This window comes from Pan troglodytes, chromosome 18 (assembly GCF_028858775.2).
Source record: "Pan troglodytes isolate AG18354 chromosome 18, NHGRI_mPanTro3-v2.0_pri, whole genome shotgun sequence".
Taxonomy (NCBI): Eukaryota; Metazoa; Chordata; class Mammalia; order Primates; family Hominidae; genus Pan; species Pan troglodytes.
The window spans coordinates 17524718-17595054 of NC_072416.2; the positions used below are offsets into that span (position 1 = coordinate 17524718).

General features: G+C 47.5%; 4 protein-coding genes across 8 annotated transcripts in view; 2 read left to right on the forward strand and 2 right to left on the reverse strand.

Moving 5' to 3' along the window:
- LOC129135381 (nuclear pore complex-interacting protein family member B12-like) overlaps positions 1-11715 on the reverse strand; it is a 14739-nt gene extending 3024 nt beyond the window's left edge. For 2 of the 3 annotated variants that reach the window (XM_063796754.1, XM_063796752.1), the window contains exons 1-4: positions 11261-11428; positions 8056-8184; positions 4347-4446; positions 4039-4183 (exon numbers count right to left, since the gene is read on the reverse strand). In XM_063796754.1, coding sequence (XP_063652824.1) covers positions 4039-4183; positions 4347-4446; positions 8056-8184; positions 11261-11335 — 449 coding nt within the window. In that variant the 5' untranslated portion in view covers positions 11336-11428. Of the gene's footprint in view, positions 1-4038; positions 4184-4346; positions 4447-8055; positions 8185-11260; positions 11429-11514 lie in introns of those variants that run through there. The other variant, XM_063796753.1, reaches the window with a different exon arrangement.
- A 17803-nt stretch (positions 11716-29518) lies between these two features.
- Positions 29519-33404, forward strand: LOC129137396 (group 10 secretory phospholipase A2-like). Its single transcript, XM_054668946.2, has 2 exons — positions 29519-29704; positions 33177-33404. The coding sequence occupies exons 1-2, from the start codon at positions 29608-29610 to the stop codon at positions 33329-33331; spliced, it is 252 nt and encodes an 83-aa protein (XP_054524921.1). The 5' UTR covers positions 29519-29607; the 3' UTR covers positions 33332-33404.
- A 3074-nt stretch (positions 33405-36478) lies between these two features.
- LOC112205827 (nuclear pore complex-interacting protein family member B12-like) lies at positions 36479-51228 on the reverse strand. Of its 3 annotated transcripts, none has more exons than XM_063796739.1 (8): positions 51027-51228; positions 50762-50858; positions 47555-47683; positions 43845-43944; positions 43537-43681; positions 39398-39458; positions 39253-39288; positions 36479-37895 (listed from the first exon to the last, which is right to left on the reverse strand). In XM_063796739.1, exons 2-8 carry the CDS (start codon positions 50834-50836, stop codon positions 36633-36635), a joined length of 1809 nt encoding a protein of 602 aa, XP_063652809.1. In that variant the 5' UTR covers positions 50837-50858; positions 51027-51228; the 3' UTR covers positions 36479-36632. The 3 variants fall into 3 exon arrangements, with proteins under 3 accessions (XP_063652809.1, XP_063652811.1, XP_063652810.1); XM_063796741.1 differs by having other exon boundaries at positions 36479-37390; positions 37649-37895; positions 50762-51227; XM_063796740.1 differs by having other exon boundaries at positions 36479-36828; positions 36874-37895; positions 50762-51227.
- Positions 51229-69019: 17791 nt separating this feature from the next.
- Positions 69020-70337, forward strand: part of LOC129137395 (group 10 secretory phospholipase A2-like) — a 3886-nt gene continuing 2568 nt past the window's right edge. Inside the window, exon 1 of the mRNA XM_054668944.2 lies at positions 69020-69205. Coding sequence (XP_054524919.1) covers positions 69109-69205 — 97 coding nt within the window. The 5' untranslated portion in view covers positions 69020-69108. The remainder of the gene's footprint in view (positions 69206-70337) is intronic.

Here is a 70337-nt window from a genome sequence, read left to right on the forward strand (position 1 = left end):
GATGATTTTAAATAATCTGCCATATTTCTGTTATCCTCACAACTGTACCCTTACACAATCTATCTATACCTAGAAAACGTATTTCAGATGGCTATAAGAGTACAGTCTGAGCCGGTCACAGTGGCTGACGCCTGTAATCCCAGCACTCTGGGAGGGCGAGGCGGATGGATCACGAGGTCAGGAGATTGAGACCATTGTGGCTAATATGGTGAAACCCCTTCTCTACTAAAAATACAAAAAATTAGCCAGGCGTGGTGGCAGGCACCTGTAATCCCAGCTACTCGGGAGGCTGAGGCAGGGGAATCACTTGAACCTGGGAGGCGGAGGTTGCAGTGAGCCAAGATCACATCATTGCACTCCAGCCTGGGTGACACAGCGAGACTCCATCTCAGAAAAACAAAAACAAAAACAAAAAAACTGTACAGTCTGATCCAAACTGTTGCTATATTGATTCCTCCTCTTGCTTACTGCCTGCTGACTTCTGAGATGATAGTTTCCTTCCCCATTCTCAGTATATCCCTAATTCATCCTTCACTGAGCATCTTTTCTCATAAAGCTGTATTCTCTTTGTATTAATATCCTCACCGTGTTTCACAGGGCAGAAACAGCTGGGCTTATAAACAGGCATAGTCCTTTTGAAGGATGTGGTTGATCCTACAACAACACACTTTCCTAAGGATGACAACAACTCACCCCCCCCCAGAATGGCTGGTATGAACCGAGTTTCCACACAGTCTAGCTGGCAATGGGGTCAGGAGACGTTTTGCTACTTCACATCTTTTGGTCACTGGTAAATATTAAGGTACTTTGTTTTCTGTTTTGTGAACTCTCTCTCTCTCTCACGATATGTCTTCTGACCATTTGTTTCTATTTCTGCATTTACTGGGTCTAAACATTGTACAAAGGTTAAAAACAACACTCCAATGGGCGTTTCCCAGGAGGGTGGGGTTCAGTTTCTGAACTCACTTGTAGGTGTGTATTTCTTTCGTATCCAATTTCCCATTTTCCTCTGCCTCTGATACCTACCTCTCCTTTTCTGCATGCTCACATTCTTTCATGCTTAGTTTCCTCAGATTAGAAGGGAGAGAAATGCACACACATGATCCACCAGCCCGTGTGGGATTCCCTCTGCCCTTCTGGCATCTGAAGGCTGTGATTCAAAGATCCCCCCTGCAACCTTTCCACAAATGAACCAACTGATTCTCACAACCGAAGGGAGAATTGATACCTCCCATTGAGGGACAAAAAAAAGTCACACTCTGGCCTGCTGGCAAGTCACCTGTCATTTCCAGCTCATCTTCATAGTTCCATAGTTAGTCCTATTCTTTAGTAAATATAAAGACTATTAAAAGCTTCTATGAGGTGCACTATGTGTGTTTCTGGGGTCAGTCTTGTGCTTGACACAGCGAAAGCTCATTTTAGTTCAGTGTGAAAAACCAGACCTCACCAATTCATCACAACTAACTCCATCGGAAGCAGAGGATTGCTCCTCATCTGACTCCTCCTGTGTGAGACCTGATTCTCAGTCAGAGGCTGATGCCGGAACTGAGACCATCAGCCATAGAGAGATCCTTCCAGAATATGGTGTCATTAACCCCGCAGTTCACTACTGCACTTTGCCATGATTCAGGACTGGAACTCTTGTCATCGACTTTAAAGATCCTGGTTGAGAGAAAAGGCAATCTGAATGCTGGGCGCATCTATTGAATTACAAATGATTGGAATGGCTCCTAAGTCAGGGTGTTATGTCCTGAAAATAGGTGACAATGGCAAACCATCCACCCTGGTGTTGACTGAGTTTAACAAGGTTCAGTTCACAGAGATTGAGGGCAGAAAAAGGAAACGGCCTAAAAAGGGTAAGTTTGCTGTGTTGCCCTCACACCACTTGATTCATGGTCCTGATCCTAAGGATCTCACCTGATACTTGGTTTTATAGGAAGGATGTGTAAAATTCCCAGAACGCTAGGAAACAGGGATGAAAACACTTCAAAGAGAAAGTTAATCAACTTGTTTCTGACCACAGGGCATCCTTCAGCACATGCTGTCTGGAGTGGCCTCCAACAAGGAGTGTGTGGTGAGGTGCTGAGAATGCAATGGGAGCAGGGTCCTGTCCCCACGCTAAAGAAGCTCACAGTTTAATGCAAATGAGAAGCCAGTGAGGACATCACTACTCCTGCTGTGCACTTGGGAACTAGAAACACAAAACCTGACTCTGGAGGGAAGCTAAGGAAGCATTCTACTCTTGAGTTGGCATAAGTGCATCTGAAGCTTCTGATCTCCGATGAGAACAATGGGGGACACCCAACAGAATATAAAACCCATGATTGAATACATCAAATTGCTAACATGGCAGTAAACAGACATGAGGTGAAGATGGAGAAGAAGGAAACCCAGGACGAAAGTCAGCCTCGCATTTGGAACCCATTTCCCTGAGTTTCATTGCTGAATTCCAGAAGGAACTACTGAGATGCAAAGAAGCACAGCAGCTTTTGCACACATGCATGGGATTAGATGGAAAACAAGTGGATTGAGGGTCTGCCAATGAAAGCGACCCATACTGAAGTCCACTGGCTCTGGTTGAGACCCAGAAGAGTCATGCATCAGAATAGAGGTGGACAGGAAATACCCTGGCCTTTGTAGGGACTGAGCCTGCACCGACGACCTCAATTGCAGCCTGTATGGAGGACCCCTGACCATCCCCCAGAAGTAGACTCCCATCTCTTCTGCAGCAAGATAACATGCTACTAGGCCTCAATTCATTGCTAAATATTTTGTAACAAGTATCTCACTTTTAACAAAGAAAGATCAGTCATATGGCAGCAAAATACAATGTAATATGACCAAAACATGAAAGACTGTGAAAATGAATCTGGAGGTGACCCAAGCATTGAATTCAACAATCCAGGCTGGGTGTGGTGGCTCACACTGGGAGGCTGAGGTAGGCAGATCACCTGAGGTCAGGAGTTCAAGACTAGCCTGGCCAACAGGGTGAACCCCTGTCTCTACTAAAATTACAAAAATTGGGCTGGGCACGGTGGCTCATGCCTGTAATCCTAGCACATTGGGAGGCCGAGGTGTGCGGATCATGATGTCAGGAGTTCTAGACCAGCTTGGCCAATATGGTGAAACCCCGCCTCTACTAAAAATACAAAAATTATCCGGGCATGGTGGCATATGCTTGTAGTCCCAGCTACTCAAGAGGCTGAGGGATAAGAATCACTTGAACCTGGGAGGTGGAGGTTGCAGCGAGCCAAGATCATGCCACTGCACTCTAGCCTGGGTGACAGAGTGAGGCTCTGTCTCAAAAAAAAAAAAAAAAAAAAAAAAATTGGCCAAATGTGGTGGCACACACCTGTAATCCAAGCTACTCGGGAAGCTGAGGCAGAATTGCTTCAAACTGGGAGGCAGAGGTTGCAGTGAGCCAAGATTGCACCATAGCACTCCAGCCTGGGCGACAGAGCGAGACTCTATCTCAAAATTAAAAAAAAAAAAAGGCTGGCTGTGGTGGCTCATGCCTCTAATCCCAGCACTTTGGGAGGCTGAGGCAGGTGGATTACCTGAGGTCAGAAGTTCGAGACCAGCGTGGACAACATGGTGAAACCCCATCTCTAGTAAAAATACAAAAATTAGCTGGGCGTGGTGGTGGGCACCTGTAATCCCAGCTACTTGGGAGGCTGAGGCAGGAGAATCGCTTGAACCCAAAAGGCAGTGAGCTGAGATTGTGCCATTGCACTACAGCCTGGGCAACAACAGCAAAGCTCCATCTCAGGAAAAAAAAAAAAAAAAAAAAGAGAGAGAGAAAGGAAAACCAATGCCAGTACTAGCAACTCCTCTTCCCCCGAAAAAATGACAAACAAGAATGTAGGAAGGGAAAGGAATTATACAGCTTAAACTAATGAAGCAGAAAGGACAAACTCAATTTTGAACCCACTGAATTTGCCACAAATATTGTAGAAAATATTCTCAAGGACTTTACAGTTGTCTACTTTGATTGGCACATGGTTCATACAACAGTATTTGTGTCAAGGCACATCTTACTGTTTTTTGGCGGTCTTCCTCTTTCCATTGATTTTGTCATGATGGTTGATTTTCGGTGTCACCTTCATCTTATGGATTTTATCTCTAACTTTTCTTTTCACATGTCTCCGTAGAGTAATGGCGTCTTTCCGGCCAATTTTATTTCCTGGAAAGGAAGAAACTCTTTTCTTTGTGTGCATACAAATGGACCTCAGCCCTTGGTGAGAGTGAGGAGAGGAGAAGGTGAGAAACCTGAGGGCAAGAAGCTGTTCTTTCCCTTTCCAGGGCAAACTCATTTCCACACTATGGGGACTCCAACAGAGCCATACCTTCCTGTCTACGGCGGTTGGACCTCCTGGCTCTCTGCTGTACATCTGTGGATCCATCATGTCCATTTTCAGACTGGAAGATAGTCTTCAGGAAAGACAACTAGGAAATAATAATATAAGAATGACGGCTGGGCACGGTGGCTCATGCGTATAATCCCAGTACTTTGGGAGGCCGAGGCAGGTGGATCACGGGGTCAGGAGTTCAAGACCAGCCTGGCCAAGATGGTGAAACCCCGTCTCTACTAAAAATACAAAAATTAGCCAGGCATGGCAGCGGGGCCTGTAATCCGAGCTACTCGGGAGGCTGAGGCAGAGAACCGTTTGAAGCTGGGAGGCGGAGGTTGCAGTGAGCCGAGATCACACCACTGCACTCCAGCCTGAGGGACAGAATGAGACTCTGTCACACACACACACACACACACACACAGACACACACACACACACACAAGAATGACATGAGGCTGGCACGGTGGCTCACTCCTGTAATCCCAGCACTTTGGGAGGCCGAGGCAGGCAGATCACCTGAGGTCGGGAGTTTGAGACCAGCCTCACCAACATGGAGAAATGCTGTCTCTGCTAAAAATACAAAATTAGCCAGGCATGGTGGTGCATGCCTGTAATCCCAGCTAGTCGGGAGGCTGAGGCAGGAGAATCACTTGAACCCAGCAGGAAAAGGTTGTGGTGAGCTGAGATTGTGCCATTGCACTCCAACCTGGGCAACAAAATTGAAACTCTGTCTCAAAAAAAAAAAAAAAAAAAATAGGCCAGGTGCGGTAGCTCACGCCTGTAATCCCAGCACTTTGAGAGGCTGAGGCGGGTGAATCACAAGGTCAAGAGATGGAGACCATCCTGGGCAACATGGTGAAACCCCGTCTCTACTAAAAATACAAAACTTAGCTGAGCATGGTGGCGCACGCCTGTAGTCCCAGCTACTTGGGAGGCTGAGGCAAGAGAACTGCTTGAACTCAGGAGGCAGAGGTTGCAGTGAGCCAAGATCCCACCACTGCACTCCAGCCTGGTGACAGAGTGAGACTCCGTCTCAAAAAAAAAAAAAAATGACATGAATATACTTCACACAACGGAACTGTACACTTCAACACGGTTAGATGGTAATTATCATCTTATAAGTATTTTACCACAGGTTAACATGTTTCACAACTTGAAAAGGAAGTAATTACCTTCAGCTCTCTGAGTTCTAGAATTTGTAACATTTCACCCCCTGCTCCTTCCTGATCTGCACTGGAGCATCTTCCTTCTGTCCCTGCTCTACTCAGAGTTCACTTTGCCTTCCCTCACATCAGCTTCATTGAGGCTGGTTTGAACTTAACGCAAAACATTCTCACTAATGACTGAATTCCCACCAAGATTTCCATATTATCACAGTATGCTTTTAATCTTCGAAGATATTAAATATTTGTTCTCATCATAGCTAAAATGCAATGCAAATCCCATCTCAGATGTGGGTCAGATACCTATGAATCTCCTGAGGTAGTCATTGAAATGACTTTTTTCTTGAGACGGAGTGTCACTCTCAACCATGCTGAAGTGCAGTGGCGCTACCGTGGCTCACGGCAACCTCCACCTCCCAGATTCAAGCGATTCTTGTGCCTCGGCCTCCCAAGTAGCTGGGATTACAGGTGCCCGCTACCATGCCTGGCTAATTTTTGTCTTTTTAGTAGAGATGGGGTTTCACCATGTTGGCCCATCTGGTCTTGAACTCCTGACCTCAAGTGATCCATCTGCCTCAGCCTCCCAAAGTGCTGGGATTACAGGCATGAGCCACCACACCTGGCCTGAAATAATATCTTTCAAATTCTTTGTAGAATTTGTTTTTTCCTGATTTCTGCACATAGGATAAAAAAAAAATCATGTACTAGGATTTCAAGAGAAGCAATGGGTAATCTAAAAAGATGAAAAGAGCAACCACGTCAATCCCACAGCTACTGCTAGATTTCATAGGAAAGGTAGCTGGCCCAGTTTGGAGCTAGGAGAAATGTCAAACACATGAAGAAATGAGAAGCAAAGAAATGCCATCACGCATGAATGCTTCATGGCACCCATGATGTCCCTGCTTAGGAGGTAATGGTATAGATGACTAGATGACAAGGACAAAGATGAGAGGTGCGAAGTTGTCCAAGTCCAACAACTCAACTGAACTTTCCTAAATGGAATTGTTAAAAAGTGGTAAATTTAAAAACTTCCCCTGGCTCACGTGGTGGCTCACGCTTGTAATCCCAGCACTTTGGGAGGCTGAGGCGGGTGGATCATTTGAGGTCGGGTTTTGAGACTAGCCTGGCCAACATGGTAAAACCCCGACTCTACTAAAAATACAAAAATTAGCTGGGCATGGTGGTGGGCACCTGTAATCCCAGCTACTTGAGAGGCTGAGGCAGGGGAATCACTTGAAGCCAGGAGGTGGAGGTTGCAGTGAGCTGAGGTCACACCATTATACTCCAGCCTGGGCAACAGAGGGAGACTCGTCTTGGGGGTGAGAAAAGAGAAAAAAAAAAAAAAGCTTCCTCCAATTTATACCGAAAATTCTCTGTTCAGGACTAAGTGGCATAGAGAATGTTAAATGTGCCTAGATATCTTCATAACTCATATATTTTCTGTTTTCTACATATCTTGAAAGGCAGATAATTATCTAGGTGGTAAAACTGAAACATACTTCCTCTTCCCTTGAATATAAAAAAGCATTGTGGTATTAGTACTTTTATCTTGGATCATTGTTCAGAAGGAGGTTCAGCCCCCAGACAACCACATTTTTACTGTCATGAATGGCAAGACAAAATGTAGAGCTCAACTTCCCCAAAGGAAAAAAGGCTCGAAAGACAAATTATGGCACAACTTAGCAGCCAAATTCTTACCAAGTACAGACTTTTGACATACTGATCTCTCTCCAGTTGCAAGTGGGAACATGCACTTTGAATGATGTCATTCAAAATTACCCTGCCCAGACACACTTTTCATTGCTTCTCTTGGAGGGCAGTTCTAAGAGATTCTCTGGGGCTTTCTCTGCATCATGAGACGCAGTGCAGTTCTGCCCTTCACCTTCCGGCAGTTTGTCACCTCGTCCCTATGACCTCAGAGGAACTTTGTCTCAGGCCAATTGTTTGTTCCTTGGGCCCTTTCATTTCCCCTAAAAATCATCTGCTGCCCCTCTAAATGGCCTACATCTCCATCTATCTCCCTCTCCCATCAGAAGAGGGTGCTCTTTAAGCATCAACCATCCAGCCCTTCTAGCCGTCTCATTTTTCAGTTGGTTCCCATGTTTATGCCTGTTCTATGTTTTTCTTTTCCTGTTAAGCTGTCTGTTCTCAGCTCATTTCTGCAGTGAATCTTCAGAGAGGAGACTGGAAGCTTACCTTCCACCCATACGATAGAACTATAAAGCAGAAGAGTTTAGAAAGAATTTCCTATTTAAGTGACGAAACCTCATACTCCATTTGTGACAAATAGCACAAAGGTTAAAAAAACTTATTTTTGACCAAAAGCTCTGTTGACATTCTATTAAAAAAACACTGACCTATTTAATTTTCATAATGTAAATGGCAGATATTTTCATAATTCTTATGCTAATAAATCATTTCCCTGATTTTTTGGGTAAAACCACATATTCATAATGAAGTCCAGAAACGTGAATTGTTTTATATAATTTATTCTTATTTGTGATTACAAGTATACCTCTACAGAAAGTTAGTATACTCACCCAAAGGTAAACTGTCCAGAGGGTAATGACAACTTTATAACTTCTCAGAAATTCAATAATGATACCTAACCAAGGACTTCCACCAAAGTCAGTCCCACGATGATGATGGTCAGCCAGAATATTGATAACCTGGAATAATAATAGTTGAAATAATGAAAAGGTCAATGACACTGACAATATTTCACTCAGAAAGAATCATCCTTAGAAACCGTCAACCTCCTCCAAAAGGTAACCACATCCCTCAGATATCACTGTGGGATTCCACTGCTACAAAAAAGAACAGAAGTTAGAAGTCACATGTTTTTCAGATGGCTGGTAGTGTTTTTAGGCATTGCAAATGTGGGGTGTTGTCTTTCTTGGTATAAAGCAGGGATATCCAATCTTTTGACTTCCCTGCCTATATTAAAAGAAGCAAAGTTGTCTTGAGCCACACATAACATACACTAACACTAACAATAGCTGATGATCTAAAAAAAACCTCTTTTTTTTTTGAGACAGAGTTCCACTCCACTCAGTCGCCCAGGCTGGAGTGCAGTGGTGCAATCTCGGCTCACTGCAAACTCCAGCTCCTGGGCTCAAGCCATTCTCCTCCCTCAGCCTCCCGAGTAGCTGAGATTACAGGTCTCTGCCACCATGCCCGACTAATTTTTGTATTTTTAGTAGAGATGAGGTTTCACCATGTTGGCCAGTCTGGCCTTGAACTCCTGACAGGCGATCTGCCTGCCTCGGCCTCCCAAAGTGCTGGGATTACAGGTGTGAGCCACCGTGCCCGGCCATTTTTTTGTTTTTGTTTTGGTTTGTTGTTTTTGAGATGGGGTCTCACTCTGTCACCCAGGCTGGAGTGCAGTGGTGTGCTCTCGGCTCACTGCAACCTCTGCCTCTCAGGTTCAAGTGATTCTCCTGCCTCAGCCTCCTGAGTAGCTGGGAGTACAGGTGCCTGACAGTGCACTCAGCAAATTTTTGTATTTTCTGTGGAGATGGGGTTTTGCCATGTTGGCCAGGGTGGTCTCGAACTCCTGACCTCAGGTAATCTGCCCGCCTCAGCCTCCCAAAGCGCTGGGATTACAGGCATGAGCCACTGTACCTGGCCAAAATCTCCTAACGTTTTAAGAAAGTTTACAAATTTGTGTTGAACTGCATTCAAAACTGTCCTGGGCCACATGCAGCCCGTCACTCATGGCTAAGACAAGCTAAGTATAAAGTAATTATCTTATCTTTTCTTTTCTGTTTTGAGACAAAGTTTTGCTCTGTCACCCAGGCTAGATTGCAGTGGCATGATCTCAGCTCACTGCAACCTCCGCCTCCCGGGTTCAAGCGATTCTCCTGCCTCAGCTACTGAGTAACTGGGATTACAGGTGCCTGCCACCACGCTCGGCTAATTTTTGTATTTTTAGTAGAAACAGGGTTTCACCATCTTGGCCAGGCTGGTCTCCAACTCCTGACCTCATGATCCACCTGCCTCGGCCTCCCAAAGTGCTGGGAATACAGGTGTGAGCCACTGCACCTGGCCAGTAGTTATCTTTTCTTTAAAGTTATTTACTTGTTTTTTAAATTGATGTATAGCATTGGATGCATTTATTATATATCACATGGTAAAAGAATCCCTCTAAATAATACTTCTCTCTTGGATTATATGAATCTTTGTCATTTAAATCTCAGCATAAGTAAAAAAAAAACACACAATGAAGAGATTACTTCATTCACAAATAAGTATCAAATTTTAGTGCTTAAAAATTAACAAAGTTCAGACAGCTTGTGATAACATTTCTACATGGATTCCTCAATTAACTATATATTCTTGAAAACATCTCAATTTTAAATGTTTCTTTCAAGATGGTGAATTAAACAGAGATAGCCCTTCAACAGGTTGAACTCAGCATATGCTGAGTCTGAAATGGAAATGATGGAGTTAGAGAACCATACAACAACGGTAATGATTTCAGAAACATGGTGTTGAGCAGAACAAAGCAGACACAAAAGAGTACCTATGGCATGGCATGCGTCTGTATACGCGAAATTCCAGAATAAGCAAGCTAACCTATGATAAGAAAGAGACCGGCTGGGAAGAGTGAGAGTTCACTTTCTGGGGTGACATAATAGTGTAGATCTTGGCTGGGCACGGTGGTTCACGCCTGTAATCCCAACGCTTTGGGAGGCCGAGGCGGGCGGATCACCTGAGGTCGGGAGATCAAAACCAGCCTGACCAACATGGAGAAACCCTATCTCTACTAAAAATACAAAATTAGCTGGGAGTGGTGGCACATGTCTGTAATCCCAGCCACTCGAGAGGCTGAGGCAGGAGAATCGCTCGAACCTGGGAAGCAGAGGTTGCGGTGAGCTGATATTGCCCCATTGCACTCCAGCCTGGGCAACAAGGGAGAAACTGTCTCAAAAAAATAAATAAATAAATAAAATAATGTGGATCTTGAAAGGGGGTTGGTTTATGCTGGTGTATGTACTTTCCAAAGTTAGTAAACTTACACTTAAGGTTATATATTTTGGCCAGGCGCGGTGGCCCACGCCTGTAATCCCAGCACTGGGAGGCTGAGGCAGGCGGATCACGAGGTCAAGAGATGGAGACTATCCTGGCGAACATGGTGAAACCCCGTCTCTACTAAAAATACAAAAATTAGCCAGGCGTGGTGGTCTACTAAAAATACAAAAATTAGCCAGGCATTGTAATCTGAGCTACTCAGGAGGCTGAGGCAGGACAATTGCTTGAACCCCAGAAGCGGAGGTTACAGTGAGCCGAGATCTTGCCACTGCACTCCAGCCTGGGCGACAGAGTGAGACTCTGTCTTAAAAAAAAAAAAAAAAAAAAGTCATCAAACCAGATGACACAAATCAAATGACATTTCACTTTGTTTTGGTCCATTTTGTTTGTTAGAGACAAGAGTGCAGCGGGGCCATCTCGGCTCACTGCAACGTCCAGCTCCTGGGCCCAAGCGATCCTCTCACCTCAGCCTCTCCAGTAACTGGGATAACAGGTACACACCACCAGACCCAACTAATCTCTTTTGGAATTTTTTGTAGAGATGGGGTTTCGCTATGATGCCCTGGCTAGTCTTCAACTCCTGGACTCAAGTGATCTGCCCACCTCGGCCCCCTAAAGTGCTGGGATTACAGGCCTGAGCTGTGTAATTTCATGCCGCGTGACACAGCCCAGTAAAAAGGAAGAAACCCCACGGGTCCAGCGTCTACTCACAGAGATGCACTGATGGCTGATAAATTCCAGCAGGAGCCAAAAGAGGAGCCAAAAGAGCATCCACCGCACCCGCATGTCCTGGTCCTTTCAGGGCGCCCTGAGGCGGCCAGGACAGAGGTGGAGGTGGCTTAGGGCAGGGGGGAGGGAAGGGGACGGGGACCGGGCCGGGATCTGAGTTGGGGAGGGGGAGGGGAAGGGGAGGGGAAGGGGGGAAGTAAGGGAAGGGAAAGGAGGAGAAGGGGGCTGTTGGGCACCTGGAGGAGGAGGAGAAGAAGAAAGGGTCTGGGAAAGGATCCGGTTCAAATTAAGTACTCAAGCGCTGGTGGAAGGCTTAGCTACAGGTCACGGAGAAGATCAGGGAAGCAACAGGACACGCGGGGCAAGGGAGCGTGAGGCTTAGGAGCAATTAGAGGGAGACAAAAAGGTTCTGCTATCCACCAAACCTTCTTCGGTCTGGGCCCTCCCTTAGCAACCCTGGGGCTTTATACTCCCTCTCCACCAATCCCTGATGACCCCGGTGGTGCCTCACAATGGATAATGCCAAGTAGCGCCCGCATCATTCCAATGACCCCTCCCCCATCTCAGTCTCCCACACTCCTCGCAAGGACAGGTCCTCTCTGGAACCTTCACAAACCTGATTTCTGGTCCTCCCCAACCAGCTCCCTGTCCCTGCTTCTGGGCGCTCCTTCCTTCCTGAGCTCCCAGGGTTCCTCAAGGTCACTTTTGGCGACAAAACATAAAAAACAAATGATGGCAGGATGGCAGGAAGAACCTCATACCCAAGCAGAGTGCCAGGTTTTATAGCCTCCGCTCAGCCATTCATATCCTAAGCAACAAAGCATCAGCAGGATACGGAAGGTCCCGATAGTAAACCATCTCCATCACATCCATGTAGCCATCCGCCCATCAACCTGTATCTCAGGAACAAATGTACATACATTCATTTTAAGCATGCATGGTACATTTACAAAAATTAACCTGACTTATTTTGTTCCAGCAAATCTCAATATATTTGAGAGCAATCAAATCACACAGCATGTTTCTGATCATATAACTGTGCTAGAAGTCAATGATTAAAAGCTAATTCAAAATTATTATTTGCTTGGAAATTCAAAGTGCCCTTATAAGACATAAACATAAGAAAGAATCCAAAATGAAACAAGATTGCCTTTCAACTCAATGATAAGATCATAACATGGCAATAAAATGTCTCCCTCTGGCCTGGGAATTCCTCTTTGTGGCACAAGGTTGTGTGATCTCAAATCACCCGTAACCCACCTAGACATTTTAACATCCGAAACCGAGTGATGATGTCCTTATCTATATCATCTTACTGCCCATGTGTGTGGACTTTAAATTCTGAACCCAAATGAGGGGGAGAAAACCAAGTTGACTTTCATGATTGATCTCTCAGGGATGTCCAAGGAATCTGTGCATTTCAAGAAACAAAGCTCATCAGTTTCTCTCCTAAGGTATTTGCCCACAATACCCAGAGGGCTTGGCAGCATCATGTGTGATGGGTGGGGAGCTCCAAGCAGGTGGGCAGGACCCAGGGGCCTGGTGACCAGGACAGACCCCCACTGTCCATCACCTTTCCTGGCCCTGTCCTCAGCTAAACTTCCCACAGGCCTTCTGCCCGATCACACAGAGTGTGCCCAAACTCTCTCAGGCCTCTGGCAGCTGAAAACCACTGCTTTAAATCCCTTTACCATTTACTATGACATACGGTTATTGTAAACAGGAAATATTCTATTGATGCTACAAATGGAAAGCCAATGCCTTTACCATAAATAGAAAAACAACCCTAAGAAGCAAGCAAAACAAAAGCAAAACAGGGGCTGGGTGTGGTGGCTCACACCTGTAATCCCACCACTTTGGGAGGCCGAGGTGGGCGGATCACAAGGTCAGGAGTTCCAGACCAGCCTGGCCAATATGGTGAAACCCTGTCTCTAATAAAATACAAATATTAGCCGGGTGTGGTGGTGGGCGCCTGTAGTCCCACCTACTTGGGAGGCTGAGGCAGGAGAATAGTTTGAACCCGGGAGGCAGAGTCTGCAGTGAGCCGAGATTGCACCACTGCACTCCAGCCTAGGCGACAGAGCGAGACTCTGTCTCAAAAACAGCAACAACTACAAACAAACAAAAAACAGGGTTAACAAAAGTATGGAATTCAATTCTTTTTATATGCTGCAGCCATGTTCCAGCCCTAGATTTGGCTGGGCATGGTGGCTCACGCCTGTAATCCCAGCACTTTGGGAGGCTGAGGCAGGCGGATCACGAGGTTAGGAGTTGACACGAGCCTGGCCAATATGGTGAAACCCCATCTCTACTAAGAATACAAAAATTAGCTGGGCATGGTGGCGCACACCTGTAGTCCCAGCTACTCAGAGGCTGAGGCAGAGGGATTGCTTGAACCCGGGAGACGGAGGTTACAGTGAGCCAAGATTGTGCCATTGCACTCCAGCCTGGGGGACAGAGTGAAACTCTGTCTCAAAAAAAAAAAAAAAAAATATATATATATATATATATATATATATGTGTGTGTGTGTGTGTGTGTGTGTGTGTGTGTGTCTGTGTGTGTGTATCTATATAAATCTCAAAAATAAAAGATCATTTTTGAGATTATCATTTTAAAAGACAAGATAATGTTCAACTTAATGAATAATTTAATTATTACTATTGGACTTTTTGTAGACTGCACAGAGCATTCAAAACAAATGAAGGAGAATAAAAAATATGTATTACATGTTGTAAAATAAACATGATGTGGTTAATTCTTTTATTCAAAATTATAGAACATATATATGTACTATAGAATGTATTTCTTATTATGAGTCATGTTAAAAAGTAGTTTAGAAGCTGTTGATTTGAATTTCCTTTTCAAATTTTGCAGGATAATTTTTTTTTTTTTTGACAGAGTCTCGCTCTGTCGCACAGTCTGGAGTGCAATGGAGTGATCTCGGCCCACTAAAACCTCCACCTCCTGGATCTCAGCAATTCTCCTGTCTCAGCCTCCTGAGTAGCTGGGACTACAGGCTCACACCACCATGCCCGGCTAATTTTTGTATTTTTAGTAGGGACGAGGTTTTGCCATATTAGTCAGGCTGGTCTCGAAGTCCTGGCCTCTGGTGATCCACCAGCCTCAGCCTCCCAAAATGCTGGGATTACAGGCATGAGTCACCATGCCCAGCCTAAACTTGGCAAGATAATAAATAACCTTTTTAAGTGTCGTTGGGCACTTGTCTGGTTGTTTTTCTTTAGGTTAGCATGCCAGCAATGATTCCTTTTGAGTTTCTGACAGAAGATAGTGGTTTTCATCCAAATAAGTCAACTACTCTACCCCATCCCTAAGCCACTTGTATGGAAAGAAAAAGAGGAAGAAGCCAGTACTGAGACTGTGTAAGCTTCCCCCAGCATCACCCGCTATGAGATGTGTGGCGGCTGAGACCCGGGAACTGCTCAAGGGCACCAGGCCCCATCTGTCTGCACTCACTCACCTTCCTCAGGTACTCGCATGGGCATGTCACTGACTTTACGTGCTGCTGCAGCTCCTTGGTGAGCTGGCCCTGCTCATGGGACAGGAACTGTGGGGTCAGGACAATAGAGAGCTTCACCATTTGCAGAATGAGAACAGGGGCTCATCATGAGTGCCAACCTATTAGACAATTAAAAAAAAAAGTGTTGAATGAGTGGAAAAACAAGGTGATGTTTGAGTCTATAGTGGTCAAGGGCTTCAGAAAGGGACAGAACCAAGTTCAAATTCCTGTACTTTGAATTTCTACTTCATGCCATGCAAAATTACTTTACCCCTTTTAACCTCAGTTTTCTTCTGTGTGAAACAGGAACAATAGTTTCATTCATCATTCAGTTTCTCTCAAGGTTTCACGAGATCATACCTATAAAACATCCAAGTCATTTAAATGTATCATCATTTCGGTCATAATTAGTGGGATCCATTTCACTATTATTGGATATACAGTTCTGTGCCTGAAACCTACAAAAAAAGAAAATGTTAAGTCTAAAAAGCATTAGTGATTTCTCATTTTTATATTACTAATTATAACCCTATTTAATCACACAAGGCCTTGTCCGTGGCAGGTGCTCAATAAACACTTGTCGAATCAATGCATGTGGGCTCCGGAGCCACACTGTTTAGATTCTATTCTGCCTCCACCACTTATCAGCTGTGTGATCTGGGTAAGATAATTCACCTCTTTATGTCTGCACTTCCTTCTCCATAAACTATATATAACGAGAATCCTTAGCTCATTCGGTTGTTGTGAGGGGTGAATGATTTGGCACACAGGAGGGGCTTGTTAAACATTAGCTGTGATGATCTCCTTCCAAATCTTCATTTTCAGAGCCACAGATGAGGCCATAGTGCAACCAGGTGACCTTACAGTGTAAGTACTCATGATCGCCAGCTATGCTCTATCTCCACCATAGGTCCAAGACTGGGTAGTTCCAGCCTGGAGGCTTCTGCTGCATCTGCCTTCTCAGTGTTCACCTAAGGACTTTTGTATTTTCCTCCTCACATCCCCACAGATGGGGTTCAGGCTGCCGAACACAGCTGGGTGATGCCAGGGCAGTGGCCACCTGTGCCAGCCCTGTGAGGTAGCTGGAGGATCATTGTTCCTTCCTTCTCAGGCTCTGGGCAGGTGCCAGGTCTGGGGTGACCCATGCCCTCAAGTTTCTTGCTTTGGAGGGCCACATTTTCCCTTGGCAAAGAGGGTAAAGGTCACAGGATGCCGGAGAGCTGTGACTTCTCTGTGCCCTGGGCCCAAACTATGAAGACCTGACACACTATGCTAAAAGTCCAAGGCTGGGTGCTCCCCAGAGCTTCTTGCCTCACCGCTTCTGCTGAGGGAGGAATGAATACTATGTCCTCCCAGAGCTTTGGGAGCTTGTAGCAAGCAGCCTCCCCAGCGCAAAATCTCTTGGAAACCTCTAACTGTGTCGGAAACATTAGTGCAAATGTTGCATCCTATTTCCCATATGTCCGCATGTTTTAGGAAAAAACCCTCAATTTCCTAAATATGCAAGAAAAACTGGTATTGTAGGACAACGTGACTTTTTAAAAAATGTTATTTAAAAATCTTCCCCACCTCCTTTTCTGGCCTCCAAGACTGCCAAATACTTGTTGAACAAATATTATTAAATGCCTACTACGTGCCAGCCATGATTCATGGTCTTGGGGACACAGCAGAGAACGAACTGACAGGATTCCTCTCTTATGTAACTCACATTCTTATATGATAATGATAAGGGTTAACATTAATTAAGCTGTCACTACGTGTTAGTCACGGTGCAGTCATTCCCACACATTATTACACTTAAACCTGCTAGCAAGCTTGCAAGGTAGTTAGTTGTTTTTCCTTTAAAAACTGAGTCTCAGAATGATGAAGCACTTTGTCCAATGTCACACAGCTAGTAAGTGTGGAGACCTTGCATCCAATCAATGCCCATCTCATTCTAAACACCACGTTATGTGTTCTCTAGCCCATGGAGAATAATTTTAACACAGTCAATGAAATTTCTACACAACAATGTTCTTGTCTCAAGTCCAAGAATGCCTCCTACACCTCCCATAATACTGGCTTTCTGGTGAGTGAAGATGCCATTCTCATGTGTAATCAGGTGGCAAATGGAGATATGACCAAAGTAACCATTTGCCTACACTCATAACCCTGTACACACTCTTCCTGTGTCGATTCAATTCAAGTACCCCTTTTGATCACTTAGCAAATCTGACCTTTAAAAGGGTTAAGGTTTTTATATCCATGCAAGTTTCTGTATTGCTTTGGAAGTCTCTGGTTAAATGAATACCCTTTTTAATAGTGACCTGTGATTCTGTTTTGATCAAGTGTTTTCAAACTTGACATCTTTGATGGGTTTCTCCAGTGTCAAAATCCTAAATCAGGTCTTTTTGGCTTAAAATTAACTTTGGGATTTTTCAGCTGCGTCCCTTCGGGAGTCTAAAGAATGTATCTCTCATCTTGTAGAGGTATTAAGTGATTCGATTTATTTGGTAGATTATATGGGCGGGCATTGTCAAATGTGGTGATACTGCATGGGAGGGCACTGTCAAGCGAGGTGACATTAGATCTCATCTCAGTTATATTTATGGGTATGTTGTTGATATACATGTTCCAAAAATTACATACATTTATACAAATTTAATGTTATGATTTGTAATTTTGATTGTTATGCTAAATATTTGCTAAAGTTTAGCTTTAGCAATATTATGCTAAATATATGCTAAATATTTGCTAAAGTTATATTTGCATAAACATGTTATGAATGGCTGGGCACCATCACTCATGCCTATAATCCCAGCACTTTGGGAGACCAAGGCAGGTGGATCACCTGAGGTCAGGAGTTCAAGACCAGTCTGACCAATAGGGTGAAAATTACACGAAAATACTGTCTCCATGAAAAATACAAAAATTAGCCAGGCTTGGTAGCACAGGCCTGTCATCTCAGCAACTTGGGAGGCTGAGATAGGAGAATTGCTTGAACACAGGAGGCGGAGGTTGCAGTGAGCCAAGATCACACCACTGCACTCCAGCCTGGGTGACAGAGCTGGAATCTATCTAAAAAAAAAAAAGTTATTAATTATTTCTGAAGATTATATGAAATTTATAAAACACGGGTGGTCCTGATATAATGCTGTCAGTCATGATTCTGATCACTGTCTTAAAATGCTGCACATAAGATAAGTAATTGGCTGGGCACAGTGGCTCACACCTGTAATCCCAGCACTCTGGGAGGCCGAGGCGGGTGGATCACGAGGTCAGGAAATCGAGACCATCCTGGCTAACACGGTGAAACCTCGTCTCTACTAAAAATAGAAAAAAGAAAAATTAGCCGGGCATGGTGGCGGGTACCTGTAGTCCCAGCTACTTGGGAGGCTGAGAGGCTGAGGCAGGAGAATGGCGTGACCCTAGGAGGTGGAGCATGCAGTGAGCAGAGATCACGTCACTGCACTCCAGCCTGGGTGACGCAGTGAGACTCCGTCTCAAAAAAAAAAAAAAAAAAGTAATTAAATTTCCTTGTGAACTGGGAAGTTTCATCAGACTTTTATCATAACTATTGTTTTCATCATCCACAGTTAGTTTTGAATTCTTCTCTAAAGATATTTGTAATTGGCAGTAGTCCAAATTTTCTTTTGTTTTCTTTCCTGTTTTTGAGACACAGTCTGGCTCTGTCGCTTAAGCTGGAGTACAGTGGTGCCATCTTGGCTTTCTGCAACCTCTGCCTCCTGGGTTCAAGCGATTCTCCTGCCTCAGCCTCCCAAGTAGCTGGGACTACAGTCGCCCGCCACCACGCCCAGCTAACTGATGGTGGTACAGACGGGGTTTTACCATATTGGCCCGGCTGGTCTCCAACTCCTGACCTCGTGATCCGCCCGCCTCAGCCTCCCAAAGCGCTGGGATTACAGCCGTGAGCCACCGCGCCCGGCCCCCAAATTTGCTTTGCATGGAGAAAACTCTAACAAATCCTCTTGAACACGGTTTTCTGATAACCCAGATCAATGAACTACCCAGGCTTCACCACTATAGGCATGTGAGAAACTCGCACTTATACCCCCTCAATACATTAAAACTAAATATTTTTTTAAAAATCAATGGGCCAGGCGCAGTGGCTCACGCCTGTAATCTCAGCACTTTGGGAGGCCAAGGCGGGCGGATCACTTGCGGTTAGGAGTTCCAGACCAGCCTGGCCAGCCCATCTTACTAAAAATACAAAAATTAGCCAGGCATGGTGGTGCATGTCTGTAATCCCAGCTACTCGGGAGGCTGAGGCATGAGAATCGCTTGAACCTGGGAGGCAGAGGTTGCAGTGAACCAAAACTGTGCCACTGCACTCCAGCCTGGGCGACAGACTGAGACTCTGTCTCAGAAATAAAAAAAAAAAAAAAACCAATGAACTAAAAACCAATTTCTAGTGGCTTACAATGGTTCAAAAAACTGCTAAGTGAGATCAAGCAAAACAAAAAAATCTATTAAGATAATGTTTTTATAACTCGTATTTAAAACATTGTTGATTGTTGATTCTTGATTCATTCTTTTTTTTTTTTTTTTGAGACGGAGTCTCACTCTGTCACCCAGGCTGGAGTGCAGTGGCGGGATTTCTGCTCAGTGCAACCTCCGCCTCCTGAGTTCAAGCCATTCTCCTGCCTCAGCCCCCCGAGTAGCTGGGATTACCGGCGCCCGCCACCACGCCCAGCTAGTTTTTGTATTTGTAGTGGAGACCGGGTTTCACCATGTTGGCCAGGCTGGACTCCAACTCCTGATTTCAGGTGATCACCCCCCCGCCTGGGCCTCCCAAAGTGCTGGGATTGCAGGCGTGAGCCGCCGCGCCCGGCCCTTGTTTTGTTTTCTAGATTGAAGAAAATTTTTTCTCAGAAGTTATCTAGAATTTACACCGATTTGGTAAAGCACACTTTTGTGAACAAAGGTGGGTGGAAGCGTTTGTTTTTCCTTCCTACTTGATCCTTCCAAAGTTTGGAAACTATTCATAAATATTCTTATTTTCATGTACACATGTTCTCCTTATAAGCAGGCTGTAATCAGAAAGATTGGTTATATTATCAAGGCTTTGACTGAAACATCCTATTTAAGAATACGCAGAAAATGCCTGGCTTCGAGTTTGCAGCCTTACGTTCCAGTCAGGGGGAAACTGTCACTCCCTGCAGGCCTGAGAACCTGAGAGCTTTTCCGGGAGCAACTTGGCAGGGAGGGTCCCAGCAGCTGCTCCGTGGGCAGGAACCATGGGGCGCAGCCCCGGGCGACCCTCGGGCCGGCGAGGACCTTCCGCTTCCTGGCGTCTTTCTCCATCGCCCCGCCGGCTGCTGGGGAAGCGGCGGGTGCCCAGTGCCTGGAGGTCGCTCCCTCGCCACCTCTGGCTGCGGGAACGGAGAGGCCGCGGCGGCCGGAGCAGGGTGGGCGGCCTGAGGCGAGAGCCCAGTCGGCCTCCGCGGGGAATATGGCGACCTGCGGCGAGCTGAGCGTCAACTGCTGCACCGCCGACTTCTCGGAGCAGCGAAGGCGACTTGCGAGAAGACGCCGCCAAGTGGAACCCGGGCCCCGCGGCCCTGGGATGGGGCAGCAGCCACTGCAGCCAGGAAGCCCTGGGCGGGGCGCTGGGCGCCAACGAGCGCCACGGCAACCTCCATGCGGCGCCCTCACCAGCCTACAGGCGGCACCGCAGCAGCCTCCAGGCAGCGCCCACACCAGCCTACAGGGGTCGCCGCTCGCACTGCACCTGCCTCCGCCGCCCCGGGGTGTGAACTGCGCTGTCTGTCGGCCTGGCTACGCTGACCCGGGCAGCCCAGGCCCGCAGCAGCCGGACGAGGAGCCCAGGGCCACTGCCCAGGGTGACGAGAAGGAGCAGGACGGTGCCCCAGAAAAATGCAAGAGCTCAGAGCTAGGGCCCCCGTGCCAGGAAAGGCTAGGAGCAGAAGATGGAGAGATGGAGATGGAGAAGCGGCAGGTGGGAAGGAGCGGCGCTCCACCGGTGGGGTCAGCATGCGCTGGAGGGGCTTAGAGTATGAAGAGGAAGAAGCAGGGCAGAAAGAGCGGAAACGAGAAGGTGCAATGACACAACAGAGCACAATGCAGAATCCAGCCCTAGGACTCCAATAAAGGCTGGGTTTAATTGCAACTCACACCCCCCACCCCTAATCAGAGAGGATCAGGGGAGAGAGAGGACCCAAGGAACACTGGAATCTGAAGGGCGGGAATCTGAGGCCAAGACTGATTGTTGGAAATTGTGGGCATCAGGAAAGGAGAAAGTGAGTGAGGCAGAATGGATGGACGGAGGGTGGTGGTTGGGGGTGGGGGGGCAGTGAACTGGGTTAGGAAGGATTAGAAATCAGAACCTTAGGAAGGATCCAGAAAGGAACTGTCCTTAAAAAGGTGCATGCTGCGGCTGGGTACTGTGGCTCACGCCTGTAATCCCAGCACTTTGGGAGGCCGAGGCGGGCAGATCACGAGGTCAGGAGATCGAGATCATCCTGGCTAACACAGTGAAACCCCGTCTGTACTAAAAATACAAAAAATTAGCCAGGCGCGGTGGCAGGTGCCTGTAGTCCCAGCTACTTGGGAGGCTGAGGCAGGAGAATGGCGTGAACCCGGGAGGTGGAGCTTGCAGTGAGCTGAGATCACACCACTGCGCTCCAGCCTGGGTGACAGAGCGAGACTCCATCTCCGAAAAAACAAAAACAAAAATTAGCCGGGCATGGTGGCACATGCCTGCAGTCCCAGCTACTCGAGAGGCTGAGGCAAGAGAATCGCTTGAACTAGGGGGAAGGAGGTTGCAGTGAGCCGAGACTGCGCTACTGCACTTCAGCCTGGGAGACAGAGTGAGACTCCTTCTCAGAAAAACTGCTTTCTTCCAACTTACAAAAGCCGGAAGAAGAAAATGTCATTTATTTTCATGGTAGGAGATTTATGCCAAGATTGTACACCAGGTGGAGACCTGTACCAGCTCCCTCTGCTCCCATCTCCCAGAGTTCTAGGAATTTACTCTTGCACACTGGCTCTTTCATGTCTCTTCGACTTTGCCTACGGAGGTCTCTCTGCCTAGCATGCCTTCTCTCCATGTCTCACCATTATCCTCCGGCTTTATTTATTTATTTATTTATTTATTTTTATTGTTTGAGAAAGTGTCTGACTTTACCTTCCAGGCTGGAGTGCAGTGGCGTGGTCACTGTTGACTGCAGCCTCAAATTCCTGGGCTCAAGAAATCCTCCCATCTCAGCCTCCCAAGTAGGTATGCATCGCCACACCCAACTAGTTTTTTAATTTGTGTGTGTGTGTTTGGTAGAGATGGTAGAGATGTTGCCCAGGCTGGTCTCAAACTCCTGGGCCCCACTGATCCTCCCACCTAAGCCTCCCAAAGTGCAGAGATTACAGGTATGAGCCACCACACACACCCAGCCTCTCCGTCTGTTTTATTTATTTATTTATTTATTTATTTATTTATTTATTTATTTTTGAGACAGAGTCTCCCCCTATGCCCCACACTGGTGTGCAGTGGCGCAATCTTGGGTTCACTGCAACATTTGACTCCCGGGTTCAAGTGATTCTCCTGCCTCAGCTTCCAGAGTAGCTGGGATTACAGGCGTGCACCATCATGCCCAGCTAATTTTTCTGTTTTTAGTAGAGACGGGGTTTTGCCATGTTGGCCAGGCTGGTCTCAAACTCCTGACCTCAAGGGATGCACCTGCCTCAGCCTCCCAAAGTGCTGAGATTACAGGCCTGAGCTACCATGCCCTGCTACTGCACCCAGCTACTCAAGGCACATATGGAGCCAACATACTTGACCATCTGCAGGGGTCCACCCAGGGTAGGGGAGCTATGAGCACTGGCGTCAGAGGGAGCCCAGCTTATTGGCCCAACCCCGAGATAGACCCATTTCCCAGTGGGCATAGCACTCCAAGGCTTGTCACTCACAGCCTCTGCAACTCCAAGTCTTGGTATGCCTGAAACGTATACTCCACATGAGCACGCCTTCACTGAGCACCTAGTGTGGGACAGATAGGCCAGGGCTGAGCACACAAGAGGAAGGAGACCCAGACTTTGCCTTGAGGAGATCACGTTCAGGCAGGGACAGAATTACTCCAGAGTGTCGCAGGCAAAGGGACCAAAGCGTCTGATTTTCTTTTCTTTTTTTTTTTTTTTTAATTTTTTTGAGATGGAGTTTCACTCTTGTTTCCCAGGCTGGAGTGCAATGGCATGATCTCGGCTCACTGCAACCTCTGCCTCCTGGGTTCAAGCGATTCTCCTGCCTCAGCCTCCTGTGTAGCTGGGATTACAGGCACCCGCCACCGCACCCAGCTAATTTTTTGCATTTTTACTAGAGACAGGGTTTCACCATATTGGCCAGGCTGGTCTCAAATTCCTGACCTCAGGTGATCCACCTACCTAGGCCTCCTAAAGTGCTGGGATCACAGGTGTGAGCCACCGTGCCCAGCCGTCTCCAATAGAAGGAGGCAGAGAGAGGTTTGGCACCCAACAGAAATGAGTTTAAATCTTGGTTCCCCTGGTTCTTGGCTCAAGCTTCTCTGGTGCCCAGTGCCTTCCTATGAAAGGGAATGAGAAGGGTCTGGGGTTGTGACAAAATCATGTTTCTAGTGCTGGGCAAGGTGATATGCACCTGTAATATCAGCAACTCCGGAGCCTGAGGAGGGAGGATTGCTTGAGGTCAGAAATTCAAGCCAGGCCGGGTGTAGTGGCACACAACTGTAATCCTAGCACTTTGGGAGGCCGAGGTGGGCAGATCACCTAAGGTCAGGAGTTTGAGACCAGCCTGGCCAACGTGGTGAAATCCCAGCTCTTCTAAACATACAAAAAGTAGCTGGGCATAGTGGCGGGCGGCTGTAGTCCCAGCTACTCCCAACCTGGGAGGCAGAGGTTGCAGTGAGCCAAGATCGTGCCACTGCACTGCAGCCTGGGCGACAAGAGCAAAACTCCATCTCAAAAAATAAAAAAATAATAAATAAAATAAATGAATAAATAAATAAAATAAAAATAAAAATAAATTCAAGCTTAGCCTGGGCAACACAGGGAGACCCCATCTCAAAAAAAAAAAAAAAAAAAAAAAAAAAAAAAGGCCAGGCACGGTGGCTCACACCTGTAATCTCAGCACTTTGGGAGGCCAAGGCAGGTGGATCACTTGAGGTCAGGAGTTCAAGACGAGCCTGGCCAACATGTTAAAATCCTATCTCTACTAAAAATACAAAAACTAGCTGGGCGTGGTAGCACATGCCTATAGTCCTAGCTACTTGGGAGGCTGAGGCAGGAGAATCACTTGAACCTGGAGGCAGAGGTTGCAATGAGCTGAGATCACACCACTGCACTCCAGGGTGGGCATCAGAGTGAGACTCTATCTCAAAAAAAAAAAAAAAAAAAAAAAAAGTAGTCAGGAAGAAACATCAACAAAAATTGGTGATGAATGGGGTAGCAGTGGCACTGGGGACCAAAAGGGAACAGATATTTTGCACTACAATTGTCATCTCATTTCTTTTCTTTTTTTTTTTTGAGATGGAGTCTCCCTCTGTTGCCAGGCTGGAATACAGTGGTGCGAACTCGGCTCACTGCAACCTCCGCCTCCCGGGTTCAAGCAATTCTCCTGCCTCAGCCTCCCGAATAGCTGAGACTACAGGCACATGCCACCATGCCCAGCTAATTTTTGTATTTTTAGTAGAGACAGGGTTTCACCATTTTGATTAGGATTGTTTTGATCTCTTGACCTTCTGATCTGTCCACTTCGTCCTCCCAAAGTGCTGGGATTACAGGTGTGAGCCATCACGCCTGGCCAATTGTCATCTCTTTTCACTTTTGAGCACATATGGGTACGCTGTAAAGGAAATTTTAAAATCTCAGGATCCCAGCCCCCCATCTTCTTATGCAAAAGAGAAAGTCATTGTGACACCCTTTTCCAAATGAATAGCTGTTCCTAAGATCATGTAACAGCCAGATAGATGTCTATTCAGCAAGAAAAGGCCTCAGGCATCTGGGAAGGGCTGCGCCCGGTAGATCATTCATAAGTAAATTATTTGCTGGCCTCCTATAATCAAGTACATGCCAATGTTAACTTTAGGTCTACAATCTTTTTTTTTCTTTGAGATGGAGTCTCCCTCTGTCACCGAGGCTGGAGTGTACTTGTGCAATCTGGGCTCACTGCAACCTCTGCCTCTCAGGCTCAAGCAATTCTCTTGCCTCAGCCACCCGAGTAGCTGGGATTATGGGCGTGTGCCTCCACACTGGGCTAATTTTTGTATTTTTAGTACAGATGGGGTTTTGCCATGTTGGCCAGGCTGTTTTCAAACTCCTGACCTCAGGTGATCCACCCGCCTTGGTCTCCCGAAGTGCCGGAATTACAGGTGTGAGCCACTGCACCCAGCTGAGTAAATTTCTTGATTGCACAGAATGTATGGTGATATTGGTGGACTTAAGGACATTGAATTGTTTATCAGGAATAAAGTATTATGTGTGTTTTCTGGGGTCCTGGATAATGCTGTAGCATTCAGGGTAGATTGAGTAAAAAAAATGTAGAGATGGTTTCCTAGTTACTTGTTTTTGCTTCTAATTTTCATTCATTTGCTATTTATTCTCTTCTGGCTTTGCTTGTGTATGCATATATATAAAACCATTATTATTATTATTATTTTTAGTTTCTAGTGGAAGGCTTTTATTTGGTTCTGTGAATAGTCATTTTGTTTCCTATGTATTTCTAGCAAGTTGTATTCATTCCATTGATCTAGAATTCCTAGGCTGCCTTCGTTGGGCCTGCAGGAATTAATGGAGCATACCAGCTTTTTATATTTTATATTTATTTTTTGAGACAGAGTCTCACACTGTCGCCCAGGCTGGAGTGCAATGGTACGATATCAGCTCACTGCAACCTCCACCTCAGAGGCTCAAGTGATTCTCCTGCCTCAGCCTCTGGAATAGCTGGGACTACAGGCACCCACTACCACACCTGGCTAACTTTTTGTATTTTTAGTGGAGATGGGGTTTCATCATGTTGGCCAAGCTGGTCTCAAACTCCTGATCTCAGGTGATCCATCTGCCTCGGCCTCCCAAAGTGCTGGGAGTACAGGCATGAGCCACCCCGTCCAGCGAGTATACTTTCATAAATAGAATTTGAGTCATATTTCTGTCTCTGCCTAATTTCTCCAAAATTTGTAAACTATTTGTGAATATTCTTAATTCATGACAATGTGTTTGTTGGCATACAGTCCAACAGGGTCCCCAGGGCCGATCACGGAGAGAGAGCCTACAAACTTGACATGTTGGCACTACTGTAACTGTTCAAGGGGTTCACCTTGCCCACTGCCTAGACAGAGCCGATTCATAAAGACAGGGGAATTGTAATTGACCAACATGGTGTAATCCTGTCTCTACTAAAAAAATACAAAATTAGCTGGGCATGGTGGTGGGCATCTCTAATCCCAGCTACTTGGGAGCCTGAGGCAGGAGAACCGGTTGAACTCGGGAGGCGGAGATTGCAGTGAGCCATGATCGTGCCATTGCACTTCAGCCTGGGTGACAGAAATAAAGAAAGAAAGAAAGAAGGAAGGAAGGGAGGGAGGAAGGAAGGGAAGAAAGAGAGAGAGAAAGAAAGAAAGCTGCTAACCCAAGCAGAACAAAAAATTAATTGAATACCAAAAAAATACTTTGCTAAATTTTCATGTTAAAACAGCCGATACCAAAATTGTTTAGATAAACAGTTTGGTTTTTGTTGTTGTTGTTTGTTTTTGTTTTTCGCTTTTTGCTTTTTTGAGATGGAGTCTCAATCTGTCACCCAGGCTGGAGTGCAATGGCGTGATTTTGGCTCACTGCAACCTCTGCCTCCCAGATTCAAGTGATTCTCGTACCTCAGCCTTCTGAGTAGCTGGGATTACAGGCGCCCACGACTATGCCTGGCTAATTTTTTTGAATTTTTAGTAGAGACGGGGTTTCACCATGTTGGTCAGGCTGGTCTTGAACTCCCAACCTCAGGTGATCCACCTGCCTTGGCATCCCAAAGTGCTGGGATTACAGGCATGAGCCACCACCCCTTTTTTGTTGTTTTTGAAACAGGGTCTCACTCTGTCGCCCAGGCTGGAGTGCAGTGGAGCAATCTCCCCTCACTGAAACCTCCTTCTCCTGGGTTCAAGGGATTCTCCCATCTCCTCCCAAGTAGCTGGGATTACAGGCTTCTGCCACCATGCCCAGCTAATTTTTTGTGGGCTCGCTCAGCCTAGGTATACAATTTGAATGAACTCCAAGGTCTAAGTCAAATTACCTATGATAACCCATTAGGTATCAGTGCTATGCACGTAAACTGGAGAAACAACTGATATTCAGAGCACGCAAGTCCGATGTTAACCATGGACTCATGGAGAATCAAGATGGTCACCTTGTCCTTCCTGACTCCTTAAAGTGTTTGTTATTAAAGGTTCTGCAGTTGGGCGTGGTAGCTCACACCTGTAATCCCAGCACTTTGGGAGGCCAAGGCAGGCAAATCACCTGAGGTCGGGAGTTCAATATCAGCCTCACCAACATGGAGAAACCCCATCTCTACTAAAAATACAAAAAATTATCCGGGCGTGGTGGCTCATGCCTGTAATCCCAGCTACTCGGGAGGCTGAGGCAGAAGAGTCGCTTGAACCCAGGAGGCGGAGGTTGCGGTGAGCCGAGATAGCGCCATTGCACTCCAACCTGGGCAACAAGAATGAAACTCTGTCTAAAAATGAAAAATAAAAGGCTCTGCATTCCATGACTCATCATGGAAAAGATAAAATGATCTAAATTAAATATGTATTGGTGTGCTGACTTATAAATTGCTAAAATAGTTCATAACCAATGTTTTGTTTGTCAACTTCATGTTCCTGGGAAGACAATCAAAGCTTCAGGTGCATTTGGCTACCTCATGGGCCATTTGAACATTTCAGTTGTCAATGATCATTTTCAATGCATGTTTTCTGGTTGCTTTCCCATGCAAGAGGGCTGATATTACAACAGTAGATCATTATGGTACAGTGTATTTTCACCAGGTACTGAAAGCTTTTTATGGCTCACTGACTGGGGACAATCAATTCCTTCACAATCTAGAACCTGAAGATTGGATCTTCTGAGAACATCAGAGAAAGAATGTCCTTGCCATCCACAATACAGCAAAACTTCAGGACCTTGAACTTTGGGTTCATAATCTCACAAGAGGGAAGTTTTTTTGCCGGAAAAAGATGGCATCCTTGATGTGAACAGCTTTTCCCAAGATCACAGATCAAGACTTCTAGTTTTTTTTTTTGAGACAGAGTCATTTTTTTTTTTTTTTTTTTTTTTGAGACATAGTCTCGGTCTTGTTGCTCAGGTTGGAGTGGAATAGCATGATCTTGGCTCACTGCAACCTCCGCCTCCTGGGTTCAAGTAATTCTCCTGACTCAGCCTCCAGAGTAGCTGGGATTACAGGCGCCCACCACCATGCCTGGCTAATTTTTTTGTATTTTTAGTGGAGACAGGGTTTCACCATGTTAGCCAGGCTGGTCTCGAACTCCTGACCTCAGGTGATCCGCCTACCTCGGCCTCCCAAAGCGCTGGGATTACAGGCATCAGTCACCGTGCCCGGCCTTGTGATAGTGTCTTACTCTGGCACCCAGGCTGGAGTGCAGTGGTGCAATCTTGGTTCACTGCAACCTTCGCCTCCCAGATTCAAGCGATTCTTGTACATCAGCCTCCCGAGCCGCTGAGACTACAGGCATGTGCCACCATGCCTCGTTAATTTTGTGTGTGTGTGTGTGTGTTTGTGTGTGATGGAGTTTTGCTCTTGTTGCCCAGGCTGGAGTGCAGTGGTGCGATCTTCGCTCACTGCAACGTCTGCCTCCCGGGTTCAAGCGATTCTCCTGCCTCGGGCTCCTGAGTAGTTGGGATTATAGGCGCTCAACACCATACCCGGGGAATTTTTTGTATTTTTAGTAGAGACGGGGTTTCATCATGTTGGCCAGGCTGGTCTCCAACTCCTGACCTCAGGTGATCCACCCGCCTCGGTGTCCCAAAGTGCTGGGATTATAGGCGTGAGCCCTGTGCCCAGCCTCAGTGTCTCTCTCTCTCTCGACTAGAGAGACTGACCAGGGACAATCAACTCTCTCCAGACTGACAGAGAGAGAGACAGAGAGAGCGAGAAAGAGACAGAGTCTGGCTCTCACCCAGGCTGGAGTGCAGTGGTGTGATCTTGGCTCACTGTAAACTCCGCCTTCCATGTTCAAGCGATTCCTGTGCCTCAGCCTCCCAAGTAGCTGGGATTATAGGTCCACACCACCACGCCCGGCTAATTTTTGTGTTTTTAGTAGAGACAGCCTCACCATGTTGGCCAGGCTGGTTTTGAACTCCTGACCTCAGGTGATCCGCCAGCCTCGGCCTTCCAAAGTGCTGGGATTACAGGCGTGAGTCACCGCGCCCGGCCAAATAAAATAAAATGTTGAAGCAAATTCAGGACTACCCCTCCTCCAAGTCTTCTGTCCCCTTTGGGCGCCCAGGTGAGCGGGGGAGGGGCTGGGGGAGTAATAACATCAAAAGAGCGCCTTTTCCTCCCTTATTCCGAGGAGACTTCCCTGGGCCTGACTCCCGGTCCTGTCCCCAGCGCCCCGCGGCCTCTCGAGCCCCTTCAGTGACCAAGATACAGAGATCAGAACGCCTTTGCGCCGCCCCAGGTGCCCGCCCCTAGCTGGCTCTGCTTGGGCCGCGAGGGAAGGTGAGGTCGGGGGCGGAGCCGGGGCGTGACAGCCGGGGTGTGTGTCCGCCGGGCTTGGTGCCTCCGGTGGCCCTGCAGCACCGTCCCACCTCTGCCACCCTCCGATGGGGCCGCTACCTGTGTGCCTGCCAATCATGCTGCTCCTGCTACTGCCGTCGCTGCTGCTGCTGCTGCTTCGACCTGGCCCCGGGTCCGGCGAGGGTGAGTGAGGAAGGGGCTTTCCCGGAACTCAGGCGTTCCGGGATTCCTCCAGCCCTTCCTAGGGATCCAGCAGCCCTGCCTCCCATCCCTCTCCAAGTTCCTAGTTGCCCTAGAGCCCCCAGCTCGCTCTTCTAATGCTCACCCACACGATGCGCCCCAGCCTTCTGCAGGGCCCCCCACTCACTCCTCCCAGGGACCCAGAACTAGCCCAGTCCTTCCCCAGGGGCACAGAGTCCTCTCCTGGCTCCCTCCCCTAACCGGCTGTGACCCTCTCCGGCAGCCCGGAAGCCTCCCGGTTGTCCTGATCTGGGGTCCGCGAACTTATCCTTCATTCCACCTGTCCCTGAGATGTGAGACACCAGAGGGTGGGAGGAGCAGGGGCAGAAAGGGCCGTCTTGGCAGTGGGAGAAGAATATATTGTGCCCCTGTACAACAAACCCCTGTGACCAAAAAAACAAACAAAACAAAACAAACAAACAAACAAAAAACAAAAAATAGAACATACTGTCCCTATCTCACTATCCATCCTTTGGGGTCACTGTAGAGAGGTCCTGTGGGTGACTGCCCATTTCTGGGGTGCACAGATACATGTACCCGCAGAGTACTATGCAGACGCCACCAGCACACAGATGCGCAGGCACAGGACCAGCCCCAGACTCACCTGGCCCTCAGGTGTGCGGCTCCCACAGGGAAAAATACTGAGATACCGCTAGGGGGACACACGCACACACAGCTCGAGACAGCACTCAGGACAATTCAGATGCACCGTGTACACAAACACACACACACACACACACACAGAGAGAGCAGCACAGACACACATATGTGCGCATAGACCCTGGGGTCACAGGATGCACAGACAACCCTGGCCCTCCCCCGAGGAGGCTGCAGCGGGCAGACAGGGCAAACAGACCCCAGCGTGACCTGCCACACCTATGTTGGCACAGAGGGAGTGTTTTGCTTGGTTATAAGCACAGTGCTCATGCCTGCCCCATGCCTAGAACCCTCCCTCTATAGGGCTGTTGCTAGGGCACTGAGATACCAGAGAGTGGTCAGGGACGGTGGCAGGGGAACCTTTGGGGACAGCTTCAGGGTACGGTGTTGGGACTGGGACATTGTCAGGGTGCTCAGACAGGGCGTGTTCCCTGGGTCTTGGTGCATTTAGAGGACAAGGGACCATTTCTGGAAGCTCACTGTGTACCAGGGCAGCTTATATCAGAGCTCAGCTCTTTTTTTTTTTTTTTTGAGACAGAGTCTCACTGTTGCCCAGGCTGGAGTGCAGTGGTACGATCTCGGCTCACTGCAACCTCCACCTCCCGGGTTCAAGTGATTCTCCTGCCTCAGCCTCCCAAGTAGCTGGGATTACAGGCGTGCACCACCATGCCCGGCTAATTATGTATTTTTCGTAGAAACAGCTTTCTCCATGTTGGTCAGGCTGGTCTGGAACTTCTCACTTCAGGTGATCTGCCTGCCTCGGACTCCCAAAGTGCTGGGATTACAGGCATGAGCCACCGCGCCCAGCCCCAAAAGCGTTTTACATTTTCTTCCTCTTTGATTCATCTTTGTCCTCCAACATAAATATGCTACTTTTTCCACTGATAAAAAGACAAAATGGAATTTCAATCTGGCCTGGACTTCTCAAAAAAGTCAGTGTGATGAAAACTGTTCTAGATAAAACAGAAATGAGACTGGGCATGGTGGCTCATGCCTGGAATCCCAGCGCCTTCGGAGGCCAAGGCAGGAGAATCACTTGAGGCCAGGAGTTTGTGAACAGCCTGGGCAACATAGTGAGACCCCATATCTACTAAAAATTTAAAAATTAGCTGGGCATGGTGGTGCATGCCCGTATGTCTGGAGGCTGAGGCAGGAGGATCGCTTGAGCCCAGGATTTGGAGGCTGCAGTGAACTGATTTTGCCACTGCACTCCAGTGTGGGTGACAAAGTGAGACCCTGTCTCTAAAAAAACAAAAGAGAGACAAGATGATCAGGATGAGCACAGTGGCTCATGCCTATAATCCCAGCACTTTGGGAGGCCAAACCAGGTGGATCATATGAGGTCAGGAGTTCGAGACCAGCCTGGCCAAGATGGTGAAACCCCTTTCTACTAAAAATACAAAAATTAGCTGGGTGTGGTGTCGCACGCCTGTGATCCCAGCTACTCGGGAGGCTAAGGCAGGAGAATTGCTTGAACCTGGGAGGCAGAGGTTGCTGTGAGCAAGATTACACCACTGTGCTCCAGCCTGGGCAACAAGAATGAGTCTGTGTCTCAAAAAAAAAAAAAAAAAAAGATGATCAAACACAGTGCGTCAACCTCCCAGAGCTGTATAAACCCTAACCCTAACCCAGGAAGCAGGCAAGCCTGTGTGTGAGTTTCCACTCTATTGCTGGTACCACTCGGCTCTGGCAACCCCGAAGGCCACCTTCCCCTGTTGTCACTGTGTAAGGAGGAAGGAGCACTGGTTTGCAAGTCAGAAGCCTGGGTTGAAGCCTCTGCTCGGGTTCCTGCTGGCTGTGGGAATGTGGGGTTACCTTTCCCGGCTGGCCTCGTTTCCTACATGTCCAATGCAGGGGTTCCAGTCACATGCATTGGGCACCATTACATGTCCAAGCTGTGCCAGGATCTAGAAAAATGGCTGGGCTCAGGCCAAGGGGCCTTCCTGTCTGGCAGTGAAAATAAGAGGAGATACCAAGGGCCCTGAGTCTGATTCTGGAGGGGAAGTCATGAGCACAGGGCAGTGCCAGGGCCCGGGAGCTGCCACAGAGGAGCCCACCTTGGTGACAGACACCTGTAGGCGCATCCGTGATTCCCAGTGCCCAACACAGGGAACTGGACAAACGTTTCATGCACGACACTTTCTCCCCTTCTTGGCGACCTTGAGGACCTTGATTATAATAGTTAGCCTTTTTTTTTTTTCTTTTTTTGAGACTCTTGCTCTGTCACCCAGGTTGGAATGCAGTGGCAAAATCTTGGCTCACTGCAACCTTCATCTCACTTCAGGTTCAAGTGACTCTCCTTCCTCAGCCTCCCTAGTAGCTGGGATTACAGGCATGAACCACTATGCTCGGCTAATTTTTGTGTTTTTACTACAGATGGGGTTTCACCATGTTGGCCAGGCTGATCTTGAACTGCTGACCTCAGGTGATCTGCCCGCCTGGGCCTCCCAAAATCTTGGGATTACAGGTGTGAGCCACTGAGCCCAGCCGGATTATAATAGCCTTTTCATGCACCAGGGGCTTTATACTCATTATCTCATTTCATTCATATGAGTTGAAGTCAGTTTATCCCCCATTTCACAGATGAGGAAACCAAGGCCCAGAGAGGTTAGGAATTTGTCCAAGGTCACACAGCTAGGAAGTAGGATTCAAACCCAGACAGCCAGGCTGTAACACCTAGGCTCTTCTCAGGCTCATGCCCTTCCCAGGGGTCTGGGAAGCCCTGACCTGCAGCCTGTCACCTTTGTTTACCCCCCAGCCTCCAGGACATTACGTGTGCACCGGCGTGGGATCCTGGAACTGGCAGGAACTGTGGGTTGTGTTGGTCCCCGAACCTCCATCGCCTATATGAAATATGGTTGCTTTTGTGGCTTGGGAGGCCATGGCCAGCCCCGCGATGCCATTGACTGGTGAGTGCATGCCTGGGACCAAGCCACAAAATCCCTCACACTCTGGGGTAGTCAAGGCTTATGAGGAAGTACCCAAAACTGAAGCTGGGGTTTGGTCCAGGGAGATCCCAGTGTGCAGTACTACTTTGCAGGCAGGCAGAGGCCTCTTGGATAACATGGCCAGTGAAGCCAGATCTTGGTACCAGCTGCCCCTTACCCTGGCCTTGAGCTGATGACGTTGCCTTAAAAACTTGGCTAGGAGTGGTGGCTCACTCCTGTAATCCCAGCACTTTGGAAGGCCGAGGTGGGCAGATCACTTGAGGTCAGGAGTTCAAGACCAGCCTGGCCAATATGGTGAAACCCCATCTGTACTAAAAATGCAAAAATTAGCTGTGTGTGGTGGCAGGCGTCTGTAATCCCAGCTACTCAGGAGACCGAGGCAGGAGAATTGCTTCAACCCAGGAGGTGGAGTTTGCAGTGAGTTGAGGTTGCACCACTGCATTCCAACCTGGGTGACAGTGCGAGACCCTGTCTCAAAAGAAAAAAATAATAAAAATATAAAGTGACCAGGTGTGGTGATTCACACCTGTAATCCCACCACTTTGGGTCGAAGCAGGAAGATCACTGGAGACCAGGAGTTTGAAACCAGCCTAGGCAACATAGTGAGACCCTGTCTCTATATTAAACACACACACACACACAAAGGAAGCCAGACTATGCACTAGGAACTGCCCTGGGAATCCCTTTGCGTTCTCACAACAATCCCATTTCACAGATGAAGAAACCAAGGCACAGAAATATTCAGTAACGTGTCCAGGTGCGGTGGCTCACGCCTGTAATCCCAGTACTTTGGGAGGCCGAGGCAGGTGGATCACGAGGTCAGGAGTTCCAGACCAGCCTGGCCAACACGGCGAAACCCTGTCTCTACTAAAACTACAAAATTAGCCAGGCATGGTGGCGCATGCCTGTAATCCCAGCTACTCGGGAGGCTGAGGCAGGAGAATCACTTGAACCCAGGAGGTGGAGGTTGCAGTGAGCCAAGATTGTGCCATTGCACTCCAGCCTGAGTTGGGATTACAGGCATGAGCCACTGAGCCTGGCCTGGTGAGCTAATTTTTAAATTTGTTATAGAGACAAGAGAGACAAGAGTCTTCTTATGTTGCCCAGGCTGGTCTTGACCCCCTGATCTCAAGTGATCCTCCCACCTTAGCCTCCCAAAGTGCTGGGATTACAGATGGGTGTCACCGCACCTGGCCTCTAAGGAGGGTTTCATTATAAACCTACCCTGAAGGGAGGGAATCCGATTTTATGAGAGGGTGTAGCCTGGTGAGGCCTGGATGACCTCCGGAGGCAGGGGCTTGTGCCTGGGCTGAGGCCTAAGGGTCAATGGGCAGACATGAAGTTGCCCCAGGCAGAGGGTACAGTGTGGGCAAAGTCAGGAAGTGGCAGGGCTTGGATCACTCCAAGAAGAGAGAGGAGTCATGTGTCACAGGAGCTCGAGACCCAGAGAGGGAGGCAGGCAGGCAGGCAGGGACCAAGCTTGGGCACAGCCAGGAAGGCAGGACAGGGCATGGTGGGGCCAATGGAATCATTACCCAAGTCGGGGATTTTCAGGGAAACAGCTTAGATAAGGCCAGGTGTACAGTAGCTCCCACCTGTAATCCCAGCATTTGAAAGGAGTTTGTGTTCCTGTAGTAGCATACTTGGGAGGTTGAGGTGGCAGTATCACTTGAGCCCGGGAGTTCAAGGCTAAAGTGAGCTGATTGAGCCATTGCACTCCAGCCTGAGCAACAGAGAGATACGCTGTCTCAAAGGAAATACAAATTAAAAAACCAGCCGGGCATGCTGGCGTGTGCCTGTAGTCTCAGCTACTTGGGACACTGAAGTGGGAGGATCGCTTGAGCCCAGGAGTTCAAGGCTGCCATGAGCTATGATTGTGCCTCTGCAGTCCAGCCTGGGCGACAGAGAAAGACCCTGTCTCTTAAAAAAAAAAAAAAAAAAAAGCTTAGATAAGAGGATGCTGTGCCTCCCTGGGGGTCTTCAGTCACCCATGGTCCTGGCAAGAGGAGGGCCAGGAGAGAGCTTCACCCACCTGCTGTCCTGCCCATGTGACATCCGCAGGTGCTGCCATGGCCACGACTGTTGTTACACTCGAGCTGAGGAGGCCGGCTGCAGCCCCAAGACAGAGCGCTACTCCTGGCAGTGCGTCAATCAGAGCGTCCTGTGCGGTGAGTCCCCAGCAGCACCATGCCACCCACCCCGAGTATCCCCTGGGCATCCTGGCATAGCCAGATGACTTCCGTGCCCCTGTTGCAATAACCACTGCTTCCAAGTCTCTATAGACCACCCCTTGGGTATATCTAATGTAAGTGATATTTATTTTATTTATTTTTTGAGTCAGAGTCTCGCTCTGTCACCCAGGCTAGAGTGTGCTGATGTGATCTTGGCTCACTACAACCTCTGCCTCCTGGGTTCAAGCGATTCTCATGCCTCAGCCTCCCAAGTGGCTAGGACTACAGGCATGCACCATCACGCCCAGCTAATGTTTGTATTTTTTTCAGTAGAGGTGGGGTTTCACCAAGTTGGCCGGGCTGGTCTCAAACTCCCCACCTCGAGTGCTCTGCCCGCCTCGGCCTCCCAAAGTGCTGGGATTACAGGCATGAGCCGTGGTGTCTGGCCCTAATGTGAGTGATCTTTAACACTGAGCACTTGAAAAAGAAAACCCCGAAGAAACCTAATTATTTGATGTCTGGACGACAAGGAAGAAGATAGAAATGGCATCAGATAATAAACAGTGTAAATGTTTATCAGAAAGGGGCTGGTGGTCAGGACAAGTAGGAGGATCGCTTGAGTCCAGGAGTGCATCTCTACAAAAAAGTTAAAGGATTTTTTAACATTGGCCAGGCGTGGTGGCACACATCTGTGATCCCAGCTACTTGGGAGGCTGAGGCAGGAGGATTGCTTGAAGCCCAGGAGGTTGAGGCTGCAGTGAGCTGTGATCAAGCCACTGAACTCCAGCCTGGGTGACACAGCAAAATCCAGTCTCAAAAAATAATAATAATAATATTTTACATAACCAACCACTTCTAAAGATTAAAAAAAACCCCATGATTAAAAACCTCAGGTCCCTCAGGCAATCATACCAGATATCGAAACAAAGCAATAACATAAGGACTGCAGTATATATTTTATTTTTATATTATTTATTTATTCTTTGTTAGTTTGTTTTTGGAGTGTGGGTTTTGTTTTGTTTTTTGATTTTTTTATTTTGTTCTACTCAATTTTATTCTTATTGCTCAGGCTTGAGTGCAATGGCCTGTTCTCAGCTAACTCAACCTCCGCCTCTTGGGTTTGCGTGATGACGGTTCCACGTCATCGGCCCTCCGCCTCTTGGCTTTGGATGATGATGGGTCCACGTCATCGGCCCTCCGCCTCTTGGGTTTGCGTGATGATGGGTCCACGTCATCGGCCCTCCGCCTCTTGGGTGTGGATGATGATGGGTCCACGTCATCGGCCCTCCGCCTCTTGGGTTTGGGCGATGATGGGTCCACGTCATCGGCCCTCCGCCTCTTGGGTGTGGATGATGATGGGTCCACGTCATCGGCCCTCCGCCTCTTGGGTTCGGGCGATGATGGGTCCACGTCATCGGCCCTCGGCCTCCTGGGTTTGGGTGGTTTTTCTGCCTCAGCCTCCTGAGTAGCTAAGGGAGGTGTCTTGAGATGATCATCCGCTGAGGGTGGAGGTGAGGGTGGAGCTGAGGGTGGAGGTGAGGGTGGAGGTGAGGGTGGAGGTGAGGGTGGAGGTGAGGGTGGAGCTGAGGGTGGAGGTGAGGGTGGAGCTGAGGGTGGAGGTGAGGGTGGAGCTGAGGGTGGAGCTGAGGGTGGAGGTGAGGGTGGAGCTGAGGGTGGAGGTGAGGGTGGAGGTGAGGGTGGAGCTGAGGGTGGAGCTGAGGGTGGAGGTGAGGGTGGAAGGGGAGTGATGAGACACTCGGGAGGTGTCTTGAGATTATCATCCGCTGAGGGTGGAGGGGGATAGAGCAGACACTCGGCAGGCCTGTTGAGATTATAATCCGCTGAGGGTGGAGGTGAGGGTGGAGCTGAGGGTGGAGGTGAGGGTGGAGCTGAGGGTGGAGGTGAGGGTGGAGCTGAGGGTGGAGGTGAGGGTGGAGGTGAGGGTGGAGCTGAGGGTGGAGCTGAGGGTGGAGGTGAGGGTGGAAGGGGAGTGATGAGACACTCGGGAGGTGTCTTGAGATTATCATCCGCTGAGGGTGGAGGGGGATAGAGCAGACACTCGGCAGGCCTGTTGAGATGATAATCCGCTGAGGGTGGAGCTGAGGGTGGAGCTGAGGGTGGAAGAAGAGTGATGAGACACTCGGGAGGCGTCTTGAGATTATCATCCGCTGAGGGTGGAAGGGGATGGAGCGGACACTCGGGAGGTGTCTTGAGGCTCAGGGAGTTTTCAGTTATAGAACGTTGTTGAGTTGGAGGAGGTGGCTGGTGGCCCATCCTGTTTTTTAAAGTTTCAGCTGTGAGGTAGGGCCAGTGGGGCAATCCTGAAGAATGACGATGCTCCGCTGCCGCCATTCTGACCTGTAGGGACAAAGGAGGGAATGCTTTCACACATATCCATTTGATGGACAAAATTACCGCCACCAACACAGTCTGCACCTTCTGTTGCTGGTGATAGATTTTTGCACCTTTCCATCCTCCAGGTTTCAAAATAGCAGTATCAGTGTCATAATATCACCCTTCCACTGAGTACTGCCGACAGCTGGGGGGTAAAGAAAAGTCATTGGGACACACTGTTGTCTCCACATGCCACTGTGTCTGTCTGCAAATGTAGGCAGGCTGGGGTCCTGCCCCAGGGAAGACAGAGTCATAACAGAGTAATAAAGAAGCATGTTTGAGACACAGGAGTGTCTATGTCTATCCTCATTCCTCCCTCACAGCCATCACCAGAGCATGTTTCTTGCACCAGGTCAACAGACAGTAAGAGACAGTAAGAGAGGCGTGAAAAGCCCATTGTCCACACATGTTGCAGCTTCTTTTTGGAGAATGTTTTCCAGGCCTTTTATGTTCTGTCTCTGATTCTCAGAACTCTGCAAGGTCAGTGTGACCACCCTGCTCCAAATCTAAGAAAACAGAGGTTTCCAGAGGAAGGAGAAATTGTGCCCAGGGTCACACAGCTTGCAAGAGGCAGAGTGGAAGTTGATTCCAGCTCTGCCTGCAGGCCCCTCTCATTTCCCCTCTGTTTCCCTTCTTGACAAAGGATCTTCTTCACTCTGGAGGTGCCACCCATGAGAACAAAGAGCTCTGGAGAGATGTGCATTCCTGAAGAGCTGCAGGGGAACTGGGAGAGGGTTTTCTGACAGAACAATCTTATCTCAAGGAGTCAGTTAGGCATGGCTATAATATTTCTTTTCACTCCCAGGTAATACCAAATTGTAAGTGCACTAAAACATGAAGAATACTTTTGTCCATGGAAAAATGAGGTGGGAATTCTAAACAAAGCAAGTTTTAAAACTGTGTTTCACTTCAAGTGTACAAGTCCCATCACGTGTAATAGGACTCGGCAGCTTTTGAAGGTACAGAGGCCACACAAGAACCAGCTTAGCTGAGCATCATTTAAGGCCTTCATTTGGAATTGTCCCTGTGGGTAATAAGTTACATTCACTCTTCACTAATTTACAGTCAGGGCCCATTTGCTATTACAAATACGGGACCTCTGACACTTAGAATATTAGATCAGGGGCCCCACTGGGTGGGGATGAAAGTGTTTTTGCACAACACGGTTACCAACAGGGATGGGACTGTGATGCTTGTAGGCAGCCTTTCTCTCTGCCATCTCCCTCTGCAGGGCTTGAGCACAGAGCTGTAGGGAGAAAAATGTATCCAGGTCCGGACCTGGCAGACTATGTCCAAAAGCAAGGAAAACAAGCAAACTTACCCAGTTGCAAAGAGGCTTTCTTGCAGAAGGGGGGATCTGAAAAAGCCAACACATGAGAAATTGAATGTTGAGAGAGTCTAAGGGCCGTGGCATCATCTGCATCAGCACTGAACTATCCTGCAACTGCGGGGAGGAAGCTCCTTACTTTGCATTTGTGGTAGTCCTCTGCCCGCCGCCGCAACTCTTGCGCAGGTTGATACGTTTTCCTATGGATTACAATCACTTTCATCAGATAAAGCACCACTTTCAGGATGATTTTAAATAATCTGCCATATTTCTGTTATCCTCACAACTGTACCCTTACACAATCTATCTATACCTAGAAAACGTATTTCAGATGGCTATAAGAGTACAGTCTGAGCCGGTCACGGTGGCTGATGCCTGTAATCCCAGCACTCTGGGAGGGCGAGGCGGATGGATCACGAGGTCAGGAGATTGAGACCATTGTGGCTAATATGGTGAAACCCCTTCTCTACTAAAAATACAAAAAATTAGCCAGGCGTGGTGGCAGGCACCTGTAATCCCAGCTACTCGGGAGGCTGAGGCAGGGGAATCACTTGAACCTGGGAGGCGGAGGTTGCAGTGAGCCAAGATCACATCATTGCACTCCAGCCTGGGTGACACAGCGAGACTCCATCTCAGAAAAACAAAAACAAAAACAAAAAAACTGTACAGTCTGATCCAAACTGTTGCTATATTGATTCCTCCTCTTGCTTACTGCCTGCTGACTTCTGAGATGATAGTTTCCTTCCCCATTCTCAGTATATCCCTAATTCATCCTTCACTGAGCATCTTTTCTCATAAAGCTGTATTCTCTTTGTATTAATATCCTCACCGTGTTTCACAGGGCAGAAACAGCTGGGCTTATAAACAGGCATAGTCCTTTTGAAGGATGTGGTTGATCCTACAACAACACACTTTCCTAAGGATGACAACAACTCACCCCCCCCCAGAATGGCTGGTATGAACCGAGTTTCCACACAGTCTAGCTGGCAATGGGGTCAGGAGACGTTTTGCTACTTCACATCTTTTGGTCACTGGTAAATATTAAGGTACTTTGTTTTCTGTTTTGTGAACTCTCTCTCTCTCTCTCACGATATGTCTTCTGACCATTTGTTTCTATTTCTGCATTTACTGGGTCTAAACATTGTACAAAGGTTAAAAACAACACTCCAATGGGCGTTTCCCAGGAGGGTGGGGTTCAGTTTCTGAACTCACTTGTAGGTGTGTATTTCTTTCGTATCCAATTTCCCATTTTCCTCTGCCTCTGATACCTACCTCTCCTTTTCTGCATGCTCACATTCTTTCATGCTTAGTTTCCTCAGATTAGAAGGGAGAGAAATGCACACACATGATCCACCAGCCCGTGTGGGATTCCCTCTGCCCTTCTGGCATCTGAAGGCTGTGATTCAAAGATCCCCCCTGCAACCTTTCCACAAATGAACCAACTGATTCTCACAACCGAAGGGAGAATTGATACCTCCCATTGAGGGACAAAAAAAAGTCACACTCTGGCCTGCTGGCAAGTCACCTGTCATTTCCAGCTCATCTTCATAGTTCCATAGTTAGTCCTATTCTTTAGTAAATATAAAGACTATTAAAAGCTTCTATGAGGTGCACTATGTGTGTTTCTGGGGTCAGTCTTGTGCTTGACACAGCGAAAGCTCATTTTAGTTCAGTGTGAAAAACCAGACCTCACCAATTCATCACAACTAACTCCATCGGAAGCAGAGGATTGCTCCTCATCTGACTCCTCCTGTGTGAGACCTGATTCTCAGTCAGAGGCTGATGCCGGAACTGAGACCATCAGCCATAGAGAGATCCTTCCAGAATATGGTGTCATTAACCCCGCAGTTCACTACTGCACTTTGCCATGATTCAGGACTGGAACTCTTGTCATCGACTTTAAAGATCCTGGTTGAGAGAAAAGGCAATCTGAATGCTGGGCGCATCTATTGAATTACAAATGATTGGAATGGCTCCTAAGTCAGGGTGTTATGTCCTGAAAATAGGTGACAATGGCAAACCATCCACCCTGGTGTTGACTGAGTTTAACAAGGTTCAGTTCACAGAGATTGAGGGCAGAAAAAGGAAACGGCCTAAAAAGGGTAAGTTTGCTGTGTTGCCCTCACACCACTTGATTCATGGTCCTGATCCTAAGGATCTCACCTGATACTTGGTTTTATAGGAAGGATGTGTAAAATTCCCAGAACGCTAGGAAACAGGGATGAAAACACTTCAAAGAGAAAGTTAATCAACTTGTTTCTGACCACAGGGCATCCTTCAGCACATGCTGTCTGGAGTGGCCTCCAACAAGGAGTGTGTGGTGAGGTGCTGAGAATGCAATGGGAGCAGGGTCCTGTCCCCACGCTAAAGAAGCTCACAGTTTAATGCAAATGAGAAGCCAGTGAGGACATCACTACTCCTGCTGTGCACTTGGGAACTAGAAACACAAAACCTGACTCTGGAGGGAAGCTAAGGAAGCATTCTACTCTTGAGTTGGCATAAGTGCATCTGAAGCTTCTGATCTCCGATGAGAACAATGGGGGACACCCAACAGAATATAAAACCCATGATTGAATACATCAAATTGCTAACATGGCAGTAAACAGACATGAGGTGAAGATGGAGAAGAAGGAAACCCAGGACGAAAGTCAGCCTCGCATTTGGAACCCATTTCCCTGAGTTTCATTGCTGAATTCCAGAAGGAACTACTGAGATGCAAAGAAGCACAGCAGCTTTTGCACACATGCATGGGATTAGATGGAAAACAAGTGGATTGAGGGTCTGCCAATGAAAGCGACCCATACTGAAGTCCACTGGCTCTGGTTGAGACCCAGAAGAGTCATGCATCAGAATAGAGGTGGACAGGAAATACCCTGGCCTTTGTAGGGACTGAGCCTGCACCGATGACCTCAATTGCAGCCTGTATGGAGGACCCCTGACCATCCCCCAGAAGTAGACTCCCATCTCTTCTGCAGCAAGATAACATGCTACTAGGCCTCAATTCATTGCTAAATATTTTGTAACAAGTATCTCACTTTTAACAAAGAAAGATCAGTCATATGGCAGCAAAATACAATGTAATATGACCAAAACATGAAAGACTGTGAAAATGAATCTGGAGGTGACCCAAGCATTGAATTCAACAATCCAGGCTGGGTGTGGTGGCTCACACTGGGAGGCTGAGGTAGGCAGATCACCTGAGGTCAGGAGTTCAAGACTAGCCTGGCCAACAGGGTGAACCCCTGTCTCTACTAAAATTACAAAAATTGGGCTGGGCACGGTGGCTCATGCCTGTAATCCTAGCACATTGGGAGGCCGAGGTGTGCGGATCATGATGTCAGGAGTTCTAGACCAGCTTGGCCAATATGGTGAAACCCCGCCTCTACTAAAAATACAAAAATTATCCGGGCATGGTGGCATATGCTTGTAGTCCCAGCTACTCAAGAGGCTGAGGGATAAGAATCACTTGAACCTGGGAGGTGGAGGTTGCAGCGAGCCAAGATCATGCCACTGCACTCTAGCCTGGGTGACAGAGTGAGGCTCTGTCTCAAAAAAAAAAAAAAAAAAAAATTGGCCAAATGTGGTGGCACACACCTGTAATCCAAGCTACTCGGGAAGCTGAGGCAGAATTGCTTCAAACTGGGAGGCAGAGGTTGCAGTGAGCCAAGATTGCACCATAGCACTCCAGCCTGGGCGACAGAGCGAGACTCTATCTCAAAATTAAAAAAAAAAAAAGGCTGGCTGTGGTGGCTCATGCCTCTAATCCCAGCACTTTGGGAGGCTGAGGCAGGTGGATTACCTGAGGTCAGAAGTTCGAGACCAGCGTGGACAACATGGTGAAACCCCATCTCTAGTAAAAATACAAAAATTAGCTGGGCGTGGTGGTGGGCACCTGTAATCCCAGCTACTTGGGAGGCTGAGGCAGGAGAATCGCTTGAACCCAAAAGGCAGTGAGCTGAGATTGTGCCATTGCACTACAGCCTGGGCAACAACAGCAAAGCTCCATCTCAGGAAAAAAAAAAAAAAAAAAGAGAGAGAGAAAGGAAAACCAATGCCAGTACTAGCAACTCCTCTTCCCCCGAAAAAATGACAAACAAGAATGTAGGAAGGGAAAGGAATTATACAGCTTAAACTAATGAAGCAGAAAGGACAAACTCAATTTTGAACCCACTGAATTTGCCACAAATATTGTAGAAAATATTCTCAAGGACTTTACAGTTGTCTACTTTGATTGGCACATGGTTCATACAACAGTATTTGTGTCAAGGCACATCTTACTGTTTTTTGGCGGTCTTCCTCTTTCCATTGATTTTGTCATGATGGTTGATTTTCGGTGTCACCTTCATCTTATGGATTTTATCTCTAACTTTTCTTTTCACATGTCTCCGTAGAGTAATGGCGTCTTTCCGGCCAATTTTATTTCCTGGAAAGGAAGAAACTCTTTTCTTTGTGTGCATACAAATGGACCTCAGCCCTTGGTGAGAGTGAGGAGAGGAGAAGGTGAGAAACCTGAGGGCAAGAAGCTGTTCTTTCCCTTTCCAGGGCAAACTCATTTCCACACTATGGGGACTCCAACAGAGCCATACCTTCCTGTCTACGGCGGTTGGACCTCCTGGCTCTCTGCTGTACATCTGTGGATCCATCATGTCCATTTTCAGACTGGAAGATAGTCTTCAGGAAAGACAACTAGGAAATAATAATATAAGAATGACGGCTGGGCACGGTGGCTCATGCGTATAATCCCAGTACTTTGGGAGGCCGAGGCAGGTGGATCACGGGGTCAGGAGTTCAAGACCAGCCTGGCCAAGATGGTGAAACCCCGTCTCTACTAAAAATACAAAAATTAGCCAGGCATGGCAGCGGGGCCTGTAATCCGAGCTACTCGGGAGGCTGAGGCAGAGAACCGTTTGAAGCTGGGAGGCGGAGGTTGCAGTGAGCCGAGATCACACCACTGCACTCCAGCCTGAGGGACAGAATGAGACTCTGTCACACACACACACACACACACACACAGACACACACACACACACACAAGAATGACATGAGGCTGGCACGGTGGCTCACTCCTGTAATCCCAGCACTTTGGGAGGCCGAGGCAGGCAGATCACCTGAGGTCGGGAGTTTGAGACCAGCCTCACCAACATGGAGAAATGCTGTCTCTGCTAAAAATACAAAATTAGCCAGGCATGGTGGTGCATGCCTGTAATCCCAGCTAGTCGGGAGGCTGAGGCAGGAGAATCACTTGAACCCAGCAGGAAAAGGTTGTGGTGAGCTGAGATTGTGCCATTGCACTCCAACCTGGGCAACAAAATTGAAACTCTGTCTCAAAAAAAAAAAAAAAAAAAAATAGGCCAGGTGCGGTAGCTCACGCCTGTAATCCCAGCACTTTGAGAGGCTGAGGCGGGTGAATCACAAGGTCAAGAGATGGAGACCATCCTGGGCAACATGGTGAAACCCCGTCTCTACTAAAAATACAAAACTTAGCTGAGCATGGTGGCGCACGCCTGTAGTCCCAGCTACTTGGGAGGCTGAGGCAAGAGAACTGCTTGAACTCAGGAGGCAGAGGTTGCAGTGAGCCAAGATCCCACCACTGCACTCCAGCCTGGTGACAGAGTGAGACTCCGTCTCAAAAAAAAAAAAAAATGACATGAATATACTTCACACAACGGAACTGTACACTTCAACACGGTTAGATGGTAATTATCATCTTATAAGTATTTTACCACAGGTTAACATGTTTCACAACTTGAAAAGGAAGTAATTACCTTCAGCTCTCTGAGTTCTAGAATTTGTAACATTTCACCCCCTGCTCCTTCCTGATCTGCACTGGAGCATCTTCCTTCTGTCCCTGCTCTACTCAGAGTTCACTTTGCCTTCCCTCACATCAGCTTCATTGAGGCTGGTTTGAACTTAACGCAAAACATTCTCACTAATGACTGAATTCCCACCAAGATTTCCATATTATCACAGTATGCTTTTAATCTTCGAAGATATTAAATATTTGTTCTCATCATAGCTAAAATGCAATGCAAATCCCATCTCAGATGTGGGTCAGATACCTATGAATCTCCTGAGGTAGTCATTGAAATGACTTTTTTCTTGAGACGGAGTGTCACTCTCAACCATGCTGAAGTGCAGTGGCGCTACCGTGGCTCACGGCAACCTCCACCTCCCAGATTCAAGCGATTCTTGTGCCTCGGCCTCCCAAGTAGCTGGGATTACAGGTGCCCGCTACCATGCCTGGCTAATTTTTGTCTTTTTAGTAGAGATGGGGTTTCACCATGTTGGCCCATCTGGTCTTGAACTCCTGACCTCAAGTGATCCATCTGCCTCAGCCTCCCAAAGTGCTGGGATTACAGGCATGAGCCACCACACCTGGCCTGAAATAATATCTTTCAAATTCTTTGTAGAATTTGTTTTTTCCTGATTTCTGCACATAGGATAAAAAAAAAATCATGTACTAGGATTTCAAGAGAAGCAATGGGTAATCTAAAAAGATGAAAAGAGCAACCACGTCAATCCCACAGCTACTGCTAGATTTCATAGGAAAGGTAGCTGGCCCAGTTTGGAGCTAGGAGAAATGTCAAACACATGAAGAAATGAGAAGCAAAGAAATGCCATCACGCATGAATGCTTCGTGGCACCCATGATGTCCCTGCTTAGGAGGTAATGGTATAGATGACTAGATGACAAGGACAAAGATGAGAGGTGCGAAGTTGTCCAAGTCCAACAACTCAACTGAACTTTCCTAAATGGAATTGTTAAAAAGTGGTAAATTTAAAAACTTCCCCTGGCTCACGTGGTGGCTCACGCTTGTAATCCCAGCACTTTGGGAGGCTGAGGCGGGTGGATCATTTGAGGTTGGGTTTTGAGACTAGCCTGGCCAACATGGTAAAACCCCGACTCTACTAAAAATACAAAAATTAGCTGGGCATGGTGGTGGGCACCTGTAATCCCAGCTACTTGAGAGGCTGAGGCAGGGGAATCACTTGAAGCCAGGAGGTGGAGGTTGCAGTGAGCTGAGGTCACACCATTATACTCCAGCCTGGGCAACAGAGGGAGACTCGTCTTGGGGGTGAGAAAAGAGAAAAAAAAAAAAAAGCTTCCTCCAATTTATACCGAAAATTCTCTGTTCAGGACTAAGTGGCATAGAGAATGTTAAATGTGCCTAGATATCTTCATAACTCATATATTTTCTGTTTTCTACATATCTTGAAAGGCAGATAATTATCTAGGTGGTAAAACTGAAACATACTTCCTCTTCCCTTGAATATAAAAAAGCATTGTGGTATTAGTACTTTTATCTTGGATCATTGTTCAGAAGGAGGTTCAGCCCCCAGACAACCACATTTTTACTGTCATGAATGGCAAGACAAAATGTAGAGCTCAACTTCCCCAAAGGAAAAAAGGCTCGAAAGACAAATTATGGCACAACTTAGCAGCCAAATTCTTACCAAGTACAGACTTTTGACATACTGATCTCTCTCCAGTTGCAAGTGGGAACATGCACTTTGAATGATGTCATTCAAAATTACCCTGCCCAGACACACTTTTCATTGCTTCTCTTGGAGGGCAGTTCTAAGAGATTCTCTGGGGCTTTCTCTGCATCATGAGACGCAGTGCAGTTCTGCCCTTCACCTTCCGGCAGTTTGTCACCTCGTCCCTATGACCTCAGAGGAACTTTGTCTCAGGCCAATTGTTTGTTCCTTGGGCCCTTTCATTTCCCCTAAAAATCATCTGCTGCCCCTCTAAATGGCCTACATCTCCATCTATCTCCCTCTCCCCTCAGAAGAGGGTGCTCTTTAAGCATCAACCATCCAGCCCTTCTAGCCGTCTCATTTTTCAGCTGGTTCCCATGTTTATGCCTGTTCTATGTTTTTCTTTTCCTGTTAAGCTGTCTGTTCTCAGCTCATTTCTGCAGTGAATCTTCAGAGAGGAGACTGGAAGCTTACCTTCCACCCATACGATAGAACTATAAAGCAGAAGAGTTTAGAAAGAATTTCCTATTTAAGTGACGAAACCTCATACTCCATTTGTGACAAATAGCACAAAGGTTAAAAAAACTTATTTTTGACCAAAAGCTCTGTTGACATTCTATTAAAAAAACACTGACCTATTTAATTTTCATAATGTAAATGGCAGATATTTTCATAATTCTTATGCTAATAAATCATTTCCCTGATTTTTTGGGTAAAACCACATATTCATAATGAAGTCCAGAAACGTGAATTGTTTTATATAATTTATTCTTATTTGTGATTACAAGTATACCTCTACAGAAAGTTAGTATACTCACCCAAAGGTAAACTGTCCAGAGGGTAATGACAACTTTATAACTTCTCAGAAATTCAATAATGATACCTAACCAAGGACTTCCACCAAAGTCAGTCCCACGATGATGATGGTCAGCCAGAATATTGATAACCTGGAATAATAATAGTTGAAATAATGAAAAGGTCAATGACACTGACAATATTTCACTCAGAAAGAATCATCCTTAGAAACCGTCAACCTCCTCCAAAAGGTAACCACATCCCTCAGATATCACTGTGGGATTCCACTGCTACAAAAAAGAACAGAAGTTAGAAGTCACATGTTTTTCAGATGGCTGGTAGTGTTTTTAGGCATTGCAAATGTGGGGTGTTGTCTTTCTTGGTATAAAGCAGGGATATCCAATCTTTTGACTTCCCTGCCTATATTAAAAGAAGCAAAGTTGTCTTGAGCCACACATAACATACACTAACACTAACAATAGCTGATGATCTAAAAAAAACCTCTTTTTTTTTTGAGACAGAGTTCCGCTCCACTCAGTCGCCCAGGCTGGAGTGCAGTGGTGCAATCTCGGCTCACTGCAAACTCCAGCTCCTGGGCTCAAGCCATTCTCCTCCCTCAGCCTCCCGAGTAGCTGAGATTACAGGTCTCTGCCACCATGCCCGACTAATTTTTGTATTTTTAGTAGAGATGAGGTTTCACCATGTTGGCCAGTCTGGCCTTGAACTCCTGACAGGCGATCTGCCTGCCTCGGCCTCCCAAAGTGCTGGGATTACAGGTGTGAGCCACCGTGCCCGGCCATTTTTTTGTTTTTGTTTTGGTTTGTTGTTTTTGAGATGGGGTCTCACTCTGTCACCCAGGCTGGAGTGCAGTGGTGTGCTCTCGGCTCACTGCAACCTCTGCCTCTCAGGTTCAAGTGATTCTCCTGCCTCAGCCTCCTGAGTAGCTGGGAGTACAGGTGCCTGACAGTGCACTCAGCAAATTTTTGTATTTTCTGTGGAGATGGGGTTTTGCCATGTTGGCCAGGGTGGTCTCGAACTCCTGACCTCAGGTAATCTGCCCGCCTCAGCCTCCCAAAGCGCTGGGATTACAGGCATGAGCCACTGTACCTGGCCAAAATCTCCTAACGTTTTAAGAAAGTTTACAAATTTGTGTTGAACTGCATTCAAAACTGTCCTGGGCCACATGCAGCCCGTCACTCATGGCTAAGACAAGCTAAGTATAAAGTAATTATCTTATCTTTTCTTTTCTGTTTTGAGACAAAGTTTTGCTCTGTCACCCAGGCTAGATTGCAGTGGCATGATCTCAGCTCACTGCAACCTCCGCCTCCCGGGTTCAAGCGATTCTCCTGCCTCAGCTACTGAGTAACTGGGATTACAGGTGCCTGCCACCACGCTCGGCTAATTTTTGTATTTTTAGTAGAAACAGGGTTTCACCATCTTGGCCAGGCTGGTCTCCAACTCCTGACCTCATGATCCACCTGCCTCGGCCTCCCAAAGTGCTGGGAATACAGGTGTGAGCCACTGCACCTGGCCAGTAGTTATCTTTTCTTTAAAGTTATTTACTTGTTTTTTAAATTGATGTATAGCATTGGATGCATTTATTATATATCACATGGTAAAAGAATCCCTCTAAATAATACTTCTCTCTTGGATTATATGAATCTTTGTCATTTAAATCTCAGCATAAGTAAAAAAAAAACACACAATGAAGAGATTACTTCATTCACAAATAAGTATCAAATTTTAGTGCTTAAAAATTAACAAAGTTCAGACAGCTTGTGATAACATTTCTACATGGATTCCTCAGGATTTAACTATATATTCTTGAAAACATCTCAATTTTAAATGTTTCTTTCAAGATGGTGAATTAAACAGAGATAGCCCTTCAACAGGTTGAACTCAGCATATGCTGAGTCTGAAATGGAAATGATGGAGTTAGAGAACCATACAACAACGGTAATGATTTCAGAAACATGGTGTTGAGCAGAACAAAGCAGACACAAAAGAGTACCTATGGCATGGCATGCGTCTGTATACGCGAAATTCCAGAATAAGCAAGCTAACCTATGATAAGAAAGAGACCGGCTGGGAAGAGTGAGAGTTCACTTTCTGGGGTGACATAATAGTGTAGATCTTGGCTGGGCACGGTGGTTCACGCCTGTAATCCCAACGCTTTGGGAGGCCGAGGCGGGCGGATCACCTGAGGTCGGGAGATCAAAACCAGCCTGACCAACATGGAGAAACCCTATCTCTACTAAAAATACAAAATTAGCTGGGAGTGGTGGCACATGTCTGTAATCCCAGCCACTCGAGAGGCTGAGGCAGGAGAATCGCTCGAACCTGGGAAGCAGAGGTTGCGGTGAGCTGATATTGCCCCATTGCACTCCAGCCTGGGCAACAAGGGAGAAACTGTCTCAAAAAAATAAATAAATAAATAAAATAATGTGGATCTTGAAAGGGGGTTGGTTTATGCTGGTGTATGTACTTTCCAAAGTTAGTAAACTTACACTTAAGGTTATATATTTTGGCCAGGCGCGGTGGCCCACGCCTGTAATCCCAGCACTGGGAGGCTGAGGCAGGCAGATCACGAGGTCAAGAGATGGAGACTATCCTGGCGAACATGGTGAAACCCCGTCTCTACTAAAAATACAAAAATTAGCCAGGCGTGGTGGTCTACTAAAAATACAAAAATTAGCCAGGCATTGTAATCTGAGCTACTCAGGAGGCTGAGGCAGGACAATTGCTTGAACCCCAGAAGCGGAGGTTACAGTGAGCCGAGATCTTGCCACTGCACTCCAGCCTGGGCGACAGAGTGAGACTCTGTCTTAAAAAAAAAAAAAAAAAAAGTCATCAAACCAGATGACACAAATCAAATGACATTTCACTTTGTTTTGGTCCATTTTGTTTGTTAGAGACAAGAGTGCAGCGGGGCCATCTCGGCTCACTGCAACGTCCAGCTCCTGGGCCCAAGCGATCCTCTCACCTCAGCCTCTCCAGTAACTGGGATAACAGGTACACACCACCAGACCCAACTAATCTCTTTTGGAATTTTTTGTAGAGATGGGGTTTCGCTATGATGCCCTGGCTAGTCTTCAACTCCTGGACTCAAGTGATCTGCCCACCTCGGCCCCCTAAAGTGCTGGGATTACAGGCCTGAGCTGTGTAATTTCATGCCGCGTGACACAGCCCAGTAAAAAGGAAGAAACCCCACGGGTCCAGCGTCTACTCACAGAGATGCACTGATGGCTGATAAATTCCAGCAGGAGCCAAAAGAGGAGCCAAAAGAGCATCCACCGCACCCGCATGTCCTGGTCCTTTCAGGGCGCCCTGAGGCGGCCAGGACAGAGGTGGAGGTGGCTTAGGGCAGGGGGGAGGGAAGGGGACGGGGACCGGGCCGGGATCTGAGTTGGGGAGGGGGAGGGGAGGGGGAGGGGAAGGGGAGGGGAAGGGGGGAAGTAAGGGAAGGGAAAGGAGGAGAAGGGGGCTGTTGGGCACCTGGAGGAGGAGGAGAAGAAGAAAGGGTCTGGGAAAGGATCCGGTTCAAATTAAGTACTCAAGCGCTGGTGGAAGGCTTAGCTACAGGTCACGGAGAAGATCAGGGAAGCAACAGGACACGCGGGGCAAGGGAGCGTGAGGCTTAGGAGCAATTAGAGGGAGACAAAAAGGTTCTGCTATCCACCAAACCTTCTTCGGTCTGGGCCCTCCCTTAGCAACCCTGGGGCTTTATACTCCCTCTCCACCAATCCCTGATGACCCCGGTGGTGCCTCACAATGGATAATGCCAAGTAGCGCCCGCATCATTCCAATGACCCCTCCCCCATCTCAGTCTCCCACACTCCTCGCAAGGACAGGTCCTCTCTGGAACCTTCACAAACCTGATTTCTGGTCCTCCCCAACCAGCTCCCTGTCCCTGCTTCTGGGCGCTCCTTCCTTCCTGAGCTCCCAGGGTTCCTCAAGGTCACTTTTGGCGACAAAACATAAAAAACAAATGATGGCAGGATGGCAGGAAGAACCTCATACCCAAGCAGAGTGCCAGGTTTTATAGCCTCCGCTCAGCCATTCATATCCTAAGCAACAAAGCATCAGCAGGATACGGAAGGTCCCGATAGTAAACCATCTCCATCACATCCATGTAGCCATCCGCCCATCAACCTGTATCTCAGGAACAAATGTACATACATTCATTTTAAGCATGCATGGTACATTTACAAAAATTAACCTGACTTATTTTGTTCCAGCAAATCTCAATATATTTGAGAGCAATCAAATCACACAGCATGTTTCTGATCATATAACTGTGCTAGAAGTCAATGATTAAAAGCTAATTCAAAATTATTATTTGCTTGGAAATTCAAAGTGCCCTTATAAGACATAAACATAAGAAAGAATCCAAAATGAAACAAGATTGCCTTTCAACTCAATGATAAGATCATAACATGGCAATAAAATGTCTCCCTCTGGCCTGGGAATTCCTCTTTGTGGCACAAGGTTGTGTGATCTCAAATCACCCGTAACCCACCTAGACATTTTAACATCCGAAACCGAGTGATGATGTCCTTATCTATATCATCTTACTGCCCATGTGTGTGGACTTTAAATTCTGAACCCAAATGAGGGGGAGAAAACCAAGTTGACTTTCATGATTGATCTCTCAGGGATGTCCAAGGAATCTGTGCATTTCAAGAAACAAAGCTCATCAGTTTCTCTCCTAAGGTATTTGCCCACAATACCCAGAGGGCTTGGCAGCATCATGTGTGATGGGTGGGGAGCTCCAAGCAGGTGGGCAGGACCCAGGGGCCTGGTGACCAGGACAGACCCCCACTGTCCATCACCTTTCCTGGCCCTGTCCTCAGCTAAACTTCCCACAGGCCTTCTGCCCGATCACACAGAGTGTGCCCAAACTCTCTCAGGCCTCTGGCAGCTGAAAACCACTGCTTTAAATCCCTTTACCATTTACTATGACATACGGTTATTGTAAACAGGAAATATTCTATTGATGCTACAAATGGAAAGCCAATGCCTTTACCATAAATAGAAAAACAACCCTAAGAAGCAAGCAAAACAAAAGCAAAACAGGGGCTGGGTGTGGTGGCTCACACCTGTAATCCCACCACTTTGGGAGGCCGAGGTGGGCGGATCACAAGGTCAGGAGTTCCAGACCAGCCTGGCCAATATGGTGAAACCCTGTCTCTAATAAAATACAAATATTAGCCGGGTGTGGTGGTGGGCGCCTGTAGTCCCACCTACTTGGGAGGCTGAGGCAGGAGAATAGTTTGAACCCGGGAGGCAGAGTCTGCAGTGAGCCGAGATTGCACCACTGCACTCCAGCCTAGGCGACAGAGCGAGACTCTGTCTCAAAAACAGCAACAACTACAAACAAACAAAAAACAGGGTTAACAAAAGTATGGAATTCAATTCTTTTTATATGCTGCAGCCATGTTCCAGCCCTAGATTTGGCTGGGCATGGTGGCTCACGCCTGTAATCCCAGCACTTTGGGAGGCTGAGGCAGGCGGATCACGAGGTTAGGAGTTGACACGAGCCTGGCCAATATGGTGAAACCCCATCTCTACTAAGAATACAAAAATTAGCTGGGCATGGTGGCGCACACCTGTAGTCCCAGCTACTCAGAGGCTGAGGCAGAGGGATTGCTTGAACCCGGGAGACGGAGGTTACAGTGAGCCAAGATTGTGCCATTGCACTCCAGCCTGGGGGACAGAGTGAAACTCTGTCTCAAAAAAAAAAAATATATATATATATATATATATATATATATGTGTGTGTGTGTGTGTGTGTGTGTGTGTGTCTGTGTGTGTGTATCTATATAAATCTCAAAAATAAAAGATCATTTTTGAGATTATCATTTTAAAAGACAAGATAATGTTCAACTTAATGAATAATTTAATTATTACTATTGGACTTTTTGTAGACTGCACAGAGCATTCAAAACAAATGAAGGAGAATAAAAAATATGTATTACATGTTGTAAAATAAACATGATGTGGTTAATTCTTTTATTCAAAATTATAGAACATATATATGTACTATAGAATGTATTTCTTATTATGAGTCATGTTAAAAAGTAGTTTAGAAGCTGTTGATTTGAATTTCCTTTTCAAATTTTGCAGGATAATTTTTTTTTTTTTTGACAGAGTCTCGCTCTGTCGCACAGTCTGGAGTGCAATGGAGTGATCTCGGCCCACTAAAACCTCCACCTCCTGGATCTCAGCAATTCTCCTGTCTCAGCCTCCTGAGTAGCTGGGACTACAGGCTCACACCACCATGCCCGGCTAATTTTTGTATTTTTAGTAGGGACGAGGTTTTGCCATATTAGTCAGGCTGGTCTCGAAGTCCTGGCCTCTGGTGATCCACCAGCCTCAGCCTCCCAAAATGCTGGGATTACAGGCATGAGTCACCATGCCCAGCCTAAACTTGGCAAGATAATAAATAACCTTTTTAAGTGTCGTTGGGCACTTGTCTGGTTGTTTTTCTTTAGGTTAGCATGCCAGCAATGATTCCTTTTGAGTTTCTGACAGAAGATAGTGGTTTTCATCCAAATAAGTCAACTACTCTACCCCATCCCTAAGCCACTTGTATGGAAAGAAAAAGAGGAAGAAGCCAGTACTGAGACTGTGTAAGCTTCCCCCAGCATCACCCGCTATGAGATGTGTGGCGGCTGAGACCCGGGAACTGCTCAAGGGCACCAGGCCCCATCTGTCTGCACTCACTCACCTTCCTCAGGTACTCGCATGGGCATGTCACTGACTTTACGTGCTGCTGCAGCTCCTTGGTGAGCTGGCCCTGCTCATGGGACAGGAACTGTGGGGTCAGGACAATAGAGAGCTTCACCATTTGCAGAATGAGAACAGGGGCTCATCATGAGTGCCAACCTATTAGACAATTAAAAAAAAAAGTGTTGAATGAGTGGAAAAACAAGGTGATGTTTGAGTCTATAGTGGTCAAGGGCTTCAGAAAAGGACAGAACCAAGTTCAAATTCCTGTACTTTGAATTTCTACTTCATGCCATGCAAAATTACTTTACCCCTTTTAACCTCAGTTTTCTTCTGTGTGAAACAGGAACAATAGTTTCATTCATCATTCAGTTTCTCTCAAGGTTTCACGAGATCATACCTATAAAACATCCAAGTCATTTAAATGTATCATCATTTCGGTCATAATTAGTGGGATCCATTTCACTATTATTGGATATACAGTTCTGTGCCTGAAACCTACAAAAAAAGAAAATGTTAAGTCTAAAAAGCATTAGTGATTTCTCATTTTTATATTACTAATTATAACCCTATTTAATCACACAAGGCCTTGTCCGTGGCAGGTGCTCAATAAACACTTGTCGAATCAATGCATGTGGGCTCCGGAGCCACACTGTTTAGATTCTATTCTGCCTCCACCACTTATCAGCTGTGTGATCTGGGTAAGATAATTCACCTCTTTATGTCTGCACTTCCTTCTCCATAAACTATATATAACGAGAATCCTTAGCTCATTCGGTTGTTGTGAGGGGTGAATGATTTGGCACACAGGAGGGGCTTGTTAAACATTAGCTGTGATGATCTCCTTCCAAATCTTCATTTTCAGAGCCACAGATGAGGCCATAGTGCAACCAGGTGACCTTACAGTGTAAGTACTCATGATCGCCAGCTATGCTCTATCTCCACCATAGGTCCAAGACTGGGTAGTTCCAGCCTGGAGGCTTCTGCTGCATCTGCCTTCTCAGTGTTCACCTAAGGACTTTTGTATTTTCCTCCTCACATCCCCACAGATGGGGTTCAGGCTGCCGAACACAGCTGGGTGATGCCAGGGCAGTGGCCACCTGTGCCAGCCCTGTGAGGTAGCTGGAGGATCATTGTTCCTTCCTTCTCAGGCTCTGGGCAGGTGCCAGGTCTGGGGTGACCCATGCCCTCAAGTTTCTTGCTTTGGAGGGCCACATTTTCCCTTGGCAAAGAGGGTAAAGGTCACAGGATGCCGGAGAGCTGTGACTTCTCTGTGCCCTGGGCCCAAACTATGAAGACCTGACACACTATGCTAAAAGTCCAAGGCTGGGTGCTCCCCAGAGCTTCTTGCCTCACCGCTTCTGCTGAGGGAGGAATGAATACTATGTCCTCCCAGAGCTTTGGGAGCTTGTAGCAAGCAGCCTCCCCAGCGCAAAATCTCTTGGAAACCTCTAACTGTGTCAGAAACATTAGTGCAAATGTTGCATCCTATTTCCCATATGTCCGCATGTTTTAGGAAAAAACCCTCAATTTCCTAAATATGCAAGAAAAACTGGTATTGTAGGACAACGTGACTTTTTAAAAAATGTTATTTAAAAATCTTCCCCACCTCCTTTTCTGGCCTCCAAGACTGCCAAATACTTGTTGAACAAATATTATTAAATGCCTACTACGTGCCAGCCATGATTCATGGTCTTGGGGACACAGCAGAGAACGAACTGACAGGATTCCTCTCTTATGTAACTCACATTCTTATATGATAATGATAAGGGTTAACATTAATTAAGCTGTCACTACGTGTTAGTCACGGTGCAGTCATTCCCACACATTATTACACTTAAACCTGCTAGCAAGCTTGCAAGGTAGTTAGTTGTTTTTCCTTTAAAAACTGAGTCTCAGAATGATGAAGCACTTTGTCCAATGTCACACAGCTAGTAAGTGTGGAGACCTTGCATCCAATCAATGCCCATCTCATTCTAAACACCACGTTATGTGTTCTCTAGCCCATGGAGAATAATTTTAACACAGTCAATGAAATTTCTACACAACAATGTTCTTGTCTCAAGTCCAAGAATGCCTCCTACACCTCCCATAATACTGGCTTTCTGGTGAGTGAAGATGCCATTCTCATGTGTAATCAGGTGGCAAATGGAGATATGACCAAAGTAACCATTTGCCTACACTCATAACCCTGTACACACTCTTCCTGTGTCGATTCAATTCAAGTACCCCTTTTGATCACTTAGCAAATCTGACCTTTAAAAGGGTTAAGGTTTTTATATCCATGCAAGTTTCTGTATTGCTTTGGAAGTCTCTGGTTAAATGAATACCCTTTTTAATAGTGACCTGTGATTCTGTTTTGATCAAGTGTTTTCAAACTTGACATCTTTGATGGGTTTCTCCAGTGTCAAAATCCTAAATCAGGTCTTTTTGGCTTAAAATTAACTTTGGGATTTTTCAGCTGCGTCCCTTCGGGAGTCTAAAGAATGTATCTCTCATCTTGTAGAGGTATTAAGTGATTCGATTTATTTGGTAGATTATATGGGCGGGCATTGTCAAATGTGGTGATACTGCATGGGAGGGCACTGTCAAGCGAGGTGACATTAGATCTCATCTCAGTTATATTTATGGGTATGTTGTTGATATACATGTTCCAAAAATTACATACATTTATACAAATTTAATGTTATGATTTGTAATTTTGATTGTTATGCTAAATATTTGCTAAAGTTTAGCTTTAGCAATATTATGCTAAATATATGCTAAATATTTGCTAAAGTTATATTTGCATAAACATGTTATGAATGGCTGGGCACCATCACTCATGCCTATAATCCCAGCACTTTGGGAGACCAAGGCAGGTGGATCACCTGAGGTCAGGAGTTCAAGACCAGTCTGACCAATAGGGTGAAAATTACACGAAAATACTGTCTCCATGAAAAATACAAAAATTAGCCAGGCTTGGTAGCACAGGCCTGTCATCTCAGCAACTTGGGAGGCTGAGATAGGAGAATTGCTTGAACACAGGAGGCGGAGGTTGCAGTGAGCCAAGATCACACCACTGCACTCCAGCCTGGGTGACAGAGCTGGAATCTATCTAAAAAAAAAAAAGTTATTAATTATTTCTGAAGATTATATGAAATTTATAAAACACGGGTGGTCCTGATATAATGCTGTCAGTCATGATTCTGATCACTGTCTTAAAATGCTGCACATAAGATAAGTAATTGGCTGGGCACAGTGGCTCACACCTGTAATCCCAGCACTCTGGGAGGCCGAGGCGGGTGGATCACGAGGTCAGGAAATCGAGACCATCCTGGCTAACACGGTGAAACCTCGTCTCTACTAAAAATAGAAAAAAGAAAAATTAGCCGGGCATGGTGGCGGGTACCTGTAGTCCCAGCTACTTGGGAGGCTGAGAGGCTGAGGCAGGAGAATGGCGTGACCCTAGGAGGTGGAGCATGCAGTGAGCAGAGATCACGTCACTGCACTCCAGCCTGGGTGACGCAGTGAGACTCCGTCTCAAAAAAAAAAAAAAAAAAGTAATTAAATTTCCTTGTGAACTGGGAAGTTTCATCAGACTTTTATCATAACTATTGTTTTCATCATCCACAGTTAGTTTTGAATTCTTCTCTAAAGATATTTGTAATTGGCAGTAGTCCAAATTTTCTTTTGTTTTCTTTCCTGTTTTTGAGACACAGTCTGGCTCTGTCGCTTAAGCTGGAGTACAGTGGTGCCATCTTGGCTTTCTGCAACCTCTGCCTCCTGGGTTCAAGCGATTCTCCTGCCTCAGCCTCCCAAGTAGCTGGGACTACAGTCGCCCGCCACCACGCCCAGCTAACTGATGGTGGTACAGACGGGGTTTTACCATATTGGCCCGGCTGGTCTCCAACTCCTGACCTCGTGATCCGCCCGCCTCAGCCTCCCAAAGCGCTGGGATTACAGCCGTGAGCCACCGCGCCCGGCCCCCAAATTTGCTTTGCATGGAGAAAACTCTAACAAATCCTCTTGAACACGGTTTTCTGATAACCCAGATCAATGAACTACCCAGGCTTCACCACTATAGGCATGTGAGAAACTCGCACTTATACCCCCTCAATACATTAAAACTAAATATTTTTTTAAAAATCAATGGGCCAGGCGCAGTGGCTCACGCCTGTAATCTCAGCACTTTGGGAGGCCAAGGCGGGCGGATCACTTGCGGTTAGGAGTTCCAGACCAGCCTGGCCAGCCCATCTTACTAAAAATACAAAAATTAGCCAGGCATGGTGGTGCATGTCTGTAATCCCAGCTACTCGGGAGGCTGAGGCATGAGAATCGCTTGAACCTGGGAGGCAGAGGTTGCAGTGAACCAAAACTGTGCCACTGCACTCCAGCCTGGGCGACAGACTGAGACTCTGTCTCAGAAATAAAAAAAAAAAAAAACCAATGAACTAAAAACCAATTTCTAGTGGCTTACAATGGTTCAAAAAACTGCTAAGTGAGATCAAGCAAAACAAAAAAATCTATTAAGATAATGTTTTTATAACTCGTATTTAAAACATTGTTGATTGTTGATTCTTGATTCATTCTTTTTTTTTTTTTTTTTGAGACGGAGTCTCACTCTGTCACCCAGGCTGGAGTGCAGTGGCGGGATTTCTGCTCAGTGCAACCTCCGCCTCCTGAGTTCAAGCCATTCTCCTGCCTCAGCCCCCCGAGTAGCTGGGATTACCGGCGCCCGCCACCACGCCCAGCTAGTTTTTGTATTTGTAGTGGAGACCGGGTTTCACCATGTTGGCCAGGCTGGACTCCAACTCCTGATTTCAGGTGATCACCCCCCCGCCTGGGCCTCCCAAAGTGCTGGGATTGCAGGCGTGAGCCGCCGCGCCCGGCCCTTGTTTTGTTTTCTAGATTGAAGAAAATTTTTTCTCAGAAGTTATCTAGAATTTACACCGATTTGGTAAAGCACACTTTTGTGAACAAAGGTGGGTGGAAGCGTTTGTTTTTCCTTCCTACTTGATCCTTCCAAAGTTTGGAAACTATTCATAAATATTCTTATTTTCATGTACACATGTTCTCCTTATAAGCAGGCTGTAATCAGAAAGATTGGTTATATTATCAAGGCTTTGACTGAAACATCCTATTTAAGAATACGCAGAAAATGCCTGGCTTCGAGTTTGCAGCCTTACGTTCCAGTCAGGGGGAAACTGTCACTCCCTGCAGGCCTGAGAACCTGAGAGCTTTTCCGGGAGCAACTTGGCAGGGAGGGTCCCAGCAGCTGCTCCGTGGGCAGGAACCATGGGGCGCAGCCCCGGGCGACCCTCGGGCCGGCGAGGACCTTCCGCTTCCTGGCGTCTTTCTCCATCGCCCCGCCGGCTGCTGGGGAAGCGGCGGGTGCCCAGTGCCTGGAGGTCGCTCCCTCGCCACCTCTGGCTGCGGGAACGGAGAGGCCGCGGCGGCCGGAGCAGGGTGGGCGGCCTGAGGCGAGAGCCCAGTCGGCCTCCGCGGGGAATATGGCGACCTGCGGCGAGCTGAGCGTCAACTGCTGCACCGCCGACTTCTCGGAGCAGCGAAGGCGACTTGCGAGAAGACGCCGCCAAGTGGAACCCGGGCCCCGCGGCCCTGGGATGGGGCAGCAGCCACTGCAGCCAGGAAGCCCTGGGCGGGGCGCTGGGCGCCAACGAGCGCCACGGCAACCTCCATGCGGCGCCCTCACCAGCCTACAGGCGGCACCGCAGCAGCCTCCAGGCAGCGCCCACACCAGCCTACAGGGGTCGCCGCTCGCACTGCACCTGCCTCCGCCGCCCCGGGGTGTGAACTGCGCTGTCTGTCGGCCTGGCTACGCTGACCCGGGCAGCCCAGGCCCGCAGCAGCCGGACGAGGAGCCCAGGGCCACTGCCCAGGGTGACGAGAAGGAGCAGGACGGTGCCCCAGAAAAATGCAAGAGCTCAGAGCTAGGGCCCCCGTGCCAGGAAAGGCTAGGAGCAGAAGATGGAGAGATGGAGATGGAGAAGCGGCAGGTGGGAAGGAGCGGCGCTCCACCGGTGGGGTCAGCATGCGCTGGAGGGGCTTAGAGTATGAAGAGGAAGAAGCAGGGCAGAAAGAGCGGAAACGAGAAGGTGCAATGACACAACAGAGCACAATGCAGAATCCAGCCCTAGGACTCCAATAAAGGCTGGGTTTAATTGCAACTCACACCCCCCACCCCTAATCAGAGAGGATCAGGGGAGAGAGAGGACCCAAGGAACACTGGAATCTGAAGGGCGGGAATCTGAGGCCAAGACTGATTGTTGGAAATTGTGGGCATCAGGAAAGGAGAAAGTGAGTGAGGCAGAATGGATGGACGGAGGGTGGTGGTTGGGGGTGGGGGGGCAGTGAACTGGGTTAGGAAGGATTAGAAATCAGAACCTTAGGAAGGATCCAGAAAGGAACTGTCCTTAAAAAGGTGCATGCTGCGGCTGGGTACTGTGGCTCACGCCTGTAATCCCAGCACTTTGGGAGGCCGAGGCGGGCAGATCACGAGGTCAGGAGATCGAGATCATCCTGGCTAACACAGTGAAACCCCGTCTGTACTAAAAATACAAAAAATTAGCCAGGCGCGGTGGCAGGTGCCTGTAGTCCCAGCTACTTGGGAGGCTGAGGCAGGAGAATGGCGTGAACCCGGGAGGTGGAGCTTGCAGTGAGCTGAGATCACACCACTGCGCTCCAGCCTGGGTGACAGAGCGAGACTCCATCTCCGAAAAAACAAAAACAAAAATTAGCCGGGCATGGTGGCACATGCCTGCAGTCCCAGCTACTCGAGAGGCTGAGGCAAGAGAATCGCTTGAACTAGGGGGAAGGAGGTTGCAGTGAGCCGAGACTGCGCTACTGCACTTCAGCCTGGGAGACAGAGTGAGACTCCTTCTCAGAAAAACTGCTTTCTTCCAACTTACAAAAGCCGGAAGAAGAAAATGTCATTTATTTTCATGGTAGGAGATTTATGCCAAGATTGTACACCAGGTGGAGACCTGTACCAGCTCCCTCTGCTCCCATCTCCCAGAGTTCTAGGAATTTACTCTTGCACACTGGCTCTTTCATGTCTCTTCGACTTTGCCTACGGAGGTCTCTCTGCCTAGCATGCCTTCTCTCCATGTCTCACCATTATCCTCCGGCTTTATTTATTTATTTATTTATTTATTTTTATTGTTTGAGAAAGTGTCTGACTTTACCTTCCAGGCTGGAGTGCAGTGGCGTGGTCACTGTTGACTGCAGCCTCAAATTCCTGGGCTCAAGAAATCCTCCCATCTCAGCCTCCCAAGTAGGTATGCATCGCCACACCCAACTAGTTTTTTAATTTGTGTGTGTGTGTTTGGTAGAGATGGTAGAGATGTTGCCCAGGCTGGTCTCAAACTCCTGGGCCCCACTGATCCTCCCACCTAAGCCTCCCAAAGTGCAGAGATTACAGGTATGAGCCACCACACACACCCAGCCTCTCCGTCTGTTTTATTTATTTATTTATTTATTTATTTATTTATTTATTTATTTTTGAGACAGAGTCTCCCCCTATGCCCCACACTGGTGTGCAGTGGCGCAATCTTGGGTTCACTGCAACATTTGACTCCCGGGTTCAAGTGATTCTCCTGCCTCAGCTTCCAGAGTAGCTGGGATTACAGGCGTGCACCATCATGCCCAGCTAATTTTTCTGTTTTTAGTAGAGACGGGGTTTTGCCATGTTGGCCAGGCTGGTCTCAAACTCCTGACCTCAAGGGATGCACCTGCCTCAGCCTCCCAAAGTGCTGAGATTACAGGCCTGAGCTACCATGCCCTGCTACTGCACCCAGCTACTCAAGGCACATATGGAGCCAACATACTTGACCATCTGCAGGGGTCCACCCAGGGTAGGGGAGCTATGAGCACTGGCGTCAGAGGGAGCCCAGCTTATTGGCCCAACCCCGAGATAGACCCATTTCCCAGTGGGCATAGCACTCCAAGGCTTGTCACTCACAGCCTCTGCAACTCCAAGTCTTGGTATGCCTGAAACGTATACTCCACATGAGCACGCCTTCACTGAGCACCTAGTGTGGGACAGATAGGCCAGGGCTGAGCACACAAGAGGAAGGAGACCCAGACTTTGCCTTGAGGAGATCACGTTCAGGCAGGGACAGAATTACTCCAGAGTGTCGCAGGCAAAGGGACCAAAGCGTCTGATTTTCTTTTCTTTTTTTTTTTTTTTTTAATTTTTTTGAGATGGAGTTTCACTCTTGTTTCCCAGGCTGGAGTGCAATGGCATGATCTCGGCTCACTGCAACCTCTGCCTCCTGGGTTCAAGCGATTCTCCTGCCTCAGCCTCCTGTGTAGCTGGGATTACAGGCACCCGCCACCGCACCCAGCTAATTTTTTGCATTTTTACTAGAGACAGGGTTTCACCATATTGGCCAGGCTGGTCTCAAATTCCTGACCTCAGGTGATCCACCTACCTAGGCCTCCTAAAGTGCTGGGATCACAGGTGTGAGCCACCGTGCCCAGCCGTCTCCAATAGAAGGAGGCAGAGAGAGGTTTGGCACCCAACAGAAATGAGTTTAAATCTTGGTTCCCCTGGTTCTTGGCTCAAGCTTCTCTGGTGCCCAGTGCCTTCCTATGAAAGGGAATGAGAAGGGTCTGGGGTTGTGACAAAATCATGTTTCTAGTGCTGGGCAAGGTGATATGCACCTGTAATATCAGCAACTCCGGAGCCTGAGGAGGGAGGATTGCTTGAGGTCAGAAATTCAAGCCAGGCCGGGTGTAGTGGCACACAACTGTAATCCTAGCACTTTGGGAGGCCGAGGTGGGCAGATCACCTAAGGTCAGGAGTTTGAGACCAGCCTGGCCAACGTGGTGAAATCCCAGCTCTTCTAAACATACAAAAAGTAGCTGGGCATAGTGGCGGGCGGCTGTAGTCCCAGCTACTCCCAACCTGGGAGGCAGAGGTTGCAGTGAGCCAAGATCGTGCCACTGCACTGCAGCCTGGGCGACAAGAGCAAAACTCCATCTCAAAAAATAAAAAAATAATAAATAAAATAAATGAATAAATAAATAAAATAAAAATAAAAATAAATTCAAGCTTAGCCTGGGCAACACAGGGAGACCCCATCTCAAAAAAAAAAAAAAAAAAAAAAAAAAAAGGCCAGGCACGGTGGCTCACACCTGTAATCTCAGCACTTTGGGAGGCCAAGGCAGGTGGATCACTTGAGGTCAGGAGTTCAAGACGAGCCTGGCCAACATGTTAAAATCCTATCTCTACTAAAAATACAAAAACTAGCTGGGCGTGGTAGCACATGCCTATAGTCCTAGCTACTTGGGAGGCTGAGGCAGGAGAATCACTTGAACCTGGAGGCAGAGGTTGCAATGAGCTGAGATCACACCACTGCACTCCAGGGTGGGCATCAGAGTGAGACTCTATCTCAAAAAAAAAAAAAAAAAAAAAAAAAGTAGTCAGGAAGAAACATCAACAAAAATTGGTGATGAATGGGGTAGCAGTGGCACTGGGGACCAAAAGGGAACAGATATTTTGCACTACAATTGTCATCTCATTTCTTTTCTTTTTTTTTTTTGAGATGGAGTCTCCCTCTGTTGCCAGGCTGGAATACAGTGGTGCGAACTCGGCTCACTGCAACCTCCGCCTCCCGGGTTCAAGCAATTCTCCTGCCTCAGCCTCCCGAATAGCTGAGACTACAGGCACATGCCACCATGCCCAGCTAATTTTTGTATTTTTAGTAGAGACAGGGTTTCACCATTTTGATTAGGATTGTTTTGATCTCTTGACCTTCTGATCTGTCCACTTCGTCCTCCCAAAGTGCTGGGATTACAGGTGTGAGCCATCACGCCTGGCCAATTGTCATCTCTTTTCACTTTTGAGCACATATGGGTACGCTGTAAAGGAAATTTTAAAATCTCAGGATCCCAGCCCCCCATCTTCTTATGCAAAAGAGAAAGTCATTGTGACACCCTTTTCCAAATGAATAGCTGTTCCTAAGATCATGTAACAGCCAGATAGATGTCTATTCAGCAAGAAAAGGCCTCAGGCATCTGGGAAGGGCTGCGCCCGGTAGATCATTCATAAGTAAATTATTTGCTGGCCTCCTATAATCAAGTACATGCCAATGTTAACTTTAGGTCTACAATCTTTTTTTTTCTTTGAGATGGAGTCTCCCTCTGTCACCGAGGCTGGAGTGTACTTGTGCAATCTGGGCTCACTGCAACCTCTGCCTCTCAGGCTCAAGCAATTCTCTTGCCTCAGCCACCCGAGTAGCTGGGATTATGGGCGTGTGCCTCCACACTGGGCTAATTTTTGTATTTTTAGTACAGATGGGGTTTTGCCATGTTGGCCAGGCTGTTTTCAAACTCCTGACCTCAGGTGATCCACCCGCCTTGGTCTCCCGAAGTGCCGGAATTACAGGTGTGAGCCACTGCACCCAGCTGAGTAAATTTCTTGATTGCACAGAATGTATGGTGATATTGGTGGACTTAAGGACATTGAATTGTTTATCAGGAATAAAGTATTATGTGTGTTTTCTGGGGTCCTGGATAATGCTGTAGCATTCAGGGTAGATTGAGTAAAAAAAATGTAGAGATGGTTTCCTAGTTACTTGTTTTTGCTTCTAATTTTCATTCATTTGCTATTTATTCTCTTCTGGCTTTGCTTGTGTATGCATATATATAAAACCATTATTATTATTATTATTTTTAGTTTCTAGTGGAAGGCTTTTATTTGGTTCTGTGAATAGTCATTTTGTTTCCTATGTATTTCTAGCAAGTTGTATTCATTCCATTGATCTAGAATTCCTAGGCTGCCTTCGTTGGGCCTGCAGGAATTAATGGAGCATACCAGCTTTTTATATTTTATATTTATTTTTTGAGACAGAGTCTCACACTGTCGCCCAGGCTGGAGTGCAATGGTACGATATCAGCTCACTGCAACCTCCACCTCAGAGGCTCAAGTGATTCTCCTGCCTCAGCCTCTGGAATAGCTGGGACTACAGGCACCCACTACCACACCTGGCTAACTTTTTGTATTTTTAGTGGAGATGGGGTTTCATCATGTTGGCCAAGCTGGTCTCAAACTCCTGATCTCAGGTGATCCATCTGCCTCGGCCTCCCAAAGTGCTGGGAGTACAGGCATGAGCCACCCCGTCCAGCGAGTATACTTTCATAAATAGAATTTGAGTCATATTTCTGTCTCTGCCTAATTTCTCCAAAATTTGTAAACTATTTGTGAATATTCTTAATTCATGACAATGTGTTTGTTGGCATACAGTCCAACAGGGTCCCCAGGGCCGATCACGGAGAGAGAGCCTACAAACTTGACATGTTGGCACTACTGTAACTGTTCAAGGGGTTCACCTTGCCCACTGCCTAGACAGAGCCGATTCATAAAGACAGGGGAATTGTAATTGACCAACATGGTGTAATCCTGTCTCTACTAAAAAAATACAAAATTAGCTGGGCATGGTGGTGGGCATCTCTAATCCCAGCTACTTGGGAGCCTGAGGCAGGAGAACCGGTTGAACTCGGGAGGCGGAGATTGCAGTGAGCCATGATCGTGCCATTGCACTTCAGCCTGGGTGACAGAAATAAAGAAAGAAAGAAAGAAGGAAGGAAGGGAGGGAGGAAGGAAGGGAAGAAAGAGAGAGAGAAAGAAAGAAAGCTGCTAACCCAAGCAGAACAAAAAATTAATTGAATACCAAAAAAATACTTTGCTAAATTTTCATGTTAAAACAGCCGATACCAAAATTGTTTAGATAAACAGTTTGGTTTTTGTTGTTGTTGTTTGTTTTTGTTTTTCGCTTTTTGCTTTTTTGAGATGGAGTCTCAATCTGTCACCCAGGCTGGAGTGCAATGGCGTGATTTTGGCTCACTGCAACCTCTGCCTCCCAGATTCAAGTGATTCTCGTACCTCAGCCTTCTGAGTAGCTGGGATTACAGGCGCCCACGACTATGCCTGGCTAATTTTTTTGAATTTTTAGTAGAGACGGGGTTTCACCATGTTGGTCAGGCTGGTCTTGAACTCCCAACCTCAGGTGATCCACCTGCCTTGGCATCCCAAAGTGCTGGGATTACAGGCATGAGCCACCACCCCTTTTTTGTTGTTTTTGAAACAGGGTCTCACTCTGTCGCCCAGGCTGGAGTGCAGTGGAGCAATCTCCCCTCACTGAAACCTCCTTCTCCTGGGTTCAAGGGATTCTCCCATCTCCTCCCAAGTAGCTGGGATTACAGGCTTCTGCCACCATGCCCAGCTAATTTTTTGTGGGCTCGCTCAGCCTAGGTATACAATTTGAATGAACTCCAAGGTCTAAGTCAAATTACCTATGATAACCCATTAGGTATCAGTGCTATGCACGTAAACTGGAGAAACAACTGATATTCAGAGCACGCAAGTCCGATGTTAACCATGGACTCATGGAGAATCAAGATGGTCACCTTGTCCTTCCTGACTCCTTAAAGTGTTTGTTATTAAAGGTTCTGCAGTTGGGCGTGGTAGCTCACACCTGTAATCCCAGCACTTTGGGAGGCCAAGGCAGGCAAATCACCTGAGGTCGGGAGTTCAATATCAGCCTCACCAACATGGAGAAACCCCATCTCTACTAAAAATACAAAAAATTATCCGGGCGTGGTGGCTCATGCCTGTAATCCCAGCTACTCGGGAGGCTGAGGCAGAAGAGTCGCTTGAACCCAGGAGGCGGAGGTTGCGGTGAGCCGAGATAGCGCCATTGCACTCCAACCTGGGCAACAAGAATGAAACTCTGTCTAAAAATGAAAAATAAAAGGCTCTGCATTCCATGACTCATCATGGAAAAGATAAAATGATCTAAATTAAATATGTATTGGTGTGCTGACTTATAAATTGCTAAAATAGTTCATAACCAATGTTTTGTTTGTCAACTTCATGTTCCTGGGAAGACAATCAAAGCTTCAGGTGCATTTGGCTACCTCATGGGCCATTTGAACATTTCAGTTGTCAATGATCATTTTCAATGCATGTTTTCTGGTTGCTTTCCCATGCAAGAGGGCTGATATTACAACAGTAGATCATTATGGTACAGTGTATTTTCACCAGGTACTGAAAGCTTTTTATGGCTCACTGACTGGGGACAATCAATTCCTTCACAATCTAGAACCTGAAGATTGGATCTTCTGAGAACATCAGAGAAAGAATGTCCTTGCCATCCACAATACAGCAAAACTTCAGGACCTTGAACTTTGGGTTCATAATCTCACAAGAGGGAAGTTTTTTTGCCGGAAAAAGATGGCATCCTTGATGTGAACAGCTTTTCCCAAGATCACAGATCAAGACTTCTAGTTTTTTTTTTTGAGACAGAGTCATTTTTTTTTTTTTTTTTTTTTTGAGACATAGTCTCGGTCTTGTTGCTCAGGTTGGAGTGGAATAGCATGATCTTGGCTCACTGCAACCTCCGCCTCCTGGGTTCAAGTAATTCTCCTGACTCAGCCTCCAGAGTAGCTGGGATTACAGGCGCCCACCACCATGCCTGGCTAATTTTTTTGTATTTTTAGTGGAGACAGGGTTTCACCATGTTAGCCAGGCTGGTCTCGAACTCCTGACCTCAGGTGATCCGCCTACCTCGGCCTCCCAAAGCGCTGGGATTACAGGCATCAGTCACCGTGCCCGGCCTTGTGATAGTGTCTTACTCTGGCACCCAGGCTGGAGTGCAGTGGTGCAATCTTGGTTCACTGCAACCTTCGCCTCCCAGATTCAAGCGATTCTTGTACATCAGCCTCCCGAGCCGCTGAGACTACAGGCATGTGCCACCATGCCTCGTTAATTTTGTGTGTGTGTGTGTGTGTTTGTGTGTGATGGAGTTTTGCTCTTGTTGCCCAGGCTGGAGTGCAGTGGTGCGATCTTCGCTCACTGCAACGTCTGCCTCCCGGGTTCAAGCGATTCTCCTGCCTCGGGCTCCTGAGTAGTTGGGATTATAGGCGCTCAACACCATACCCGGGGAATTTTTTGTATTTTTAGTAGAGACGGGGTTTCATCATGTTGGCCAGGCTGGTCTCCAACTCCTGACCTCAGGTGATCCACCCGCCTCGGTGTCCCAAAGTGCTGGGATTATAGGCGTGAGCCCTGTGCCCAGCCTCAGTGTCTCTCTCTCTCTCGACTAGAGAGACTGACCAGGGACAATCAACTCTCTCCAGACTGACAGAGAGAGAGACAGAGAGAGCGAGAAAGAGACAGAGTCTGGCTCTCACCCAGGCTGGAGTGCAGTGGTGTGATCTTGGCTCACTGTAAACTCCGCCTTCCATGTTCAAGCGATTCCTGTGCCTCAGCCTCCCAAGTAGCTGGGATTATAGGTCCACACCACCACGCCCGGCTAATTTTTGTGTTTTTAGTAGAGACAGCCTCACCATGTTGGCCAGGCTGGTTTTGAACTCCTGACCTCAGGTGATCCGCCAGCCTCGGCCTTCCAAAGTGCTGGGATTACAGGCGTGAGTCACCGCGCCCGGCCAAATAAAATAAAATGTTGAAGCAAATTCAGGACTACCCCTCCTCCAAGTCTTCTGTCCCCTTTGGGCGCCCAGGTGAGCGGGGGAGGGGCTGGGGGAGTAATAACATCAAAAGAGCGCCTTTTCCTCCCTTATTCCGAGGAGACTTCCCTGGGCCTGACTCCCGGTCCTGTCCCCAGCGCCCCGCGGCCTCTCGAGCCCCTTCAGTGACCAAGATACAGAGATCAGAACGCCTTTGCGCCGCCCCAGGTGCCCGCCCCTAGCTGGCTCTGCTTGGGCCGCGAGGGAAGGTGAGGTCGGGGGCGGAGCCGGGGCGTGACAGCCGGGGTGTGTGTCCGCCGGGCTTGGTGCCTCCGGTGGCCCTGCAGCACCGTCCCACCTCTGCCACCCTCCGATGGGGCCGCTACCTGTGTGCCTGCCAATCATGCTGCTCCTGCTACTGCCGTCGCTGCTGCTGCTGCTGCTTCGACCTGGCCCCGGGTCCGGCGAGGGTGAGTGAGGAAGGGGCTTTCCCGGAACTCAGGCGTTCCGGGATTCCTCCAGCCCTTCCTAGGGATCCAGCAGCCCTGCCTCCCATCCCTCTCCAAGTTCCTAGTTGCCCTAGAGCCCCCAGCTCGCTCTTCTAATGCTCACCCACACGATGCGCCCCAGCCTTCTGCAGGGCCCCCCACTCACTCCTCCCAGGGACCCAGAACTAGCCCAGTCCTTCCCCAGGGGCACAGAGTCCTCTCCTGGCTCCCTCCCCTAACCGGCTGTGACCCTCTCCGGCAGCCCGGAAGCCTCCCGGTTGTCCTGATCTGGGGTCCGCGAACTTATCCTTCATTCCACCTGTCCCTGAGATGTGAGACACCAGAGGGTGGGAGGAGCAGGGGCAGAAAGGGCCGTCTTGGCAGTGGGAGAAGAATATATTGTGCCCCTGTACAACAAACCCCTGTGACCAAAAAAACAAACAAAACAAAACAAACAAACAAACAAAAAACAAAAAATAGAACATACTGTCCCTATCTCACTATCCATCCTTTGGGGTCACTGTAGAGAGGTCCTGTGGGTGACTGCCCATTTCTGGGGTGCACAGATACATGTACCCGCAGAGTACTATGCAGACGCCACCAGCACACAGATGCGCAGGCACAGGACCAGCCCCAGACTCACCTGGCCCTCAGGTGTGCGGCTCCCACAGGGAAAAATACTGAGATACCGCTAGGGGGACACACGCACACACAGCTCGAGACAGCACTCAGGACAATTCAGATGCACCGTGTACACAAACACACACACACACACACACACAGAGAGAGCAGCACAGACACACATATGTGCGCATAGACCCTGGGGTCACAGGATGCACAGACAACCCTGGCCCTCCCCCGAGGAGGCTGCAGCGGGCAGACAGGGCAAACAGACCCCAGCGTGACCTGCCACACCTATGTTGGCACAGAGGGAGTGTTTTGCTTGGTTATAAGCACAGTGCTCATGCCTGCCCCATGCCTAGAACCCTCCCTCTATAGGGCTGTTGCTAGGGCACTGAGATACCAGAGAGTGGTCAGGGACGGTGGCAGGGGAACCTTTGGGGACAGCTTCAGGGTACGGTGTTGGGACTGGGACATTGTCAGGGTGCTCAGA

Coding starts and splice junctions, on each gene's coding strand:
- LOC129137396 (XM_054668946.2), top strand. CDS start 29,608: ATGGGGCCGCTACCTGTGTGCCTGCCAATCATGCTGCTCCTGCTACTG. Junction 29,705..33,176: donor TGGCCCCGGGTCCGGCGAGG/GTGAGTGAGGAA, acceptor TTTACCCCCCAG/CCTCCAGGACATTACGTGTG.
- LOC112205827 (XM_063796739.1), bottom strand. CDS start 50,836: ATGCGGGTGCGGTGGATGCTCTTTTGGCTCCTCTTTTGGCTCCTGCTG. Junction 43,945..47,554: donor TCTGGACAGTTTACCTTTGG/GTGAGTATACTA, acceptor ATTATTTCCTAG/TTGTCTTTCCTGAAGACTAT. Junction 39,289..39,397: donor AGGACTACCACAAATGCAAA/GTAAGGAGCTTC, acceptor TGGCTTTTTCAG/ATCCCCCCTTCTGCAAGAAA.